Source organism: Brassica rapa, chromosome A09, assembly GCF_000309985.2.
Source record: "Brassica rapa cultivar Chiifu-401-42 chromosome A09, CAAS_Brap_v3.01, whole genome shotgun sequence".
In the NCBI taxonomy this organism is placed as follows: domain Eukaryota; kingdom Viridiplantae; phylum Streptophyta; class Magnoliopsida; order Brassicales; family Brassicaceae; genus Brassica; species Brassica rapa.
Genome location: NC_024803.2, coordinates 32478823 through 32548145, shown reverse-complemented (window position 1 = coordinate 32548145; position 69323 = coordinate 32478823). Strand labels below are relative to the sequence as shown.

General features: G+C 32.8%; 6 protein-coding genes across 6 annotated transcripts; 4 read left to right on the top strand and 2 right to left on the bottom strand.

Moving 5' to 3' along the window:
• The first annotated feature begins 18689 nt into the window (after nt 1–18689).
• LOC103840965 (nodulation protein H) lies at nt 18690–20422 on the top strand. Its single transcript, XM_009117478.3, has 5 exons — nt 18690–18835; nt 19017–19213; nt 19289–19727; nt 19805–19960; nt 20037–20422. Exons 1-5 carry the CDS (start codon nt 18806–18808, stop codon nt 20202–20204), a joined length of 990 nt encoding a protein of 329 aa, XP_009115726.1. The 5' UTR covers nt 18690–18805; the 3' UTR covers nt 20205–20422.
• A 5106-nt stretch (nt 20423–25528) lies between these two features.
• LOC103840964 (precursor of CEP9) lies at nt 25529–31914 on the top strand. Its single transcript, XM_033281192.1, has one exon. It carries the CDS (start codon nt 27193–27195, stop codon nt 27922–27924), a length of 732 nt encoding a protein of 243 aa, XP_033137083.1. The 5' UTR covers nt 25529–27192; the 3' UTR covers nt 27925–31914.
• Nucleotides 31915–31916: 2 nt separating this feature from the next.
• Nucleotides 31917–40035, bottom strand: LOC103840962. Its single transcript, XM_033281068.1, has 25 exons — nt 40016–40035; nt 39754–39905; nt 39574–39683; nt 39349–39514; nt 39160–39260; nt 38994–39066; nt 38743–38878; nt 38478–38638; nt 38236–38360; nt 38046–38145; nt 37783–37879; nt 37579–37630; nt 37388–37489; nt 37168–37314; nt 36936–37098; nt 36389–36619; nt 36151–36305; nt 35644–35772; nt 35418–35535; nt 35142–35337; nt 34892–35003; nt 34660–34814; nt 32964–34359; nt 32660–32854; nt 31917–32581 (listed from the first exon to the last, which is right to left on the bottom strand). The coding sequence occupies exons 2-25, from the start codon at nt 39887–39889 to the stop codon at nt 32105–32107; spliced, it is 4833 nt and encodes a 1610-aa protein (XP_033136959.1). The 5' UTR covers nt 39890–39905; nt 40016–40035; the 3' UTR covers nt 31917–32104.
• A 2466-nt stretch (nt 40036–42501) lies between these two features.
• LOC103840961 (inverted formin-2) lies at nt 42502–43418 on the top strand. Its single transcript, XM_009117475.3, has one exon. The coding sequence runs from the start codon at nt 42592–42594 to the stop codon at nt 43273–43275; it is 684 nt and encodes a 227-aa protein (XP_009115723.1). The 5' UTR covers nt 42502–42591; the 3' UTR covers nt 43276–43418.
• A 5533-nt stretch (nt 43419–48951) lies between these two features.
• On the top strand, nt 48952–52558 carry LOC103840960 (3-oxoacyl-[acyl-carrier-protein] reductase FabG). Its single transcript, XM_009117474.3, has 5 exons — nt 48952–49576; nt 50441–50712; nt 51333–51426; nt 51516–51627; nt 52150–52558. The coding sequence occupies exons 1-5, from the start codon at nt 49435–49437 to the stop codon at nt 52352–52354; spliced, it is 825 nt and encodes a 274-aa protein (XP_009115722.1). The 5' UTR covers nt 48952–49434; the 3' UTR covers nt 52355–52558.
• Nucleotides 52559–54647: 2089 nt separating this feature from the next.
• On the bottom strand, nt 54648–57935 carry LOC103840959 (CDPK-related kinase 5). The gene is made up of 11 exons (XM_009117473.2): nt 57399–57935; nt 57192–57322; nt 57068–57109; nt 56896–57004; nt 56737–56815; nt 56369–56665; nt 55726–55838; nt 55538–55645; nt 55398–55460; nt 55158–55325; nt 54648–55070 (listed from the first exon to the last, which is right to left on the bottom strand). The coding sequence occupies exons 1-11, from the start codon at nt 57933–57935 to the stop codon at nt 54933–54935; spliced, it is 1785 nt and encodes a 594-aa protein (XP_009115721.1). The 3' UTR covers nt 54648–54932.
• Nucleotides 57936–69323: the final 11388 nt, after the last annotated feature.

The following is a 69323-nucleotide window of genomic DNA, read 5'->3' as shown; positions in this document are numbered from 1 at the left end:
TTTAAACACATATATTCAATAATATAATCATAATAATTCAACTAAACTTCGACCCCCTTCAAAAACTACACCATGAACCCCCTAAAGTTAATTTGCGACACTCCCCATCTATATATTACTATTTGAGTATTTTCTAAGAGAGAAAAGATATACTCCCTCTGTTTCTTATTACTTGATGTTTTACTCAAATGTACAAATATTAAGAAAAACTACTTTTTATCAAAATCATCACTAAATTATAATATAAAATTAGTTTATTTAACTATAAATAAAAACTAAAAAAATTCAATTGGTTACACAGTTTTTAATAAAGTTAAAATTACATAGATTTGTGCAAACTTCATCTATTATGAAACAACAAAACTTCTCTAAAACATCAAGTATATTGAAACGGAGGGAGTAAAATAAAACGAAAAAGACTAAGTGAATGCAGACAAGACAAGGGCACATGGGATCTTTAGTGATATGTATAGTGTGGGCACAAAATTCCATAATGAAGTCTATCATGATCATAATTTGTAATTACGTATAAATGTTAGTTCGCTTGACCGCTTGACATGAAGTCTATCATGATCATAATTATTTATAATTTGCGAAACTCCCCATCTAAAGCAGTAGATTTTGGTTGAATAGTTTACGTAGTTTAAATTTTACATAGTTTAATTTTTGTTTGTTTCTCAAGTGATTAACGTAACAAAAAATATATTTGTGGGGAATATATATAGGTGGTAAAGCTATCACAATAATCACAACCATAGCTGACCATCTAATCAAAAATATATACTCCCTCCGTTTTATAATGTAAGTAGTTTTGGCTAAAAACACAAAGATTAAGAAAGTTATTATGTTTTAAAAAATATTGTATATTAAATAGGTTAGATATAACTTAACTAATCAAAAATAAGTTTATTTAATTTGATTGGTCACACTATATTCAATAAATGTAAAAGTTACTTAGAAATATGAAAACTACTTACATTTTGAAACAAAAAAAATTCTCTAAAACTACTTACAATATGAAACGGAGGGAGTAAAAGAAAAAGGAAATAATAATCGGTGGAGGTTGGAGTGGACAAAAACAAGGCTAACTATTCTGAACCAAAGCTTAACAAAATTATCAAAGCTAATTAAAATGTAATATTCTGATTTACATATGCTTATGCGATACTCCCTCTGTTCCTGAATATATGATGTTTAGAAGAATTTTTAAGGTAACTTTAATTTTATCAAAAACTGTGTAACCAATCAAATTTAATAATTCTATTTTGTAATTGGTTCAATTGTTTTTAATTTATAATTTTAATAATATATTTTAGATAAAATAGATTTTTTAATAACCGTGTTTTACTTAAAATGTCTTATATTTAGGAAATGAGGGAGTATAATATTGTCCTTTGTGAGTTTTTTTGTCTTTGATGTTTGTCCTCTTAGAATTAGACTGAATTCTTCTAGGAATATAATGTTATCATTTGAACACTAAACATGGTCGACTCACCAAAGAGAACAAAAAAAAACGATAACCAAATCGATTTAAAAAAAATTAAAATAGTGGAGTAATAAATAAATTTCTTCACATTTTTCTCACTTTTTGAAATGAAGTACAAGTCTATTCGCAAGAAGTTAAAAACATGTCTTTCATCATTATTTGTAGATGAATCAAATATGTCTTTTCTTTTTTTTTTTTGTAAAAGGCATTTTTAATATTAAAAGGACCAAAAAAGTTTTACAAGCTAAAAGCCAGTTAAGAGTCCAGCCCAGTTGAATCACAAGTAGAACCCAAGTAAAACCCATAGTAAAGCCGAAGAGGCAGTTTCTGAAAGAGTGGTAATGGAGGTAGTTGGGGAGTTCACGGGCGAGAGAGAGATAATAGCTTTGCGATCTGGTCCTTCCTTTAACCATGAGTGAGCCACTGCTGAAGCATCTGGGATGAACGGACAGGGTTTGATTCACGAAAGCTTTGAGTCTTGTTCTTTACCTGGCGATCGATCTGGAGGAAGAGAGAATCTACCGAGCGAAAGGTGTTTGCATGCACTCGGGAGTTTCTCTCATTCCAGATCTAGTAGAGTGTCGATTGCCAAACTAGGAGAAATCAAATATGTCTTTCAAAAATAATGGATCGAACTTTAACTTTACTGAGAAACTTGTTAGGCCCATCTAAAGAAAATGATAAAACTAGACTTCAGTAAAAGAACTTAGACCTAATTGGATAATTATAAAACAACAAGTAATATAACAGTTCACTACACACTGTATGGCCTTTTGTACCTAGTGTATCACTGTATCAGTACGAGATCTATATGTTTTCGGAAAAGTATGTTTTATAACGTGGAGATGAGATCGTAATTTAAAGGTTCGCGCTGGAGTTTAAAATTGTATAATCGACTTAATTTATGATGCCCTTTATAAATGATTGTAAATGTATGTATACTTAGCTAAACATATAGTTAATGAAATTGGTGAGAAATAAAAGTGGTAACAATTAACAAAGGGAGAGATAGATTTTATAAAATGGAGTTAATAAAATTCATATGCCAAAGAAAGCTGACGACAACTTTATACCTAAAGAAAAATGTTACGTTTTTCTTCTAAGCAATAAAAAGGGGAAATAAAGTGATATATTTTACGGGTACTTTTATATATTATTCACCCAACTCAATTATAGCGGGGAAAGAAAGCAGATCGTTTTCTACCACTTTCCTATGGAGTTCCTAAGGCTGCTATTACTCTACAAGACTCTCTTTCTGAGAGGAAGACTCATGAATAATTTTTGTAAAAATAATTGAACTAAAGTGGATTTATAATCTTTCTTCTTCGCTTATGCATCAAACCGATGTAGGCATGAAAATGGCATTATTCACGTGGTCTCTTCTGCCCCAACCTTTTCTTATGTAATAAAAACAAACTAAACTTCCCGTGCCTTGATTATGTATATATATGAGCATTATTGGAATCTCACAGGCATATTATTATATTTTTTAAATCAAACTTTGGTTAGTTCAGTGACCTGAAAAAGTTTGATTAGCAATATGAGATCCAAATGAAGAAGCATGTCGTGTTTTGTGGAGTCATAACATTTATCATTAAATGTTTGTCTTAAAGTATTTCATTCGGATGTTGATAAAAAATAAAGTATTTCATTCGGATGAAACCGTTATGTTTGTCACTGTGTTGGAAGCAAATGTAAAAAGTTAGATGGTATGATGTTTTGGTTCTACATTTTGCAAATAAATTATATATAACTATGTATTGTGTCACTGACATAAGTCCAATAATAAATTAATAATATGCTATATATTTTGACCCAAAAATGCTATAATATATAGTGTGACATGGTATATGCATATATTGCATAACTTTTTTTTTTTTTGATAACTCTGGTATCTGGGCAGCCACATTCCCAACTATCCCCCGAAAGGGGTCCAGCGCCCCAACGGAAGGGATGTTAAATCCGTTGTGGCCAAGACTCGAATCCGGGTGGCGGACAGTACAGCTGTACCTCCTTTACCACCAAGCTACGATCGCTTGGTTTATATTGCATAACTTATATACGAATACGTACTCAACTATAGCATCACTTGATGGATTATGAGTTTATGACAACTAAGCCGGAGGAAATAAATAACAAAAATGTGCCAATATATACTTATACTTATAAATTTGTGTCTCTATCTTTGTCTCGTGTTGAATTATATGTTTGCTATTTAGCCCGTCGACTCGCACGTAGTGGTTTGTACGATGATGATTCTACTTATTGTAACCGTTTAATTATAGTAATGAAGACTTTGGTACACACAAAAAAATTGGAAATATATATTAATGTGAAAGACCAGCGACATTCGCCACAGAAATCAACTTCATGAATTTTTTTAGCTTTCTTTGTTCACTGGTTTTGTGGAATCTGCCCCAAAAAGTGTATGCCCGAACTTTTTTAATCAATTCTGTGTTACCAATTTCTAGAAAAACCCTACACGTAATGACAATTCAGTGTGTAATAAATACGAGGTATCAATGTAATAAATATATACACCAATTGATAATTGGCATGATTATGGAGTATGGACTAGCTGAATAGGACAAGCTATATTTTAGTTATATCATATGTAAGAAGCTATACAAATAGCTAGGGCCTCAAACTCAAAAACATTTATGCTTGACTACAAGTCTGACTGGTGACCATTCTAGAAGCAAGAGAAACGAATGAGAATAAAATTACATAAATGAAAATGAATAGTTGTTACATCTCATATTTAACAAGGAATAACTTTGTTCTTTATTTCTTTACAAAAAGAAGAATGGTAGGTATTGATGAGGATATGGACGACAATTATACTAGTGTTTATCATATAGAGATGTATATATCGCTTATAGATAAATTATATTTGTCCTTATCCTCTAATGTCTAAGTCGACTATGTCATCTATATAAACAAGAGCAATTGCTCGATATAATTTAAAAGTTAACAGTTCATAAATCATATCTACTTTACATGGTATCAAAGCATTAGTATTCTGAGATCAAAATTGTTTTCTTCATCGTTCTCAGAAAGTTGTCTCAATTATGGTGGACGGTGATGCTTCTTCCACAAGCAAGACTGCTCTAGTTGAGCAAAGTAAAGTCTGAGCTCCTTATTCGTTACATGCGTCCAACAATCCCGGTGCTTTGATAACATCTGTGATGTTTACTGGTGAGAATTATAATGAGTGGTCTACTGAGTTGGTAAACGCACTCAAAGCTAAGCGTAAGCTAGGGTTCATTGATGGAATGATACCAAAACCGTCCATTGATGATCCTAATCTTGAGTTGTGGTCATCTGTTAACTTAATGATAGTGGGATGGATTCGTTCATCAATCGAAGCTCGAGTCCGTTCAACAGTTACGTTTATTTCTGACTCTCACAAGTTGTGGGATAACCTTAAGAAGCGTTTCTCTGTGGGAAACAAAGTTAGAGTTCATCATCTGAAGGAACAGTTGTCGTCGTGCAAACAAGATGGTCAATCGGTGATGGAGTATTATGGACGTCTAGCCAAGATGTGGAAAGAGCTAGATATGTACAAACCAGTTCCAGCATGCAGTTGTAGTGCTGCTACTGAATATGAGAAGGAACGAGAAGAAGAGAAGGTTCATCAATTTGTTATCGGTCTTGATGAGTCTTGCTTTGGTGTTGTCTGTCAAGGGATCATAGCAAGTGATTGAGTGATAGATCTTGGTGATGCTTATGCCAAAGTAGTTCGAGAAGAACAGAGACTCAACTCCTCGAAAGATAGATAATCTCAACCTTACATGGTATCAGAGCAAGGTTGACTGTTCAGTTCTAAACTATAACCAATAAATCATATTTACTTTACAGTAGAGAATGAGAAGAAAAAATTATTCCTTATGAATGGTGATTTTTCTTAAGAATGTTAGGAAATGTATTATTCATCGTCGTTCCTTGGTCACCATACATACCTACATATATGTATTTGCCTATCCCTATATATCCACGTATATGTATAAAAACACAACCATGAACATATATGGGTTGTGTTTAGGGATAAATTAATAATATAGGTCCAAAGCAGTAGGATGCATTACTCGTATCAAAAGAAATTCCTAAACCCACTGGACTGAAAAAAATCATGCCCAAAAATAAATAAAAAAATTCAAAATAAATAAACCTTCCAATATCTAAATATACATAAATCTTTAGTAATCATAAAAGATACATACAATCATACAAGATAGTGGTTGGTTTTAGGAAGAATGTACTTTGTGCTACAAACCGGATTGAATACTTGATTTTCTTTGGTTAATGCCTGAGGGTAACTAGATCATATGTTACTTGTTATTGGATTACTATGTAAACTGCATGGATCGAAGTCCAAACGTAACTTTGCCAAAAAATACCAATTTTTTCTCAATAAAAATCAAATTCATGACCAATGACCGATGAATTTACACCTTGCTCCAAATCTCTTACTACTTAGTTGGCTATCGCTACTTGGTTAAATTGTATCACATATTGTAATGTTAACATATTCAGTCATTGGAGAAGCTTTGTTTGGAAATATAATGACATTAATCTTCTCTATTAAAAGAGAAGTACCATTTTTATCTACTATTTAGAAGTCTACTAGGACCATTTCATTAATCACATAATATGACATAATAGTTAATAAGAATATTAATAATAAATTAATTTTAACTCTAGATTTGAATTTTATTTTCAGTTATAACAAAATCTGTTGAGAAAAATCTAACAAAATCCTACTAAATTCTTAAATAATTTTATTAAATATTGCATTAACTAATTTCTTAATTAAGTAATATAATGTTTTCATTTAAATAAATTATCATCTACCACTAAAACGGGTTCAAATTTGTTAATCATGTCATATTTTTTTATACAAATGAAGTTATTAACATATGTTAAAATTTTATTTTTACAGCTATATATTTTCAAAAATCATATGTTGAAGAATATTTTTTTTTTATTATTTCAAATTATGAAAACTCGAAAACGTAATAAAAAGGTAAAATGTATAAAACGAACCCTTATATTAATAAAGTAATAAGAAACCTAAACAATAAAATTAAAGAGTTATAAAATACATAACACTAAGATATAGATTGTATATTTAAATTTATATAATAATATCAAAATTAAATATTTATAAAATGAAAATATATCCGCACGATGTGCGAGGTAAACTCTAGTTACAGAGTTAAAATAGTTTTATTCACGTCAAACTTCTTAATTCTGTTTGATTCTTCTCTTGTTGGAATAAGGCAATCCAGAATTCAAACGAACAAACTTCTTAGTTATCTTTTTTTTTTTGAGCAACTACTTCTTAGTTATCTAACTTCAACTTTTCCTCGCTTTCTACTGTACATCCGTATTTTATCCTTTTCTATTAAAAATTCAATGATTACACAAATTTCGACAAAAGGACTAAGATATTTATCAATCATTCAGTTTTCAGATACCAGTAATTACCTCCCAGTATAGTTTCAGATTTTCTCAAAATGAAAAGTTACACTAAGAAACAGCCTAGTATCGGCCTTGCGCAAAAGACACCTGGGCTTTTAAATGCAAATGTGCTTACTTTGACCACCGAATGAATAAATTGAAGTAGGTTTTCAGAGACCATCTAATTGGGCCTTATTGTACCTCTGGATCCAAAATTCTCCAAAATCAACCAAATCTAAGTTGGTGTTGGTAGCAAGGACCCTTGAACCCAATAATTAACAAAACTAATATTTTCCCTATAAACTAACAAAACTAAAATTCCCATAACAAATGCACACATATACCTAGAAGACAAATACCTTGTCCGCACCATTTTGATTCGTACTTCAATGAGAGCCACGTTGGATAGCACTCAGACGATCAAAGACTTGAAACATGTGATACCAACCCAGATCCTTTTCGTTTCTTAAGGAATATTTCTTTTTCTTTTAATAACAAGAAAACTAATACATTTATTCAAAACATTATAAGAAATCGAATGATACTAGTTTGGTGGGTGTTTGATAATTGAGGCTGCTTTCCCCCAATATTTAGATTTCTTTTCTCTCGTATGTATAGCTGTACAGGAGAACATTGCAAACTGAATCATTATTGTCTGTAGGTCATCATGATGAAGTATGAAAACTACTTCATATCGCATACCAATTCTAAGAATGTTATATAGTTCATTTATATATATATTCGTTTGCGTGCAGCATGTTATATATATAGTTCATTTATATATTCGTTTGCATGGCAGCATGCCTAACGCTAATAATGTTATACAATGATGATATATCATTATATATCTTTCTTGTGCTAACTTTACAAATATATATCGCCAGCCAAATTCTAATAATGATAATATTTCTATGTACAGTTCATTTATATATTAATTTGCATGCAGCTTGTTCAACCCTAATAATGATATATGTTCATTTGATATGCATATATATGCATGTCGTTGGTATGACTTCATTAAAATGCATATAATATTATACATTCATACTATTTTGAATTAATATGGTGGGACGTAAAACGTCCCAGTCCACCATTCGAAGATATTCCAAACTCGTGTATTGTATGTTTTTGTATTAAGCACTAAAGTGCATTTTTCTCGGACAGATAGACTTATAGATAAAAAATTTCTAAATATCTTGATTTTCTTTTAAATGAAAATAATTATGGTCAACTTGAAGCTAGATATAACTAATTTGTTTGGAAACCTGGTGTGTTTGATCTCAGAAGATGATCAGAAAAGATAATCTTAGTGTAATCCAAGTTAACATTCCTTTGTGTTTACACTAATTATAATTTATTTATACAAATATATATGTACCACGCATATATGCCAGCACACTAGCTTCGGGCTAAATAAATAGGGTTGCTCAAATAAAGCGTAATCCTCAATGGACCGTCTGAAACTGCGACAATCCCGGTTTAGAGTAGTTTATACTACTAACAAAAGTTTCATTAGTAGTATTATAGAATATTCATCCATATTAAAAATATAATAAATGTTAACAATTAAATTTATTATTTATTTCACTGTATATTTTCCAATAACTATCAATCAATAGTATTTAATCAATTCAAATATTTTCAATTAATATTTCTTAAGAGTATACAATTTATTACTAAAAGTACTTTAAAATTCAAGAAAATTTATTATTTTGGAACGAAGGGGATGTTAGTAGGAGATACATTTATAATGATTTTTAGAATTTTAAAAGTTTATAGTCAGTGGCTAATGGATTCTAACATTCTTATAAAATTAAGTGTTATTGGTTTGATGATTCTTTGATGACATATAGAATCCACTGTTATTCAAAAAGTTTGGGTTTTAAAAATTCTTAACTCTATCAAAATCTAGTGTTATTGAAACTTAGATTCTTAACATTCTAACTTATAAAACAAAACTTTCAAAATATTCCATATATACTCAAGATTCTCAAAATTATTATAGTAGAATAGTTTCATAACTTCTTAAATATGAAAAACTCATTAGAACTTTTTATAAATTTAACAAATTTCTTGATTCTTAAAATCAATCAACTCTCTACCTAATTAAATTCATCTCCTACTAATTTCTTCCAAAAAATAATTTTAGAAAATCATATTTTTGGAAACGGATTGAGTAGATACGAGAAGTTGGAATTAGTGAAGCCAAGTTTCGTGTGATTAGGTGTAACATAAAATCTAGTAAAGACCAAATAAATACAATTGATTCTGTTTTATAAGCCAACCAGTTATAACGTACGGTGTCGGTAGCTCGAATTCTAATATGTTTGTATTTGCTTCTATTGTCATTTATGCTTTTGAATTTCTGTTGTTAATTTGAAAATGTACTCTATTCAAGGAGTATAAATTTGAAGAGTGGTTCAATATTTCACGTAAACTTATTCCTTTTAGCTGTTTTTAGGATTTGTTTTAACTTTTAAATATTGTATTGCAAACTGAAAATAGATCTTGATTAACCATTAGAAAATTGCAATCCATTGAACGTGTCTTGTGGGTGAACTCATTAGAACTCTTTCTTGGATTTAGGACAGGGCAAAATATCCAAATACCAAAAAAACTGAACCCAGACAAAAACAATTATACCAAGTTTAAACTAAAACTAGATTTTGACCCGTGCAATCGCACGGGTGTTTGTTTTCACTTTTCTATACATAAATTATTGTTTTAAAATATAAGTGGTATATATTTTTACTGTTAATCATATACTTAAATATTTATATAACTATTTCAAATACAATAATTTTATAATTTACATGTTATAATTAATTAATTGTTTAAACATTATGTATTTGCCACTTCTTATTATATATTTATCTTATTGTATTTGCATTTAGTTATTAAGCAAATTAATATAGGGGATTCATGAGAAAATATATTTAAAAAATATTTTATATTTAATTTATGCTAAATTCTGACCCGTATTTCAAAACTGGATTTCTTTTTCTAATATTTTTATGTTTATTCATTTTAGATAATTTATTATTGTATATATAAAAGTGTAAGATATGTTAATTTTTAGACATGTATTATATAGTTTGTTAATTTTAAGTCGTTCTATCATCATATTATATTTTAAATAAATAGTTTATATTTATGAAAATAAAATTTATAAATTTATCAATTGAATATAATTTTATCATATTTATTTTAGTATAATAATTATATTTTAACATGATCATGACTATAAAAGTAGATAAAATAGGATATAATTTATTTATTTTCATTTCTAAACGATAACTTAAAATACATTAAGTTATTGTTTAAATATTACACAGATTTATTAGAATTTTTAAAATATAATATATAAATATATATTATATTTAAAATGAAAATATATTATGATTAAAGTAGTTACAAAGATTTTATATTATTAACTTTAAAGAAATACATGTTAATTTTTATACATGTATTATATAGTTTGATAATGTTAACCCATCTTACCAACATATTAGATTTTATTTTTGAACATAAATATTTTATAATTACGAAAATAAAATATATAAATATATAAATTTAATACAATTTTATTATATTTAGCTCAATATAATAATTTTAATTTAATATGATTGATTATGATTATATAATAACTAAAATATTATAGATTTTTTTTATTTTTCATTTTATATAACTGAATATATTAATGTATAATAATATTTAAACTAATTTTGAAATTAGTGAAAATATTTAAATATAATTTCAAAAATGAAGATCTTGTAAAAATCTTTTTAAACAGATTTGTTAGAATTTTAAAATAAATATATTTATATTTAAAATGAAAAGATATCAAAAGATACTATGATTAAAATATTTTAAAAGTTATATTTATTATTAGTCTGAATTAAAATATAGTATGAATTTCTATGAATAGGTCCATTAGGTCCATTTTTTAAAAAATCACACATGAATCAAGGTTGTGACTTCTGTTTTAATATATAAGATTGATAAGATGTCCAAATGGATCTAAAATTTTTGGTATCTGAAGAATATAATCTGAACCTGATCCGAACTAAAGTATTTTGGATATCTAAATATACTCAAATCATAACTGTATATTTAATTATATTATTATTTTATTTTTCTAATATCTAAAGACTGTTCAAAAGGATCTCATGTTCTTCCATCAAAAATTTGGCATTTTTCTGGATACTCAGGTTCAAATACCAAAATATCAAAAATAATCAAAATATCCAAAATAAAAAAAATACTTGAAATGATCCAAAATATTTGAAGATAGTTAAAGAAAATATCCAAAAACACAAAACACTGCAAATACTTTAAATACCTACTGATTCTCTATTTAAATTCCTAAACTGAACCTATTATCATGATACTTTTAGTTATTTAGAGCACATTTAACTGTAGACTCTAAGATCATCTTCAACCCATACCTATTTTTTCCTCTATAATTCCTACAAAAATAAAGTAACTCGATTATAGAGCAAGTTTTGCTCCAATGGTTTAATCTATAATAGAGTTGCTCTATTATAGAGTAGAAAATATAGAGATTTCATTTTTTCACTCTAAATAATAGAGCAACTCTATTATAGAGTAAACCATTGGAGCAACTCTATTTTCTACTCTATAATAGAGCAACTCTATTATAGAGTAAAACATTGGAGCAAAACTTACTCTATAATAGAGTTACTTTATTTTTATGGGAATTATAACGAAAAAAATAGGTATAAGTTGGAGATGCCCTAAGAGAAGTTTTTCATTAAAAAATAAATAATAACAAAATAGGGAGGAACTGAACAAAAGGTTTTTTTTTTTTACAGCAAACATTCACAGACTCATATAAACTCTATAAACCAATTTGACAACTCTGCATCCATGTGTACGACGAAAGACAGTTGTTTCTTAGCATTGTGTGCCAAGCGATCCGCCCTTTTTTTTAACTGAACAAAAGTTCTGTTTTCAAAGTTTTTAAGAAACTTTTTAAAACTTCAGAAGACATATCTCACTCAAGTAACATGAAATAGATGTTTTGATTGGTTTAAAAAATAAAAAGTTAATAATATTATTTTTTCTTTTAGAAACTTTCGCAGTTTATGACCAGTGGAGCTGCTCTTAACATATATTATTCGGATTTATATATTGTGTATTTTTTGTTGTTGGAATTTTAAAAAATAGGTATGTTATGATTTTTTTTATTTTTTTATATAATTTAAATGAATATCCGGACTCACAACAATCTGATCCGAACATAAATCAAAATTTAATATATTCGAATGAGATTTAAATTTTTAGTACTTTGAACCGAACACAAAAGCCCACTTTTACTTGATATCCCGCTTCAAAAATTTTACTTGTTCACCCACAAGACACGTTCAATGGATTGCAATTTTTTAAACAGCTATACATTGAATAATGGAATAAACAGATGAGATAAAAAAATTGAAGAAAGTTTCATTTTAAACTTGATTTTCCCTTAAAGAAATTTATTAGATGTCTCTTTCGTAAAACTATTTATTGAAATTTAATACAAAATATTTAGCATTTAATTTGTCTATTTTTTTTAAATGTAAATGGTGAACTATGTATTCAACCCAAATGTAAAATTTTACCCAAAGGAAACAAAGACGAACAGAGCTATTTAATTAAAATTTTGAGTAATTTCGAAGTAAGAAACTAGTATAACGGTCAATGTAAAATAAATTACAGACTGTGCGCGTGACTTGACACTTACAATTGAATGCAATTTCCACTCTACTTCAAAATAGTTGAATAAGTCAAAATTCATCAATGAAGTTTATTAGAGTACATATTGGTTTATTATAGTTAAGTTTAGTTTAGTATAAACCGAGATGTAAAGCTTACTATATAAACACTTGTATCACCTTTGTAAAGCTCTAACATAAATAATAGAAAGTTCGTTAGATCACTTTCTTCTCCGATTCATCAACTCTAAGATGGTATCAGAGCCTTGAGGCTGAAACCTCAAGCGATCCGTTCTTCATTTTCTTTCTTTGACCTACGATCTATCGATGAATCTCTCGATCGATCTTCTCTCTGTTTCATAGATCGTTGTTCTGATCATTTCCACCGATTTTACGAAATTATACGTGATGGTGGTGATTGCACGGAGATCGACACGTCGTGGTGGAAGACAGGCATCGTCGTCAGCTCGCCGAGCTTCTACACCGGAAGACTCAGTTCCGACGTCGCCTACACCTACGATCGTTGCAGAACTTTCTCCAGATAGCATTCATTCACCATTTCACCTCACCAATAGCGATAATCCAGGTCTTTCTATCATCTCGGAAGTCTTAGATGGTACGAACTATGATAACTGGAGCATTGCTATGAAGATTGCTTTAGACGCTAAGAATAAGCTAGTGTTTATCGATGGATCTGTTCCTAGGCCTCTTGAATCACATCCTCATAGCCGAATCTGGTCTAGATGTAATTCGATGGTCAAATCTTGGATTCTCAATACTGTTTCCAAACAGATCTACAAGAGTATTCTTCGTTTCAATGATGCTGTTGAGATTTGGAAAGATTTGGAGACTCGATTTCATATCACCAATCTCCCCAGATCTTATCAGCTGTCACAACAGATATGGGCTCTCCAACAAGGATCAATGGACTTGGCAACATACTACACTGCTCTGAAGACTCTTTGGGATGAGCTAGATGGAGCTTCTTGCGTCGATACATGTCGTCATTGTGCCTGTTGCAAAGCTATTGATACTAAAGCTGATCATGCTAGAGTCATAAAGTTTCTCGCAGGGCTTAACGAGTCATACTCTGTGATCAGGAGTCAAATCATCATGAAGAAGAATGTTCCTGAACTCTCTGAGATTTATAATCTGCTTGATCAAGACTTTAACCAAAGAAACATTACTCCCGTGATGAATGCGACTGCTTTTCAGGTCTCGGTTCCTGATCAGTCCACAGTTCAGTCCATGCCTCTTCTAAATGCTGCTCAGTATACTGCTCCAGCGAAACAACACAAGCTCACCTGTGCTCATTGTGGCTACAACGGTCACACTGTCGATACTTGTTATAAGATCCATGGCTATCCTGTTGGTTTCAAACACAAAGGCAAGCAACAGACTGATAAATCCTCAACCCCGAAGTACAACAATGCTAAACCAGTTGTCGCTCAAGTAGGATTTGTGGACTCAGTTTCTAATGTTGTTAACAACCTTACTAAGGATCAAATTGAAAGAGTTATTGCCTACTTTAATTCTCAACTGAAAACGCAGCCTATTCAAGCAAATTGTGTTGCATCTACTTCTGGAGGCATGATAACAGCACTTCCCGGTATGGCATTCTCTTCCTCCACACTCTGTTTTGTTGGAATGCTTAAAGCAACGAGTAATGCTCTGTGTACAAAGACTTGGATAATAGACAGTGGTGCTACTCATCATGTTGCCCATGATAGAGATCTCTTTCTTGACCTCACTGATTCCATAAGTACATCTGTTACTCTTCCTACTGGTCTTGGTATTAAGATTGCAGGCATTGGCAGTATAAGACTCACTGACTCCTTGATCTTGAGAAATGTCTTATATCTACTGGATTTTAGATTTAATCTTTTGAGTGTGAGCCAACTCACTAAGGATTTGGGTTACAGAGTTATGTTTGATCCGGGTGCTTGTTTTATACAGGATCCTACCAAGGGATTGATGATTGGGAGGGGTGAACAGATTTGCAATCTCTACGTTCTGGATGCAGTGGATATAATAGGCTCTTCATTCATTCAACAACGGTCTGCCTCGTGTTCTAGTGTTGTTGTTGATGTAAGCTTGTGGCACAACAGATTATGACATCCTTCTATGTCTAAAACAAAAAACATTGTTGATGTACTTGGATTCAAACATATCAATAAAGAACCTTTTCATTGTGCCATTTGTCCTCTTGCAAAGCAGAAACGCCTTCCTTATAATCCACAGAACAACATGAGTCAGAATGCTTTTGATCTTCTTCATATCGACATATGGGGCCCTTTCTCTGTGTCTACAGCTGAAGGTTACAAGCATTTCTTGACAATAATTGATGATCACACTCGTGTGACCTGGATATATCTTTTGCGCACAAAGAGTGAAGTTTTGACAGTCTTTCCGGATTTTATTCAGATGATTGAGACTCAATATAAGAGTAAGGTTAAGGCTGTGAGATCAGACAATGCTCCAGAATTGAAGTTTGTGGATTTCTACAAGAAGAAAGGAATAGTCTCTTATCATTCTTGTCCAGAAACGCCAGAACATAACTCAGTGGTTGAAAGGAAGCATCAGCATATTCTGAATGTTGCCCGTGCTTTGATGTTTCAATCACACGTTCCTCTTGAGCTCTGGGGTGACTGTGTACTCACTGCTGTTTTCATCATCAATCGGCTCCCTACTCCTTTATTGAAAGATAAGTCTCCTTTTGAAGTTCTTACCTCCAAACGAGTCGATTATGGTGGCTTCAAAGTCTTTGGATGTTTAGCTTACTACTATACATCAACAAAGAATCGACATAAGTTTCAGCCACGATCAAAGCCATGTGTTTTCCTTAGATATCCTGCAGGCTATAAGGGTTATAAGCTTCTTGACTTGGATACTAACTCCATTCATATATCACGGAATGTTACATTCCATGAAGCCATATTTCCCTATGCTAAAGATCACACTGAACCTTATGAAGATATATTTTCCTCTGCTCCAATCCCTGAACCTACTTCTGCACCTAATAGTGATTTACATGTAGAAGAACCTGTTGCTGTTCCAGTTACAGAAACGCCACTAGCATATGTTGGTTTATCTAAGGCAGAAGGCAAGAGGATTTCAAAGTTGCCTGCTCATCTTCAAGATTACTATTGTAATATAGCAGAGAGTGATACTAATATACCTTATCCCCTCTCTGCATATACATCTTTTGCTAGTCTCTCTGAAGATTACAAGGCCTATATCTGCTCTGTTGCTTTGTATCCTGAGCCATCGAGTTTCACTCAGGCCAAGCGTTTTGATGTCTGGCTAAAAGCTATGAATGACGAACTCATGGCTTTAGAAAGTACTAATACTTGGACAGTCTGTTCTCTTCCACCAGGCAAGCATGCAATTGGGTGTAAATGGGTCTATAAAATTAAAATTCATCCTGATGGCACTCTTGAGAGGTACAAGGCTCGCTTGGTCGCTAAAGGATACACACAACAGGAAGGTATTGATTTTGCTGATACATTCTCCCCTGTGGCTAAGATGACTACTGTTAAGACACTGTTATCTGTATCTGCTGCAAAACAGTGGAGCCTCACTCAACTTGATATCTCTAATGCGTTTTTGAATGGAGATTTGGATGAGGAAATCTACATGACATTACCTCCAGGGTACACACCAAAGGAGGGGGAATCATTGCCACTTAATGCTGTCTGTAAGCTACAAAAATCTTTGTATGGTTTAAAGCAAGCATCACGGCAATGATTTTTAAAATTCAGTGGCACTTTGCTTGGTCTCGGCTTTCAAAAGTCTAACCAAGATCATTCTCTATTCATTAGAAACAGAGAAGGTGTCTACACTGCAGTATTGGTTTACGTTAATGATATAATAATCGCTAGTAATACTGATACTGATGTTGATCAGCTGAAGATTGATCTCAGTGAAGCTTTTAAACTTAGAGATCTAGGCCCTTTGAAATATTTTCTTGGATTGGAGATAGCTCGGTCTAGTAAAGGAATCTCTGTAAGTTAGCGTAAATATACCCTTGGGCTCTTGGAAGATACATGCTTACTTGCTTGCAAACCTTCTTTGATTCCCATGGACCCGCATGTTAAACTTTGCTTGGATTCCAAGGAACCTCTCCTCGATGATCCTGCTACTTATCGCCGTTTAGTGGGACGCATGATGTATTTGACAATCACAAGACCGGATATCACATTCGCTGTCAACAAGCTTTGTCAATACACTTCGGCTCCAAAGAAATCTCACCTCCAGGCCGCAATGCGCGTTCTTCATTATCTGAAAGGAACTGTCGGTCTTGGTCTCTTTTACTCGGTTGAATGTGATCTTGTTCTTCAAGCATTCACTGATGCTGATTGGGCTTCATGCTTGGACTCAAGACGGTCCATATCAGGCTACTGCATGTTTCTTGGTAATGGTTTGATCTCGTGGAAATCAAAGAAACAGCAAACTGTTTCACATTCATCCGCAGAATCTGAATATCGAGCGATGGAGTATGGTTCTCGGGAGGTAATTTGGTTAAGGAATCTCTTAACTGAGTTACAGTCACCGCAGCACGGACCAGTTCCTTTCTTCTGTGACTCTACTGCAGCCATTCACATTGCAACAAACCCGGTTTTTCATGAGAGAACGAAACATATCGAGCTGGATTGTCATCAAGTTAGGGAACGTGTTCTACTTGGTTTCATCAAGCTTCTTCATGTTCGAACAAACAATCAGGTTGCTGACATCTTTACAAAGGCTTTATTCTCTCCACAGTTCTATACTTTGGTTGGCAAGTTGGCATTGAAGTCAATCTATATGCCATCTTGAGGGGGAATATTAGAGTACATATTGGTTTATTATGGTTAAGTTTGGTTTAGTATAAATCGAGATGTAAAGCTTACTATATAAACACTTGTATCACCTTTGTAAAGCTCTAACAGAAATAATAGAAAGTTTGTTAGATCACTTTCTTCTCCGATTCATCAACTCTAAGAAAGTTAAAAAAGGTAGTCAATTTCTACTTCGAAATAAACTTTCGATTAATACTTTTTAGAATTTTTCTTCGATTCACCCCCGTAAAGTTTACTGCCCTTAGAATTCATGAACTTGTATGTTCATCAACCAATAGTATTTTGTTATTTTGTATTTTATATTTTTTTTAAAGAAACAAAATAATATATATTTACTAAGTTATATTATGTTTTAAAAATAAAAAGAATAAAAAATAAAATTAGTTGCAAAAATATATTCTTTTTAAATAGTTCTAAAGCCATCAGCAAAAAACTAAATCTTAAATATTAAATCATGAACTTTGGATAAATCTTCAATCTTTGGATAAACCATAAACCTTAGGATTTCGGATCTATTCAAAAGTTTACTTTTTAGAATTAAGGGTTATTGTTTATAATTTAAGATTTATCAAATGGTTTAAGATTTATCCAGAGTTTAAGATTTACTCAAAAATTTAAAGTTATATTTAGGATTTAGTGTTTTGCTGATGGCGTTAAAAATATTTACAAAAAATTATTTTTTTTGTAGCAATTACTATTTTTTATTTATTTGTACTTTAAAACATAATATAATTTAGCAAATACTAATTATTTTGTTTCTTTTTTAAAACTATAGAATATAAATAACAAAATACTATTAGTGGTTGAAATTACATTCCCAAAAAAACTCTTCTTTTTAACTACAGCTACAGTTTCTACTTCAACACTAATTCAAGGACACTCGTAATGACAGACAATACATGATACTAGTATATTTCAACAATGAAATATTATACTAGTAGCTTAATAATAATTTCCTGATACTTAATATTGAATATGGGGAGAAAACGAAAGCCAAACTAGAACTTGACTAGAACAAAAAAACAATTAATTAATATTAGTCTGAGATTAATGAGCGAAGAAGAAAAAGACAGTCCCCATGTTTTAATGTCAGTGGCTCGACTTTCCACGAGGTTGAAACTTTATAATTTTATACAAAATCTCTCTTTGCCCAGACCCTTAAAATGCTAATCTCTTTTGGCCTTCTTCTTCCTTCTCAGATTCTCTGTAGAAAATCAATGAATCCATCTCCTCCCCCTATCTAAGCTCCCTCTTCTTCTCTTCTAACGTTTGCTCTGTTTCATAAGCTTCCAGAAGCATCAATGGCGGAGTTCATCTGTTTATACGGAAAGGTCCTCTCTTTCTACCTTCTTTAATGATTTAAGCTTCTGGGTTTCTCTGCATGTTTGTTTTATCAACTGAATCAAAACCTTCTCTTTATAACATTTAAAGTTATGGTTTTTAAAGCAGTTAGGGAAGAAGAAAGATTCACTTAGGAAACTGTTTAATCAGGGTTTAATGTTGATGTAACAGGACAGTGCATCTATTGTAATAAAGCAACCAAAGAGATCACCTTTGTTCCTAAGAATGATAGTTTTGGTGTTTGCAATGGTCTGTGGTCTCTACATTTCCTCCGTCTGCTTAAAACAGTTCAGTTTCCAAACCTCACAACTTGTCCCAACTCCTATCACTACTCGGATTCATTACCCAAAGCCACAGACTTTCAATAGGTAACAACAACTCTTTGTTCTGTTTCTTTCTTTCTTTGTTTGTCTATTCACTTTTTTCTTTCTTTTTGAAAACAGATCTGAATGTGGGCACAATCCGGTGAGGTTCTTTGCGATACTCTCAATGCAGAGATCAGGAAGCGGCTGGTTCGAAACGTTGTTAAACAGTCACGACAACGTGAGTTCCAACGGAGAGATCTTCTCGGTCTTGGACCGAAGAAGGAACGTTTCTTCAATCGTTAAGACTCTTGATAGAGTTTATAACCTCGATTGGTTTACGAGCGCTTCGAAGAACGAATGCTCTGCTGCGATTGGGTTCAAATGGATGCTTAACCAGGGTTTGATTGATAACCACCAAGAGATTGTTGATTACTTTAACCGGAGAGGTGTCTCGGCTATTTTTTTGTTCAGGAGGAATCCTCTGAGGAGAATGGTTTCTGTGTTGGCTAATTCTTATGATCGCTACGCTAAGCTTTTGAATGGAACACACAAGTCTCATGTTCATTCTCCTGAAGAGGTTTAAAACAAATCTTTTGATTTTTTTGTTTTTGTTTTGGATTCTTGATTTTTTGAAATAGTTTCTTGGTACTGCAGGCAGATGCACTTTCTAGGTACAAGCCTGTTATCAACTCATCATCGTTGATTCATGATTTGCAAGAAACAGAGAGTTTAGCTGCAAAGGCATTGGAATATTTCAACACTACTCGTCATATGGTTGTCTTCTATGAAGATCTCATAACAAAACGGACGGTGAGGTTTCATAACAATTAAAGATTTTAAAGTGATGTACATTTCGCTTGACTTCTTTTTGGGGTGTTTGATGCAGAGACTGGAACAAGTTCAAGAGTTTTTGAACATTCCTGTGAAGAATTTGTCGAGCAGACAGGTGAAGATACACAGAGGGGATTTGTCAGATCACATCAAGAACTGGGAAGATATAAATAAGACATTGAATGGGACTGAGTATGAGAAGTTTCTAGGAGCAGATTACTAGTGTTTTAAAAAAATAATTAATTATGCCATGACTCTTTCTTCTACGTTTAATTAAAGGTTTTGCAAAATGCAAAATAGGGTCTTTCTTGTTTTGAAACTTCTATATTAGCAACTGGCTGTATAGGGGACTGGAAGATGTATTTGCTTTTGGAGTTAATTGCTCCCTTTTAGAGATCAACCAAGTTGCCCTTAGTAAGACACTTATTTTCATGGGTGAAATAGGCCTCTAAAAAGGCCCATGAAAACCATCAAGAATCCTGTTTTTAAGGAGTTTTTTAAGATGCTAATTTTGTGGCCTTAATATAATCATGTTGGGCCTCTTCTCGTCGACAAAGATTAATAATCATGGTGGAGAAATTAGGGTGAATGGTTTATTCCTACATCTTCCAATTTTTTTTTACCAGTTGAATGGAACAAAAAAACAAATCTCATTCTAATGATTTCTTTGAAAAATCTGAAAAAAAAATGGAATGTAGTTATAAAACATTCATAATTAAAAAACTTCATGAATAAGTGGAATGAGTGAAATGAAATTCAATTTTTTTATCCTATTTATCTACGTTCCATTTTTTTTTAATTTCATTTATTCATGATATTCCTTAAATTGGTAACCAGTTACAGCCTTAATGTTTTCATGTCATAACACAATTACCATTCCAAATGTATTTTTTCTATTTTTTTCTTATAAAATAGTAGCATTCTATAATAAAAATGTGTATCACCAACATATTATTATATTTTTCTCTAATTTTTTTTAATTATATTTTATTTTAATTTTACAACCAATAGTTTTTATTTATGAAAGTGAAAATTAACTCCATTTATTTTAACTTTTACTATATTTACTTAAAATTATGATGTTATCTAAACTAAATATTTCTTAAAACATTTTTTATTTTAATAATAATGCGACTCTATTTTCTTATAAAAATTATACTTCTCAAAAATATTTATATAGTTAATAGTTATAATAATAATAAAAAACTTAGTTAATGGATCATTTAAAAAAAATGTCTTTATGATAGAGAAATTAACATTTTTCCTTAAATATAATATAACAAAAAGCAATCTCTATTGCAAGAAAGAAACATAGAGCAATTGGTGGAAATGCTTACATTCATTTTCTTTGCCATTTTAGCCTAATGACTTATTAACAACTTGTTCAACGCCCACATCGGAGGTGGTGAAGATTGTAATTATAACCATATCATAGAAATAGGATCTTTATTCTGTAATGATGGTTGTCTTCTTTATTATTGTGAAAAGATATCTTTAAAAAGAAAACAAATCAAGATTGTGCCTACTGATTAATCAGAGAGAATAATATCTTTACTTTCATTCGAAAGATTCACTTTGGGAGAGGAAGAAACAAAAGAAGCTTCGAAATGATATAACTAAATGAAAAAGTGCTTGTGGCGAAGACCAAAAGAAAGGGGGAAAAGACAGAGTGAAGGCCTTTGAACCGCTAACTCTGAGACGGACCAACTTTAAGGTTGGAAAGTTGATGAAAACAGCCTGTGGGGATGTTACAAATGTATGATAGTGACATGTGATTCCTTGTAAAACGCTGATTTCATGAAGTTTCAACGGAACAGTAACTTTTTTCTATGGTTATGTAAATGAGAATTGTATTACGCATTGAAACTTTAATGTGATTTGAAACTAAACCACATCTAGAAATTATAAATGAATCCATTATAGTTAAGACACACACATATATATATATTGGAGATCTAGAAAATCGACCTAATCCAACGGTCAATATTAAGATATAGATCAATATATTAAAATAGAAAACTTATCATTATCTATTATATACTATTCTATATTAGTTTAGAAAATTAAGTTGATTTATTTTCTATATAAACTATACATTTTGTAACATTATTTTCATGAGAGTCTAATATAATTCTTCCATAAACACTTTTATGTTCTTTATTCTCATCAATTTATCATGGTATCAGAGCAAGAACAAAACTAATCGTTCAAATTCATTTTATTTCTCGTGTTGCTTTGCAAAAATCGCAGAACATCATCGCTTCATTTAGAACTTTTTATTCACGATTTGAAAAAGAAGATTTTCATTCATTCATAGTCTTGATGTCTTTGCAAAATTGCAAATCAGCAAACTTATTCTCTATTCCTTTGTTTCTCAATTTGAAGCAGGGAAAATGCATTCAACAATTCAAGTATTCATTCATCAACTTTCGTATGGCTATTAGCTTACAAAAGATTCAGATTTCTCGACGGCAGTCTACCGGCAGCCGATTCACCCTATCGTAAAGATTGGACATCAAACAATCATCTCATTGTAGAATGGATAAAACAAACAATCAAACCAAAAATCAGATCATCTATCTCAACTTCCGAAACCGCAAAAGAGTTATTGGACATTCATCAAGCTTATGCACCATTAACACCCATCGTTGTTTCACAAGCCTTTGGATTATTTTTACTACAAAATTGTCCAATCTTATACGTAAGCTTGAGGGAGAGTATTGGAAATCTAGAAGATCGACCTAATCCAACGGTCGATGTACATCAATATATTAAAATAGAAAACTTATCATTATCTATTATATACTATTCCATATTAGTTTAGAAAATTAAGTTAATTTATTTTCTATATAAACTATGCATCTTGTAACATTATTTTATGAAAGTCTAATATAATTTTTCCATAAACACTTTTGTGTTCTTTATTCTCATCAATTTGTCGATACCCATTAGTAGAAGCGCGACAACGTTAAACAAGAATGTTGCTATGTGCCTATTCCAATATATATACCTCGTGACTATTTTTCTTTCTTTCTAACTAAGCTTGCTTGAATCTAGATTAAGTAGTATAGAGTCTATAGACCTCCGTAGAACTTAGTGCCTGAGTCCCTGACGCCACACTGTCGTTTTATATCGATTAAATATATAGTTCACGTAAACGAATACATTGTATATGTTTCTGGCATATTTATCTCTCTTATATCCCGAACTAATGAATCACGTAATTAATTTTTATCTTGCATAGTACAGAGAACCCTAATTCCAAGATTTCTAAACCTCTTAGGTACGTGATTGTTGTCTCTTCATTCTTCTTTTGCGTAAAAAGAGTTGTCTAAAATATCTTTCTAACAAACAGATTATCCAATAGATAAACAAAATGTTTCAGGGGAAAGGAGGAAGGAGATTTTTCTCAAAAAGGAAAAAAAAAGAGAAGAAGATAATCTTACGTAATTTCTTTCTGAACAAAACGCTCCATTATTTCTTACTTCCTAGCTATAGAAATTTCTAGTTTTATTTTCTAGTTTTTTTTGTTGTGAAATAAGTAATGCCTAGTTTACAAATATATTTTTTTTCTTCTTGATGTCTATATTTTTCTCCTCTTTCCTTAATGTTTTTCATAGGGTTGTTTCTAGATGACAAATAATTAATAACTAGTTTTAAATGAGCTAGCGGAGGGTATGGTTTACTATTCAAAAACTGGGAGGTTTTGAAACATTATAAATATAAGACATAAGATTGTGATATTATTTGTTGACAGAATTAATCAAACAAGAATCTTGAACGGCCGGACGTTTTGTCTCATACGATTTACAAGTTCCACATGAATCACCACATGCAAGATTTCATATATTCACGATTCAGCATAAACCATTTAAATTCTAAGAATGGCAGATATATAAATATTAACATTTTAAATCTTCAGTCTTACGTTTAAATACAAATTAAAGAAAGCAATTTTTTTTTGTAATTGTATTTGATTGTGTGTATAAATAGAAGCCTGGCCAGTGGAGTCTACGGTGAGTTCCTTTATCTGACTTCCTTGTGTGCAGGAGCCAACCAAAAGCTTTCTTTCACTTTCAACATGTCATCTCAGCATATTTATCACTTTTATAGAACTACACCCCTTTTATTTCCGCAATCTCAAGTGTGTATATATTTATATGCATGCGCAGTCTTCTACATTACTGTAATGCTTTTATTTTGAAGACATATATAAAATAGGTGATTGCTCGAGCTGAAGTGGACGATTATAACGCACTACACATTCATACGATTTACAAATTGCAAACATATCTATTTTGTCATAATATATCAATTTATATACTTATATATATATTAAAATGAATTATGATGCTGATTATCATACCTTCTTCAAATCTTATTTCTTATGTCCTCCAAAAATGCTCAAACTTGAGGAGATTGAATAGAAATACGCCTAGGAATCAAAACTTTGAGAAGTACGAGATGTGATGTCCAGTTAAGTAAGTATATGCTTCAATAGTAACAATATTGACTCAATTCTTAAATAAACATGATATACAGTATCTTTTAATATGTTGTTATGTCCTACATTGGTTCGGCGAAAACGAAAAACAAATATAAGTGAGTGGTGAGTGATTGGTAGGGGCCATATAGTGGTTTTGTTGATGGTGATGGTGTCTTTGACATTGTTCTAGTGAATCTATTGACCACTTTGTTTTTTTTTTCTTCTATATATTGATTTAGTTTTTATTCCCTCTTTAAATTTGTGTGTTTTGTCATTATTATTTAATTTGGAAATTATATATTTCTTGGAAGCATGGCGGCGTTGTCGGACACATGCGAGTTGAAAATTTTAACAATAACATACACACACACATATAATATAGCGATTTTTGCCCCCTCAATTGAAGACTGGCATCGATTTTTTCCATATTACATATACAATCAATGTTTAGAAACAACTCTTTAACATTTTTGGTCATGAGATTCAGTTAAAAGCAATGTTGTATCTGTGACTAGAGGTCGGACAAGTAAACCAAATAACCCAGTTAATATCCAATTTGGCTACAATGCTAAACACACTAACTAAAAACTTTGTACAACTCAGAAAACTCAACAAACTCTGTATTGATCTGATATTATTGGTTGAACTGATATGTAGTTTAAGATATTGATTAAACTTTCTGAATTTGTTTTGTCGTATATAATGTAAGATTAAGATATGTCATTTGTTATCTTTAAAAATTTGCTAATAAAAACTGGACAATGCAACGACCAACAATAAGATAGACAATAAATTATTGTAAACAATATTGCCTGTCTTGAAGGAAATTAAAAATATTGGTAGATTTCTATTTCTGTTGAAGGTGAAGTATACAATATCACACAATATGAAGGCTGATCACTGCGAAGTCTTTTCATACAACAACACAAAAATTTGATGGGAGCCAACCTTTTGGTTTGTATTAGGGAGGGGAGGGGAGGGGGGGGGGGGGGGGGGGGGGGGGGGGTAGATGAAGATCTTGCATTTGTGAGTGTGACTGATGAGATCATCTTATGCCTAGGATGTAAAGATATAATATATATTGAGAAATCTCAACAGTATGCAATATATAGTCAAACATACATAGAATCGTATTATATTCGACCTTTAAAAGGGGATAGTCAATTAAGAATATCTTTTGTCAAATCATTAGTATTCTTTAAACTCGTGTGAAATTGTGTAACCTTGTGTAAACTTGTGCATTTCCGTGGCGTCCAAAGGGCGGCTTTTCTTAGCCTTTGATTTCATTTCAAAACAACCAATGTACCGATTAATTTAGATTATTAATATAACTTACAAAGCAAATGTAATCATTTCCATTATAAATTCAACAATGGAGCACTATAAGAGGCTTTTGTAATATTGTATACTTCACCTTACACAGGAATAGCCATCGACCAACATTTGGAATCTCCTTTTAAGACGGGCAATATTCATCGTTCATTGCTAGTCTATTATAGCATTTTTTTTATTTTAGTTTACACGAGCAACAAAATACGAACGCGTGCCCCCACTTGTTTGTTTCAAAAGAAGAAAGAAATAATATATTATATATTTGCATGTGCGAATGGGAATTTCACACAAAATCGTATATTTTCTAATAATTACGTTTTGCTATAATAACACTTTAGTAAAAACTGCATACTCAACGTTTTCATGGATTCTAAGATAAAAATGTATAGTATTTTTTTTATTTTCAAATATGTATAATATTTGTATAGTTTTACAATGAAAACAATAAAAATATTTGTTGAAGTTTTATATTTGGCTTTTGAAAAATTTCTGTAGAATCCTCATTTATAGGTTCCCCATTTAAAAACCACACACACATATATATATATATATATATATATATATATATATGTGTGTGTGTGTGTGTTTTCATATGGTACATATATAAAAATATTAAGTGTACAAGAAAAAAACTGACTAATATTTTACCAAAAAAAAAAAAAACTGACTAAAGAGTTTTACTTAATGCTAGAGATGATAGTAAAATATTTGGTGGATTCTATATTATTATGACTTGAATATGAATATAATTTTATATGATAAAATATATGATTTTTAAAAGAAAAGTTTTTGTATTTATTCTCTTATTGCCCTCTCTTTAGATGAGGGAGGTATATGATACAGTTTTGAGCAAAGTTTTCAAAATCTCAGGTACAGTTCTAGTTGACATCATAACGATTGCATCTATTGTCTTATTGTCCTCTCTTTAGAGACTGCACTGACTACATTTTTGTAGGAAAAAAAATCATGGAGGTGATAAATAGAGAGTGTGATATTATTTTCACAATTTGAGAGAGGATTCGACTGTGACATTCAAAATTTCGAACATCACATATTTTAGCTACATTTGCATGTGACTGAATATATTTGAACGTTTTGTTTTTCATTTTAAAACAGAAACCTTCAAAAAATTTAAGACGGTCTTGGTATAATTACATGAACACTTTGTAGTGTAAATCACTATTCTTAAATTAATAAATAGACGGTCCAAAATCAATCAATGTGGTCACTGTCCACACATTTTAAATTCAACGAATGGCAACATAAACAATCTCATGGCCTTATAAATACAACACCTTTGGGGCATTCTTACTCCAGATCCAAACACAAGTATTACTCATATATACAAACTCATAAACCTGAGCTCTAAATTCCTTCGAAACAAGAAGGAAACATGAAGCTATTCGCTCTCATTTTGAGAACTATTATCATATCGATAATATTTGATCAAGCACCGATCACCACTGAAGCAAGAAAGTTGAGGAAAACAACCGGCCAAGATCATTTCAAAGCTAGATCTACAGATGAGTTTGTGCCTTCTTCTCCAGGAAACAGTCCTGGCATGGGACATAAAAGAGGTAATGCAAATGTCGAAAGGTTCCAAGATGACTTCAAGCCCACGGAAGGAAAAAAAGTTCACAAAACCAGTGGTCAAGATCATTTCAAAACCGGAGTTACGGACGATTTCGCACCTACTTCTCCAGGAAACAGTCCCGGGATAGGGCACAAGAAAGGACATGCAAATGTTAAAGGGGTTGAAGATAACTTCAAGCCCACGGAAGGAAGAATGCTGCAGAAAACGAACGGTCAGTCTCATTTCAAAACCGGATTGACTGACGATTTCGCACCTACTTCTCCGGGACACAGTCCTGGGATGGGCCACAAGAAAGGGAGTGCAAATATTGAAGGGCTTAAAGATAACTTCGAGCCCACGGTAGAAAGAAAATCGACAAAAAAGGACGGTCAAGATCATTTTAAAACCGGAACTACGGAGGACTTCGCACCTACTACTCCAGGAAACAGTCCCGGTATGGGTCATAAGAAAGGAGATGACTTCAAGCCTACGACACCAGGACATAGCCCCGGAGTTGGTCATGCCGTCGAGAACGATGAGCCTAAAACTTAATAGCTGCTAGCTTCATTTAATACATTACACTACTATATGCATTTTTGAAATTATTTTATAATATATACACATTTGTAATATTTAATGATGGATTCATAATTCCAAATCAAGAATAAACTAGGGATAATTTTTGTTTCGACTTATCAATAATAAGAATGTTTTGTAACATCCGAAACTCTTGATGTTGTTGTATGTTGATATTGTTTGTTCGTTATGATTTTTAATCGTACTTGTTATATCGTAATGGTGACCGTTTGACCAATTTGAGTTCACATTGGATTTTTGGGTTTAGTTTGGTAGGTTACATTCGAATTTATATATGTTTGGGTTTGATTAATAATATTTCAGGTTCGGATAGTTTTTATAAATTTTTAAGATATATTCTAGATCCAAATCCATTTTGGTTTGGTTAATAGTAATTCGGAGTCATTACATAACACTTCAAAATAAATATGACATTGAATACTTTAATTACTTATTTACGCTATAAATACTATTTTGGGTACTTCTCAGATATTCAGGTTTGTATTTTTATTCGGATATTTGGGTATCCGCAGCTTAAACTCGGATTCGTATAAAACTCATAACCTAAAATACCGCTTTCATGATCCATTCAGATATTTTTACATATCAAATCAGATTAAGTTATAAAAGCCCTTATTTGCCAACATGAATTAGATATATATAATCCGAAGTACGTAAGAATGAGTACTGCTGATTGCAAATATATTCTGAAGTATTTAACTGTAGAAGATATTTTGTACGTCCGTATTTGTTTCGATAGGGTCAAAACAAAGCTAGAATAAATGGGTTGCTAAAAAAAAAGCTAGAATAAATGGAAGGTCTATAGATTTCCAAATTGGGGAAACGAACAGCTATTTAGCTATTTGGCGCTTTTCACTTTTTTTTTTCTGACATCGCGCTTTTCACTATTAAAACATTTTTGTTTTTGAGAAAACAACACACTGAGGCCTGGCCTAACTAATTTCTACAACTTTCAGTTGTTTTTTTTTTTTTGGTAAAATGTTAAATTTTATACCAATTTTAAGATTTTTTACCGAAGTTACAGAGGCACAACAAAGAAACCAGAAAAAAAAAACTACAAACAGAGACTATATTGCAACAAATTTAAAGAGACATAACCAAAAAGATAAAGCACACATTTTAGCAAATTAACAAGGAAATCTCTGATGAGGAAACACCGATTCCAAGCTTCCAAATCTGGAAATTTGTGTAGTTGCCACAGTTTCGAAAAACTGGAGTCCCCATCTTAGTTGCCAGGAGCACCTCAGAGAAAGGCTCATCCTCAAAACCTTGAATGAAGAGAGTACCTACAGCTTCTCCGAGGATTAACACAAAAACGAAACCAAAACAACAACCCTCAAACCACTGGCGGCACGGGAGCTTCTACGGACAGTCAGAGAGCCGCCTCCAACCGTCACCCTCGAACTAGAAAAGCCACGAGGATCATCTCCCACAGTAGAAAAGAACTGCTTAAATCAGGATCGCCGCCTCTATTCCACACCAAATCACCACCGGAGCTTTAACGAGACTCAACACTCCTGGAATCCGTCACCAAATCCGTCAAACAATAGTCGAAAACTAAACAAACAACTTTCAGTTGTTGTGTTGATTTGTTGCCGTGGCTGAGAAGTTGGTGCATCCTATATCAATACTTGTACATATACAACATTTTTGTTTTTTTATTTAGTGATCTTCTAAATAATGAAATTATGAAAATATGCATTTTTTTTTAATTAGCCGAAGAGTGAGTGTTTTAACAAAAGAACAACCTTTTTGTACCAGAGTCAATAAATTATCAGACGATTAATCAGTGATGACCCCATGCAACCTTACGGGGTTTTATTTTACTCTTATTAATCGTTATTTAACAAGTTGGTCTACTAAAGCGTTTGTACAGGAACCTCACTATGGAGGAGATCTGATAAAGCACATCTTGAAAAAGTATCATAACTATAAGGCTATAAGTATAATAGTGTAAAACATAAATTTAAAGTAGCATATCATTATTGTAAACCATGTTCTTGTAGTGCACCAAGAAGCCTAATTAGAATTCGTACACATAATACGAATATTCTTCTTATTTCGACGGATGTTGTTAATTTGGTCGCTAAAGACAAAGAGTAGAGTATGTGCAACAACGAAAGCATAATGACGCCGTTGTCACGTGGACGTTTGGTTGAACTATAAACAAATGAGTAAACAAATTTACCAACTTTCTTTTCTTTTCTTCTTTATTGTTATTTCTCCTTTTTTTCTTTTCTGAATAAGTACGTTACCTTAGGCTATTATTACCGGGAGAGGCTCCTATTAAAATTTTAAACAAACTTGTGAATGTTTTTTTTTAATACTAATCAATAGATGAGTGACATGTGCTAAACCAGTTCCTCAAAAAAAAATTGTTAAGAGCATCGTATCTTAAACAAGAACGATTTTCATTTACATTTAGTTTTACATTTTCATTTTTTTGTTCAATTCTTCATTTTCTATTATTTATTTTTTCAAGAGACTCACTAAAATGCACTGATGCGGTTGCTCCTATTTTTCTTTCCCTTTTCGGGCTTCTCTGACATTAAGAGCATGATTAATGGAGAGTTCTTAGAGTGAATCTTAACGGAATATAAAAAATCATCTCTTAACTTTTAACTGAAAAAGTTAAGAATCGGTTTTTAAATAAAGTATTTAAGAGCGGGTTCTTATAACATTATACAATGTTTTAGGGCTATTACAAAGAGATATGTAGGAAGTTACAAAAAGCACTAAATTAAGGAGTAACGATGTCTTACAAGGAGAGTTATATAACAAGATCAATAGAGTGACGAATGCTATAGATGGTTAGATAGAAGCTCTATGAAAGGATCTGAACCAATGCATTATTAATAATTGACCTACCTTATGTCCACAGTTCGGTTTGCCATAAGCAATCGACCCACTTTTATGTGTGCCTCATTAAGCTCATCATACTGCAAACTAATATCAGAAAACGGGGGTTGTTATCATTTTATTTGTTATCACGCAATAATACAACTGGAACATAACAAAAGAGTAATACTTCCACGTTTGTTCGTCTCATTTTTCTCCATTTATCTTTGACGTATTTTCTCCATTGATGAGAACTCATTGCAATTTTGCAGATAAATTTCATAGTTATTTTGATAATTTTTTTTTTTTTTTTAACTTTGGTGTGATCCCAAAAACTTTCTAGGTCCAAGAACTAGTTACCAAGAGGCCCATAGAAATTCAGGTTTTTTTGCCACTTAAACGTCTATGGATGGTCAAGGAGAATCGAACCCATGGCGAAAGTTCCAACTGAAACCTATTTATCACTAGACCAAGATCACTAGGTTTTGAAAAAAATTTCATCATGCATGCATCTATTTTTGCGTCTTGATTCCTTTGCTTTCACATTTTATCTAGCATATTTGATATTATAGCTAGGTGATTACTCTTTTAGATTTTATAAACTGTCTCACTGTGGACTCGTGTGATTACCCCTTTCTTTATTCATATCAAAATCTTCATATCAAAATCAATAAACTGACATTATCCGCTAGAAATCCAAATATTCACTTTCGATTCTTGTTTGAGAATTCGTTTCATCATTTGTTTGGCGTTAAAGTTTGTTCATGTTCTAGTTGTTCCCGTTTTAGTTATGTAATGAAGTATGAAGATTTGCATTTTAGACAACGATACTAGATCTGCGTTCGAAATTTCCGAATGCTACTCGGAGCCTTTGTTTCTGCTTTTTTTCATTTCCAAAGTCCAAATTACTACTAGTCAACACCTGCTCGGATATCGATCCCGTCGGACGAGACCATATCTTGATTTTTGGAAAGTAAGATTGATGGCCCATCCATTGGCTTAATCGGTGTCTTAGTTGACCACCAAAAGAAAAGTGTTATCAAAGTCACAAGTTCAAAAACCAACAACATGGAGAGAGCTTCTTGATAAACAAAACAAAACAAAAAAGATATCGAAAAGAAGCCTGGTGGACAAAATTAAACGTCACGTTAAAATTAAGATACAAATCAAATCAATATACTGACAAACAAAAACGAAAGTAAACCCCACAAAATAGAAGGTTATTACATGAAACCAGTTTGAAATTTTCTTAATGTTAATTAAAACCAACCTTAATCATCATGTATACAAACAACATTTAGCCGAACGGTGTGGACACAGGTGCGGGTCCAGCGAGTGCATCAGACCGTTTAATGCTTCCCATACCACAAATGATACAACCAGGCGACGAAAGAGCAGCAAACTTTGCGCCACAGAGATCGCAGACATCGTACCCAATGGTCGATAACCTGCTGAGCGTAGCTGAGCATAACTGAGACGGATCTTCAAGCGGGTCGATGGATTTGTTCGAAGTGCCTCTTTGGACACAGAGATCGACCAGTCCTCTTAATTCTTCTTGTTTGCTCGCTGGTGCCTTTGACAAAAGCAGTTCCAGCATCTGCTTGGAGTAGCCGTAGTTTTGGACTTCCATGTTTCGTTTGATTGCAGTGCGTATGCAGTTTATGCGGTGCTTTGCTAGTAGTGGCAGTGAAGCTAGATGCCTTGAGAGTCTTGCCATTTCGTCCTTTGCGCTTAATGCACTCGCGCCTTGGACTCTTTGTAGCCTCAAGATTTCCTGCAAATGGGAGAGAAAAGAAAGATGATTTTATATTTGGTTGAAAACTAACAAAGAGGGTATGAATAATTAGTTTACCCGAAGGAGAGTAACAGCTATCTTGTACTGAGCACAGATAGTGGCTTGAGCTTTGATATCAGCCCCACGTGATTGATCCTTGGCCAGAGCCAAGAATGCTTCGTCGAAGCAAGACAGTGCATCTGGAAGCTGGTTTTGTTCAAGATGGGCAAGTCCAGTCTTGAAACAAAGCGGAGCTGCTGCTCCACGTGGAACCTGAGGAGAGTTATAATCATAGATGGGAGACAAGCAACAGTGAGATTCCACGCACTTTTATATGTAATGGCATGCAAAACACATAGGGCGAAATAAAATGGAGATTCACCTGTCCAGGACGAACTGAAGCAGGGGGAGATGTAGGCTGCCCAGGAGGCTTTCCAGATTCTGTATTTGGAACTCCAAGAACGCTAAGATCAAGAGGCTGCGAATAAACTGGAACCTGTGGTGCTCCCTGAGTCTGCCCAGGAAGCTGTGGCATCCCCTGAGTCTGACCAGGAAACTGTGGAGGAACGCCGCCGTCAGGGAGTCCAACGGTCTGGTATGGAACACCAGGTTGTTGAGTTGTCGGAGGAACGCCACCTCCAGGAAGACCAATATCAGGCTGAGTAGGATTGTTTGCTTGGTTTGGAGCATTCTTTGCAGCTTGAGCGATTTGGTCCATTTTCGAAAGATAAGTACCAGCAGGGAGCAATGTCTTGGCAACCTCAACAGATGGGATTGTGTTTTGGAAAAAGTCTTCGGGTATGGGACCAGCTACCATACCCGTGCTACCAGACGGAGCTGGTTGGGACATTGGCTGAGGAGGCTGAGTCCATGAGCTCATTGCGAAAGGATCAACAGGAGCAGATGCAGAAACCGGAGCAGTTGTTGAGGGAGAAGGCTGGCTTAACATCTCACCCAAATCCTGGGATCCAGCACTAGTTGATTTTGTTCTACTCATTGGGAGGCCTAGCCCATCTCCGAGTTTGAACGTTCTAGTAGCTTCTTTAAGCTTATTGACGTCCACAGTGGTAGATGTTGGCTTTTCTCGTATTCTAATTTGCAGCTTCTTAGTTTTTGGTACACCTTCCTCGTCACTGCTGCTGCCATCACCAGCAGCCCCGTACATTGTTTTCTTGAATTCCTCAGCAGCCTTCGCCTGTTCATCGGCCACGTTTTGTTTCCCTAGAGATTCCAGACCCATTAAGGAACTGGATTCACCAGCAGGAAGTGCCAAAGGTTTATCTGACAGAGGTTTACCCAAGGAACTAAGAAGCCCTCCAGGTTTAGAAACTAAACTGTCTTCTTTAATCTCCACTACATTAACTCTGCCTTTGACGCAACCCAAATAGACACCGATATGATCAGCTACTATTGAGGGTATGGTTCCATCATCACTCTTCATGTATGGCATTACTTCCCCAGCTAGCTCCCATTGAGGTATGCTCTTCATGTCGGTTGGAGTCTTTATATCCCAGTTGCCACCACCCCATTCTGGTCCTTTTGGTACCATACTCTCAGCTGCGAAATTAGCAAAAATCCCCTGGGTCCATCCTGTAGACCGTGCTCGTAAAATCCTTTCACAATATCGCCTCAACTCAGGATCTCCGCTTTCTTCTTCCAATTTCTGGGCAAGACGACGCATAGCACTAGGGTTCAGATGGCATATGAAAAGATCTAGCAGGCTCTCGTTGTCACCTATTACTTCGAAAGTCTCCTTTGCATAATCAAATTGACCATATCTACAGTACAAAATGTCCGAAGCAGTTAGATGCTTGAACCTTGCCAAAAACATTTCTATAAGAAACTAGAGCAGAGTAGTAACTTATGGACTAGGAGGATCAAGAAGTGTTTATCCAAATTCCAAGTAACTATAGATAGTAACTGAGATCAACTTTTGAAGGTCCAGTTCAAGATGCACTAAAACTTCCTTACATATTCGTACTAAAACAAAGAGTTAAATAAACAAACCGTACAACAATAGCTAACTATATATGTAACCAGAGACTCTGCTGTTATATATGCCCTGCAAGTTTACTTACTTGATACAGGCATATCCAAGCTGCCGGAATCTCTGGAATAAAAGCGATGTTGGAGGGCATTTTGGGTAGTCTCTCGAACGTAAGAACTCGTCCTTCAAAACTGACAAAGCAGTGGAGAACCGAAGAGCCTTGATTCCATATGTACAACGTAATACCTAAATTTTGTTCCAAGCCATTTAGTAAACGAGATAACTTCCAGAAGAGGGGTCTGTTTTTAATAAAATGGACTCACCTGGTTGAACTGCGGGCCTGCTTGAGCTAGTGACACAGCAAGATCTCCGCATACTGGAGGGCTACTAGCTAGAATATCAAGAGATCTTGGAGTAATTCGCAAACTATCAAATCTGCAATCAATAAATCAAACAAAATAAGAAAACTAATATAGTTACGATGCATCCTGCACACCTACTTTAAAATTTTGATCTTAAATATGTAACAAAATTCCAAACGTGTAAGAGAAAGAAAAAGGACAGCAAGATAACCTTGTTGTTATTTGATACAATATTTCAGAAAGGTCCAGTTTCTGCTGAAACGTTTGTTGCATTGTAGAAAATCCAATTAAAAGTGGTTCAAGTAGCCCAACAAGACAGCACTTGATTTCAATCCCTTTTTTCTGCTTCGGACTTATATCAGTGGGATTAGCGAGCAAAAGGCGGTCATTCAGAGCACCAACTAGAGCTGCGTTGAAGAGAATAAATATACGAGAATGATATACAGTAAGTTCACCTTAAGCATTTAGTGAAACAAGATCTGCTTACCTGCATATGGTGTACTTATAGAAAGAATGGTCCTCACTTTCCCATCCCAGCCAAGTAAACATACAGCAGTTGTTGTCGAAAAGAGTAGGGCAGGTCCAACCCATAGAAGAGATCTAAAGTTCGCAGAAGTTAAGGCTTTTCTCAATAATCAATGAGCACACATCCAAATAGTGTTAAACATAATGCACATAATTCAAATGAACGAAAGGTAGTTTAATCAGGATATTGATGGTAGGCCTCTATCATATTTTGTCGAACTGCTTGCCAATATATCAAAATCCGCAGACACCATCAGCACCCTTTGGGTTGTTAATACCCCTGCGACATATCCTCTGGGTGTTTCTTGCCACTGAACCTGTGATTTTGAAAAAACTCTACATAAAGACAAAAGTTGATTGACCGTTGAAGAGTAAATTAATTTTTAACAGCCATAGAACAGCTAACACCAAACATCACGAGTCAATTCCATTTCAAGAGAGAACTGGCTAGATGCAGACCACATGAAGGGGTAATGGAGAAAAACGACAGCACTAACTGGGCTGGTCAATATTTTTTTCTTTTTTTAACACAAATTGGGCTGGTCATATAAACAGATATTAATTACCAAAAGTTTGTTTGGCTAGACAATTCTCCTCCAAAATATCGGTACACAGTACAAAGTTATAATAGATGTTGCAGTAGCGCCTGTAGCAGAAATCAGCAGGTCATTCATGTTTTGTAAGGAATTTCATACCTGAAGAGCTATTTCATGTTTCTTCAACCTGATTGATTTTCGTCCTTCGCCTTGTGTTGAAATATAATGACCATCTGAAGCTGAGAGACGGTAACCTTGAAACAGCTTTGCCAGCCCAAGTTGGGTTCCATTACAAGCAAACATCAGAGTGGACTCTGTAATAAAAACTGGCATCAGTTAGCGCTGCCATACTCCTAATGATATGTAATTTTCAAGAATGAGATTTCTGATGCGTCACCTATCGGTGTGGAAAAAACACGATCAACTTCTGTCTCAAACAAAAATTGTTGAGGACCCTGAATTGCGGAAGGATTCTCCTCCTTGGTTTGGTTCTCTTCAGATAACAAATTCTTCTCATTCTCTTCGATTGTGGTAAGTTTTGGGAGGATATACATAGACAGCCCTGTCTTATCCTCGTCGAGAATTACAAACTGATCATCATTTGGGCCGATAAAGGCAGCATCACAACCTGCAGAGAAAAAAAAAATATAGCTTTAATATAGTCCTCAGAAACAAAAAAGGATGAACCCCATAAGTATTTGTAAGCTAGCATCCTTTTCAAGTTAACAGATCATTTTAGTCCGTAGGGTAAACGGCATTAAACGTTACCCATCAGTTCCCCACGGAACGAGCACCTACTGGTGTATATAGAATACATTGTACACCTGGTTAACTAGATGATCGGATGCGGTATGATAACATTTAATGTTCTCAAAAACTAAAAAATCCGAGGCTGGAAATTTAGTTCTCTACAGATAGCAAGGGGATCCCATAATCAGACAAACCTTTAGCAGTGCTTCCTTTACTGTTAGGCAGCTGAGAACCTGTATTTTCCCAGTAAAGCACAACTTCATTTGTAGCACCACTGAATTCATAGACAACCAGAAAGAGATTCCTTTTACGACTGTAAACAATTTGTTTCGAGTGATACTCTACATTTGCGGGAATCTGAAAGGGAAAAAAAACGCAAGTTAAAAAAACATAGATAAATTGAAATCACATAATATCAGATATTACCGATGTGTACAGCTTCTTGTAGATGCTGTCCGTTCCAGAACAGAGATTGTGTGCCATGAGGTTAAGGCCCTCGATATAAAAGGCCCTCACAGGATAATGAAGGACCCTATTTGGCTTGTTGAAGAAATTCAGCTCCAAATGGAATGGCTGCCAAAGAATTCGACCAGTCAGGCATAAATCAACTACTACAGAAAACAAGTTCAAAACAGTAGTTACATACCTGGCAAACAGGAATGTCTTTTAGTTGATCCTTTGTATCCATGACGGTAATAAGGGGTAACCTTGATATCGGAGCAGTTTTGGCATGACCCTCCATAAAATGCTGTATGGATTACGTGACGGACTTAGCTAAAAATAGTTCCAAATAATAAACAAAAATAATTTGTAATCAAGAAGGTAAGGCAGTCATACACTATACAGGAATGCCTTCCGTGCAATATCTGATATTGTTAGCTGATTTTGGCTGCAGAAAAGTAACAGAAGAAAATGTGAAGCGGATGAAATATTGAAAACTTGAGTCATTTCAAACGGGACTCACGGCATATTCCAAGCATATGCTACTAAACTTTTAAGAAAAAAGTCCAACATTGATTGCATAAGGTAATATCCACTTACCCCTTGTGATGTTGCTCTTGTAGCAGAGCTTGGAGTTGATGCTCGGCTAAAATTCCAGAGGAACCCATCGATGAAAGCTTTTCCTTTAGAACAGAAGCTGTTAATCACCTCAAATGTTAGAAAGCAGGATGGATACGAACAATTATAGACGAGCCTACAGCCCTTGTTATCATCCGAGGATTAGTGACTCCTCAAGAGACGCATCCGTAAAGCTTAAGAAGAGAATTACTTGTTATGAACAAATAAATTTAAGTCTCAATCACCTGACGATCCCCTAGCACTTTGCAGAACTGCAAAGAGCTGCTTTCTTCCTTCCCTGGTCTGAGCTGCTCGATTTTGAGTGTTCTCATTACCCGCCATGTTCTGCATAGAAACCCAGTATGTCAAGAGACAGAAGCCATACTTCTACCTAACTGAGGACTGACAGTAGAATGTAAAATGAATGTTCTTAACTGCAAAAATCAAAGCTGCTAAGTTCAGCTTTGTATGAACTTCTAAAGTTTTGATTCGTGGTAAAGGGTAAACAGCTTCCCCACCCTGTTGAGAGAGAATTCGAGGAATGTCTATTGATTCCATAGCTGCAACAGAAAAAAAGAAGGGATAGTGCTACACTGAATAAACACAGCTTCCGAACCAATTCATAGGAAAATCTATTGCCTCGTATGTGGATCCACTCTAAGAGACATCAAGCTTACCGGCAGGCTCAAAAAAGTTAGTTTGCGTCGAAGGCCTGTTAGGATTTATTATAACTCGAGTCTTCCAGACTTGAAGAGATCCATCCTTGGACACAGTGACAAGTACCCGCAACATAGGAAGCCAAGAAATTGAAGTGATGGGTTGTGAACCCACTTGCGTACTGCAGTGATACCAAAAGAAAAAAAGAACAGAGATGAATATTACGAGGGAAAACAAGTGATAGGAATCCAATGAGCAAGCTGAAAGCAACGAAAATTCACTTACATTCCAATCATATTGGGTCTTTCAGTTGAAACATCCCAGGCTAAAAGTGTACCCCTCCTATCTCCAACAAAAATCCATTCTAGCGTCGGGTGAAAAGCAAATGCACTGGCACCGATGAGTTTAATAGTATTATCCACTGCAAGGATAATAAAGGTCTCTTGTAAGTGATAGCTAATCCCTATGACACCTCAAGCGAGAAAGAAGAAAGAAAATAGAAAATGAGAAACGAGAGATCCTCCACATATACTCACGCTGTAGTGTATAATGAACAGCATAAGTATGAATGTTGTAGGCTCTAATCAACCCCTCTGCATATGCTACATACTGAAAATACACAACAATTAAAAAAATCAAGCTCTAGTGCAATAAAACCAGATTCCACACAACATTAAACATGGATGATGTATCATATCATACCAGGACAGGAAGCCGAGGATGGCAAGCAATGTTCACAATAGGTTTCTTCAAATCCGTCTTAATTTTCGTCGGAGCTCTTCCTCCTTCAACAGTTCCAACCACTACAGCAACGAAACATAAAAGGCCATCAGCAAAAATCCACCTAGATCTGCTAATCCATGAGAAAGTCAGGGAAGTGAGAACGCAAACCTGTCACACTCATTCTTTTCGGGAATCCGAAAAACACAACAGGTTGTAGTGGCGTCACTGCGAGATGGACTTCTGTATCAGAGGAAATGTGCTCACTCCTCTTCTCAGGAGAGTGCAAGACACAAGTCTGCTCCGTCTCAAAGTCACAAGACCTAATTGTACAATCCTAAAACACCAAACAGTTATTAAACACGAGTCTAAAAGTAGTCTTGAGTAGAAACTGACCTCAAGAATGGCAACGACGGCGTTGCTGCTAGTAGGACTATACAACATCTTAACAGCTGGAGATCCAATATCAATAGACGCGATCTTACATCCAGTTAACGCATCAAACTCTGAAAAACCAAATCGGTTCAACATCGAAGCATCATCATAACTACGAATCAATGCGGGAGATTGTTTTACCCATGATGTGAGAGCCGACTGCGACAGCGATTACGGCCTGCGTGGGATGAAACGCCGCCGTATGAGGCTGAAGCGGCTTGCTGACACCGCGACCTACGTGGCGCAGATCCAGATGCTGCACCGTTGCCCATTCCATAGCTGCTCTCTTTTCTCCTGAAAGAACAATTACGATTCAGATCGATCAGAGAGAAGCTGGTATTGATCTGAAAATTCAAAGAGGAAAAAAAAACGATGATCGTTTGATACTGTTCGTTTTGGTTTACCTTCTCGTAGATCTGGCGTGAGATTATGAGTTCATTAATCTTCCTCAGAGTGAGATCGAATGGGAAGATGAGAAAAATCAATAGCAGTCGGTAAAAGGTAGAGAGGAGGAGGAAGAAGAAGAAGATCGAACCAAAATGTAAGACATTCGGGTCGGGTTTTCCGGATCTCTCTTCTCCGGGTCGGATACTCTCTAATTTAAAACGACGCCGTGTCATCAGCGTCTGCAAATAAAGTCGATCTATAAGCCTGGCAACGATTATAAACGGGCCCCTATATTAGCTTTACTAAGCCTCAGTGAAGTAGATAGAATCTGCACCTACCAAAAACACTAATTTCAGTTAATGTTGTGATTGGCATAGCAATAAATGATTCATATATAAAATTATCATAAAGTTAGTATATGATATATAATTTACTTATTTATGAATAATATAGATATATAATATTTCTAATATATATATTATTTTTTCTATTTTATTGACAACAATTAATTATATTTAACTATATATAATTAATTATATTTTAAATGTGAAACAATTTTATTAAAATATTTTTAAATATTTTTAAAAAGGAATAACTTTTAAAACTAGAAAAAATTAATTTTAGAAAAAAAACTAAAAAAAAAAGAATTTGAAAATAATATATTTTTGTATATAAATATAATTTTGTGATATTATTAAATAAAATAAATTAATTATATCAAATTATGTTAAAGATTTTATATATTTTAAATGAAAATGCTCTACCAAAAACTTCTTATGAAAACATGGGTATAGAGCATTTGGAGAATATTTGCATCACTTAAATGTTATTCTAAATGCTTCTTAAAAAATTGTTGGTTGGATATTACGGGCCTAACTGGTTCAAATGTAGCGGATGCGGTTGCGAATACAGTTGGTTGCGGTTTCTATCGGTTTGAAGAGATTTGTACGATTGGTTCTGCGGTTAGAAATTAATGCGTTTTGGGATACTTATTACTGGTTAACTACCAAATGCAACATCGGTTAAATAATAAATTAACAATATTTATATTTTATATAATTATAAAAATATCAAAAAATTATAATATTATAATAAATATAAAAATTATATTTAGAAAGTTATAGTTTTAAATTTTTAAAAATTATAGAAAATATTTTTTATTTTTATGGAATATTGTCATGTCACCTTCTGGATTTTGTAAAATATTGTATTAGGGTTTTTTAATTCTTTAATGGTATGTTCTTGTTAATTTGGTTAAACCTAAAGCGAAAGTACATTAGTCATGCGATATTGGTGTCGTCTATATCTTGTGGACTCCTTTTTTTGTTATACGTTCTAATTCATTACTATTAATATGTTTTTTTAAAGGGCTTATAATATGGCTTTCTTTCTAGCTGTTTTCTCTTTGCAAATGAGAAAGAAAAATTGTTTACCAACAAATTCAACCGCATTCAAGTATTCAACTACGGGAGACGTGATCTAATTGTTGAAAACTGTTGTATCATATCTATGCTGGTTCCGCAATAGATATCGAAGCCTTATTTATAGAAAGTGTGATCTTCCGGTTGGAAACTTAAAATCAATATTCGGGAACGAGTAATTTTTTTGAACTTGGGGAACGAGTAATTAAGAACATGAATTTGATCACGAATTAAATGTTTATGTTCCTTTTTATTCGTAAATTTGTTTTGGTATATACTTCAGTTTATTCACACTTTGTTCTTCTTGCATAAATCACCTTCTTTTGTTGTCTCCAATTTTTGGCTTTTAAAATCTTACAATCTGCCAAATAGAAATTAGATGAAAATAAAAGTTTCATTTCATGATTTTCATATCCAAGTCTTTGACTACGATTGTGTAAATTTCCAACTTTATTTTAAACAAAATCACATATAATTCACATAAGTTTTTTCATTTTCAATTCATTGAGGTAAAAAAAATTCAAAATAAAATTGTAGTAAACAACGTAAGCGATATATTGAATCAAATATTAATTGTAGGTTAACTTAACTGCTTTAACTTGGTTAATAAACTTAATAAAAATCTATTTTAAATATCATTTGGTATCCAAAAGTATATATCCCTCAGTCAAATGATTGAAGAGATTTACTAAATTTAGTCCTTAACAACTTTTAACTTAAAGATCTTTCGCAACAAACACATCATATACACGACGTTCTGTTTGATTGTTTTCTGTAACAGTTAATAAGATGACGTTATTTTCGAAAATATCACGTATCAAATGATCAGAAAATATTCGAGGTATATTTTCATCTGTCATCTTATTGTTCAGATGTTTCTTTGCCAAAACTATTTAATTTTAGTAATTATATTGTGAAATCTACACGGCGTGATTTTTAAAATATATTATTATTTGTTTTTACGAGATAATAGGTCCAAAAAATCATTTTATAGAGATAACTGCTACTAGATACCCATATCACGTAGATGCGGATATTCAGTTGTCATCACCTTTGTATGATATCTTTTCCCTAAATAAACGAATTAATCTTCTATATAAACGTATTCATACTCACTCATTTTTAGGTTTTACAACTAAGAAATATCAGTCGTATTCAAATCTCCTTAACCATGGTGAAGAGCATCATTGTCATCGTAGTAGCTATATGCCTCCTCTCTCTACCAAATCCTACCGTGGGATCACAAAAGAAACCGTGGCCTATGCCGTCCGACCTAGCCAACCACAATGGAAAGTTCGGTGACTCTAAGGTTTCTTGGGCTTGCTCCGAGTCATCCGATCCAAACTCTCCTCCTTCACCCCCTGGCTCGTTCCCCACTATCCCCAACATTCCCGGGATACCAAACATCCCTCAAATCCCTATCCCACAGATTCCAGCGATACCGAACATCCCTATCCCACAGATCCCAGGGATACCGAACATCCCTATCCCACAGATCCCAGAAATACCGAACATCCCTATCCCACAGTTCCCAGAAATACCGAACATCCCTGGTCTACCTAACATTCCTAGTCTAGGAGGATCATTTAGCCCGTTCGAGTCTGTTCTCGTGTCGCAGTCCAGTGAGTTAGAGAAGTGTTTGACTGGTGATAAGTCGAAGGGGTCGGAGAAATGTTTCTCGCAGGTCTTTTCGAGTTGGGCAGATAACGACTTGTCTTTGGACAAAGAGTGTTGTGAGATCGTTTTGAATATGGACAAGAAGTGTAACGGCCATCTTCACATGATGTTCAAGAGCCATTTCTTTGCTCCTCTCCTTCAGTACTCTTGTCACATCAAGCACGCCAAGAAAAACTAAGCGTCTCTCCAACGTTTTGTGTTTTCTTTGATTTTTTCTTTAGTTTTCTGTTAGGGTTTTGTTTTTTTTAGTCCATTTCCAATGGACATTTTTTGATTAATTCTTTGTCTAATTAATAAAATAATAGTTTTTAATTTGTCTTATCTGCTAATTTCAAATTTATTTACATTTCTTTAATTCGATATGCTTGTGGATTTTCATCTATGCCTATACAATCCGAAAACTAGTTTGCCGTTTTCAATCAATATTCGGATTCAACAAGATGAAAACAAATAAAACATGGGCTACTAAAAATAGCCTTTTGGGCTTTGCCTGGGTCATTCGAGTAGTAGACAAACCTGTACTTTTTCAAGTAATATATTTTTCAAAACCTATCAATTAATATCTATTTTATTTTGCGTCAACATATTTTTATACTTATAGTTTAAAAAATTGGCGATTGATGAACTAAAAAATAATTATGAAAGATAACGTGAATATATGTGGTAATTGTGATGGATATCATGATAAAAGATATAACGTGAATATATGTGGTAATTGTGCTGGATATCATGATAGAAGATATAAATTATATTACTCTTATATTAATCGAGCTTTCCGTTGTCAGGTATCGAAACTAAGTTATTTGTATGCAGATTGCTGATGATGAACATGAAAAGGATATATAAAATATCAAAATTATTTGAAAATTTTGTTTCTTAAGTTTTTTTTTTTTATAAATAAGAGATTTGGAATTGTTGGCCATAAATCTTCAAGTGTATAGACTCAAACCATTTAATTATTCTTTAAGCAGAAGATATACTCTTTCAAGCAAGAATCGGACATGTTTATCCAAACTCTTATGTTTTCAAAAGGATTTTCGTTTACAGTTTTGGAAAATGATATATTACGAATACAATAATAGAAACATAACTAAAATGAATTTGTGAATTCCAATTACAGCTACTCACCAACTCCTTCGGGACCTCTTGAATTAATGCTTGTAATTGACATCATCCCCACACATCAAAAGAAGACGTAACTGAAAACAAAAATGAAATAAACATTTTAAACTCCATTTTTTATTTTTCTGGTAAGGTTGCGAGACAAATCAGAAAAAGAGCTATACATCCCATCTCTTATTTATTGTCAATAAAAAGAGTACGTTAAATTTTTAACGAAAAATCAGAATATGATGAGAATGACCAAACCTTTTTATTTGAGAAAAGAGAATGACCAGACTTTATGTTATCTTCTTTGTCGCTTAAAAATTATGCTATACATATCATAATGGTCATACATAGATGGTTAAATACGTTTTTGACTTTCGAAGGCGGTGATTTAGCGGTGCAGATTATAAGGGTTTGTAGATTAACTATTAACACTATATTTTTGGTAGGATGCATAATTTGTAGACTGCTGATATCAACGTACGTAACTGTAGACATGAACTTGAACTGAAGTGAATATAACTATAAAAAATAGTTTGGTTATCAGAAACATATTTTAAATTACCACAAAAGATTAGTTCAATTCGTACCAAAACAAACAAAAAAACTTAAATTGGAAAAAACATGTAAGCAATAGACCCCCAATAGACTCGCATATGATTCAGTTTCATATCGATTAGTGATTAATATTTTTAGAAATAAACAGAAAAAGTAAATTTAATATCAGACATATATCAGCTAGTTATATATATGCACATTTATATCTCTTATTATTAATAGAGAAACAATTTGAAATAATAACCTTAATTTTGTATCTTATTTATATGCATGCCATTGCTCACATGTCAGTTCCACAAGACTCCTCACACTTACTAAAACTATTCTTTCACTACTAATTTTTTTACAAAATTTGCTATTGGACTTACTTACTACTCAATTTGCTATTGGACTTACTACTCAATAGAGTTATCTAATCTATTAAATTAGAGTCATATAATCTTTTTATGTATGATTTTTTATTTGGATCATCCTTTAGAAAATTTATCAAATTACACATAATTTAATTACAATATCTTTTAATATCTTAATTTTTATTTGAAATACAAAGAAAAACTTTCCTTATAAACTTCTAACAAAATTTGTAAAAAATCTATTTTCAATTTTTTAATTAATTAATTTAAATTCTAATTATCATTAAAATATAATTAAAATTAAAATTAATTCAGTTTTGATTTAAAAATTAAAATTAAAATCACATAAAATATTTTAATCATATTTTACAGATAACTGAAATTTAAATTGATTGCTTTTTTTTGGAAATAATTTCTTAAAAGTATTTTGTTAAATTTTTTAAAAATATTCATTTGTATTTGAAATAAAAATTAAGTTAAAAATATATAATCTATTAAATTAGAATATATTTTGAACTATCAAATACGAGTTCATCTAAGTCATTTAAATTTTATTATATAAAATATTTATAAAAAATCTCAAACCATTTAAAACTCGTTGGAAATTAAAATTAAGATTAGTAATTTATGATGATTCATTTAGAGTTAGAGTTGATATCGACTTCTGGTATAAACAAGGACTTATATTCGGCTTTCAGATCCCAGTGATAATCTTTGATCCTTTTTAAAGATAAAAAGACAGATTCAAACAATCTAATAATAGACATACGAAGTACATGAATATACTAATTTCATTTGTTATCTACTGACTTATATAGGCATATACGAACTACCTGACAATGATATGTATTTAGTGAGGCTGTATAAACATTTTTTAAGTTCTAATGTAGAGAATCAAAATCACTTTGTCCAGTCAAATACACATCGCACAATCCAAAGAACTTGATATAAATATGAGTGTTCTACTGACTTTATATAAGCATATATAATCAGCTTATACAATGTACAAAGTTAAAATGTATATCGTGGTATGTAGGGAAAAGTAAATTTAAACATCATTATGTGCATTTAAATTGGAATATATGATTGTCCGAGTTGCACAATCAAGTATTCACAACGTTGGAACTAAGAACTGCCTAATTTAAGGAAAACTAGATTTTAATTTGCACACCCGTGCGGGTAACATTTCATTTATAGATATAAAATTTTATATTATTTTGTATATAATAATTTATGATAATATATTGTTGTCATTTTAAAAATAACATAATAAATGATATATAGTTCTAAATATTAAAATTTAACATATGTTAATACTTTTATTTTTTGTAAAAATTATTACATAATTTATGAGTATTAATCATTTTAAAAGGTGAATGATATTTTAATCACTTTAACCTGTGAATGATATTTTATTTATTTATCTTAATGAAATTATTTTTCAAAATATGTTGGTTTACCAATTCAACATAATTTTAATATCTTTGCACAAAAAACATAATTTTAATATGTAAATTACTTCTATTTTAATATAATGTAGAATATACTTATAAAATTTATAAAATTAGCATATAATTTCATTATTTTGTTTATAATAAATAAAATTAATTTATAATAATGTTATACTACTAATTTCGTAATTAATCAGTGCATTAATTAAAAGAATATTTAAATTTTTAAAAAGTTTTTTTCAGATTTTTTCTCAACAGATTTTGTTATTCCTAAAACTAAAATTTCAATTATAGTTAAAATGAATTTGTTATTAATATCTTTATAAATATTTAGAAATGTTATACATTAAATAAAATAATATAAACAATAAAAAAATTATTTGAATATATGGACCTAGATTTCTAGTATGATTATTTTGTAGTAGATAAAAATGTTACTTCTCTTTTAATAGATAAGATGTGTTCACCATGGAATGAACTGTCTAATTTAAGGAAAATACAAATCATAAAGTATATTGTAGTAATTGAATACATTAACAAAGATTTTTTTTTCTTTATTCTTCGCAGAATAAGTTACACAAAGTTATTAAAAAGACTTCCAGATATAAGTATTCGCAATATTCTGCTATTAGTCATTTGCTAAAAGTTTCTAATCAAGTACTGAAAAAGTTGGAAATAAGAAGACTTATAATTAAAGTTTCCATAGTTGTATTCATGTGTTGACCACAAAATTTATTTGTTTCCCTATTCTTCTCAGTATAAGTTACAATCGTAATATATACGATTTTCACATTTATCAAAATACAATCAACATATTCATATTCGCAATATTATACTATATTCTTACATGTAAACTAAAGATACACATAATATATACGATTTGTATATTAATTAATGAAGAATGCATGTGGTTCTGCTATATAACAAGGCCATATATCGTCTTCGTATAGACCACTAAAAGTTACAATCCTTTCTTCGTTTACTATGATTAAAGCCCACAAAGTAAAAATTGGAATTGGATCCAAGAAAACTATAGTACAATAAATTAATTATCTTGAGCCCTTTACGCATGAATTACATATTTTTTATTAAAAAAAAATACAAGTTAAAATCTACTATTATGTACAAATTATATTTCATGAACAAAATGTAATATTTATAGTGTAAAATTGTCTAATACGCGCAAGACGCGTGTCTAGTATTAAGGTAATCCGTGATGGAATGGAACTTAAAAGAGGATGGAGGAAAGATTCGGAAGATTACACCAATCATAGAGGATATGGATTACTCACTTGCCCATTTCTGTTACAATATTTAGTAACTTAACATATTTTTGTATTTGTTCTTTGATCTCGTTGCCATTTTTCATTCTTTCGTCGATAATTTTCTTTTCGTTTCACATATGCAATAACCTATCAAGAAAATTCTGATCTTTCACAATTCACACTCACAGACCTCTCCAATATAGCTAACATGATTTAAAAATCAGTCGTAGGATAGTCTTGATAATTCTAAAAGTATGATCAGTAATGTTGAAGAATATGAGTATACTATAAAATCAAGAGTAATGATATTGACAATTCATTAGGTCTAAAAGTATAAGAGTAATGGCAATGTTCTTGGATCCCAATCACGTGGTGTGAACTCTAAAAATCAAAAATCAAAAATTCAAATACACATATTTGTATATCTAGAAACTTCGGTGAAGAAAGGACATGTACATGCATTTGCATATGTTATATTTGTATGTATATGGTTTGATATGCCGATGAGCTGTAGACAGAAGAGGAAAAGGGGCAACAAATCTCCAAGTTGCAAGAGAAAAAACAAAATCAAAAGGGAAATAATATTATTCCCCATAAAGGAAAGCAAATGGCTTCAAATTTATTCATTTTGTTATCTTCTTCATAAGTTTTCTTCATTCATGTTAAAAAAAAGTTTTCTTCATTCTATATAAAATAGATTTTTAAAAGTCATATATTTATATATAAATATATATAAGTACTATTATACTTTTATATATCACAGTGCTATATGAAGATAATCACAGATAAATGCCGCCTCAGTTTTTAACCTTGATTAATATATACAAAACAATTTCTCAGGATCTTTCTAATTTATCTTTATAAATCGAGTTAACTATGCGACGAATTCCAAAGTAGATTAAGATCTGTTTACATCTATCAGATAAATAAAATGCAAATAAAATATTCGCATAAAGAACAACTTGATACATTGTCTTCACCAATAGATGAGTCCTCAACCACTTAATGTACAAAAAGGCCACCTCCTTAGTCTTTTCAACACATCTTTTGAGTCTAGCGAGTAAGAACCAATTGACACAAATGCTTCCACATGACATGTCTCTTTGTCTAAGAACCACAATATACACTGGAAGCCATTCTTTCACCAAGAACACATATTTATGGAAGATATTAAATGAATAAATGTATATATACGTATAAGATTACACTTTACACCATGACAAAGTTTTATATGTCGAATATTAAATCAATAAAGGTACATATACGTATCCACAGTCCACTGATGCTTTTACATTATGGCAAAGTTGGATTTACAGTATATGGAAACTTTATGATAAAAATGACATGAGGTTTATATATAGCAACGAAAATGTATCTAGTCCACAAGAATATATATCTCTTTCTCACAACAGTCAACACAATCTTAAATAGAGAAAAAAAAAAGAGCTTTGAGATTGACCTAGGTTAAGGGGGCAGCTTACGCCGACAACAACTGTAGAAATTATCATTTATTTTTTGATACGTTTATCCACAATTTAGAGAGAAGTATCGATTATAAAGAGAAAGAAGGCGAGGAAAGGAAAGTGAATATCATAAAGAACCGATGATGAGAAACGTAGGGAGTTCGAGCTCCAGCGGGAAAGGCATAGCGGCGGTGGTCGGCGTCGGTCCACAGCTTGGCCGTTCCGTCGCTCGAAAGTTCGCACACGAAGGCTACACCGTCGCCATTCTTGCCCGCGATCTAGGTTTGAGTCCTTTCTCTCTACTTACCCTTTTATGCCACAACCTCATAAACTAGCTGAACTTCCCTGAAATTCCCTTCTCCATCTATATTCCAAAGAAGATAAAGAAATTGTAGCAGTTTTTCTTTTTTAAAAGGAGTTATTTTTGACTGGTTTTATTATTAGATTTTAACAAAATATATGGCGGCTAACGTTTTCACACACATACGTACAGTCAAAATGTGCATTCTTACAATTTTTTTAATGTAAATTTTGTGTTAGAAAGATTTCATATTTGTTTCTCGAGTTTATAGTGTAAATTTGACTTTGAATTGCAGTGGTTTGTAACTAATACATCACAGAGAAATTTTCAGTGTAAATAGTTTGTTTGAATTCAGTTACTCTTTTTTCATTCCTTAAGACATATAAATATTTTTTTTCCACAAACTCCATCTATTAACTTATAACTTCTTAAGAAATAAATATCAAAACATCCAAGAAGCTTTACCAGTTGCGTGCAGCTTTTTAGAACAAGTTGATGAGTGGAAACTTATTTATTTACATAAAAACATATTTCAGTTTCTATTCGACAAAAATAGTTGAAACGGTTACACTTTTAGTCTTTTACTCTACATGTTCGATGATAAAAAAAATAATGTATGTAACTGGTTTACACTTATTCTTATTAACAATTTTAGTTTGTATTAGTCCGCTTGAAAGCCTCTTTCTTCTTAATTCATTCTCTCTTCTTTCTTACTCAAGTTTTTTTTACTAGTCACAACCATAAACTTATATAAATCACAAAATGTTGCCCTCATCGTCACTATATACTAAATAGAAATATAAAACTTCAACCACTTTCTTGATATGGTCAGTTACATTTTGCAGGTAGGTTATCTAGAGTGGCAGAAGAGATAGCGAGAGAAGAGAAAGCGCAAGTGTTTGCTATAAGAATTGATTGTGCGGATCCAAGAAGCGTAAGAGAAGCCTTTGAAGGTGTGCTGTCTTTAGGGTTTGTGGAGGTTTTGGTGTACAATGCTTATCATTCTTCTTCTTCTTACCCAAGCCACCATCCAACTTCATTCACCCACATTCCGTTCCAATCTTTCCAAACCTCAATTTCCGTTTCTGTCTTCGCTGCATTTCTGTGCGCCCAACAGGTATACGTTTGTCCAAATCTTGATAAAAGTACTGAAACGACTTTTACATTATTTATGAATTTTATGGGATTTTTGTAACTATCTTTTCAAGCAAGGTTAGCATTTCATGATCATGTGTTTCGACCCATACTTTATCCACTTATGTTAAAAGAGTACTTGTTAATATTGCTGGAGTGATCAAGGTCTATCAGACTTTAATATTTTTGCGAAAATGAATAAGATCATTTCTCTCGTAACTATGATATTTTTATATATAGATTTATTCAAATTGTTGATGCATACTAGTTGTGTGTATAACAGTATAAACTACTGATTTTATTTTCTGCGAGCAACCTGCAGCCTGGAGTGAGTGATTTGGACATTTTGATAGAATTAATCATTTGCTGATGCACTTGTTTTTTGTCAAGTGTTTGACGTACTAGTTGTGTATAATTTATTATAAAATATTGTTTTTTTTGTGTGTGTGATTAGCTTTAGTTTGTAGGGTATATATAATATTGAGTGATTTATACATTTTGAACTGTTATATGTTGACAAAAAAAAAAGAACTGTTATATATCTTACATCGTTGTAAGGTATATATTTTATTTAACTTTATTTGTTTAATATGGTACAAAAAGGTTATTCCGGGGATGATGGATAAAGGGAAAGGAACAATACTCTTCAGCGGTTGCTCGGCGTCATTGAATGGCGTTGCGGGTTTCTCCGAGCTATGTAATTCTCTTTAGACTATTTGATTTGTAAAAATAAATATTCTTATAGAAACTGATTATCCAGTAAAGAAATATATGAATTTGGAACAGGCTGTGGAAAATTTGCGTTGAGGGCTCTTTCTCAATGCTTGGCAAGAGAATATCAAGCTTTTGGAATACATGTGGCTCATGTTATCATCGACGGTGTAGTTGGACCTCCAAGGTACGTAACTATATGATCGTTTTCCTCCAATTATATATATATATATATATATATATATATTTCTATAAAAATAAGGAAAATAATATAAGATGAAATAAGAACCAGAATGTATGTCCAAAAAGGGATTTTAGACTTTATATAGCTTCCACAAACGGCATGATTCTGATCCAAACCGACAAGATTCTACCTCAAAAAATTATCAAGAATCTCTGTTTTCTTATCGAACTTTATCATTAAAATAAAATTGTTTAATAGATATATATTCGCCGTGTATGTATGGCGTGGTTCCATTTGTTCTTCCCTAATATTTTATTTTTTAATTCGAAGCCATTTTTTTAAATATTTCGCATACATTTCTTGAATCTCGAAATTTATGGTGAGCGACGAAAAAGGGGAGAACTTTTATTAGAGTCCCCCACACTGCAAAGGTCCACACTATTGACAGTTTGGCACATTAAGCATTTGGAAAAAAAAAAAAAATAGCGTCGGATACGATAAAATATTTCCACAATTTGCTTTCAGAGAAAGAAACATCGCACCGAGAGGAACGGTCGCAGAGCAATCATTCAATACTGGAGGCCAAGATGGAGAAGGAGAAGGTGAAAGCTCGGGAGTGATGGGAATGGATCCTGATGTATTGGCTCAAACATATTGGAGTCTTCATGTACAAGACCAGAGAGCTTGGACTCAAGAACTCGATATCCGACCATCAAACACAAGGTTCTAGTGGTTAAAAATATGATTTGATTCTTGGGGTTTTGATTTTATTCAATGTTCTTTTAGTCGTTTGGTACGTATACGTATGTGTGATCATTTGATATGTATGTGTATATCTTGCATTTGGAATGTATAATAAGTAACGTTAAGGGCTTGTTTATGATTGGTGTGAATGATCTGTCAATCTCATTTTCATAACTTTTGGTTTCTACTTTGGGTGAGATGTTTGGTCTTGTCGAGTAAGGTTTGAACTTTTCTTGTGGCCTTTAAGTTATAAAGGGTACAATGACTTCGTGTTTAAATTCAGGACACATGAGATGATCCGACAAGTCATGTGAATAGAGATAATAAAGATCCGATCACAAATAAGAAGGGACCCCCTTTAAAGGTAAAACATAAGAGCAATCGTCCTTTAAGTGCTGTCACGTCGAGGAACTTCTAAGGGCCATTTATTTTCATAGAAGAGAATGAAGCTTTGAATGATAATCATCAAGAGTATAACAATAAGGAGTCATGTAACCTTTTTACCTTCTTAGAAAAAAAGAGAGTAATGATAATTTTTTGATCAAGAACGCACTGGGAGTACTTTGACTACGCATTAAATGAGCTAGCATTGTGTGCTTGTATTGCCTGAAGGAGCGAAACAAGGCCAAAAATAGTGTGTTTGTATCATTTAGCAATATTTATCATTTAAATTTTGTACGACATTTATGCTACATTTAACACTAATTATAAGTTGTATCAGCTTACTGTCTATGTAAACTCGTGCACATATAGCCGTGAACCATTGTTTTTCGTTTTTGTATTATGAATGATTAATTGCATGTTTTTTCATCTTGTAAACTTTTTTTAAAAAATCAGTGAATTCATAAATCACTAGAAGAGCGCGTCATATTCCTGCAAACATTAGGTGAGAGAAAACAGACTAGGTCTTGGCTGTTATTTCGTCTATTGAACTGTGTTGGTGATATATAACAAGAAAGAGAGGAGAGAACACTGAAAACGTTTCTTGAACATATTTATTTATCAAGAAATAGACAAGTAAAGTAGAAATGCATTGTGGATTCTTAAAGTAAGTTGGGTGGTTGGAGCCTTGGAGGTGTTAAGTAACAAAGCTTCTCTTCGGGGAAGACATGTGACTTGTGAGGCTCTCACGATGAGAGCACCAGTAATACTATAGGCTTCTTTAGTTGGTTCAAATGCGCAATTCCAAAGCATGCATTTTATTAGGTGGATTGCAAAACTAGATGAACTTAGGACAAGAAGAGCACCAGTGTTATGCCGGGAATGCAAATTCCAGTTAACTTATTCTGTCTGTGTTCTTCATCACCAGAAACAAAATATACCATTTTACTAGTTGAGCTGTTATATACTTTACAGCAGGCTGGTGATACCAGACATGGCCAAATACTGATTACCTTCAGCTCATGGACTATTGATTTGGTTCAAAAGGGGCCTCTCCCAACTCTCCTTCCATGCTAAGGAAACTCACTACTTAATCAACAGTTTACCACATCTAGAAACACAGAAACAATCTAAGCATAATCAACAATCTATAAGGCCAGGGATAGTCTCCAAAGAGATTTAACAAACAGATCAAAAGTGCCATCACAGGCTCACAGCAAGAAGAAAATTTGGTGATCAGTTTGTTATTACTTACTGTGGATAATCCCAAAAGTCTCCTTGTGGGCGTTCGACACCAACACGGCCCAACAGTTAGTTATTCCATTAAGAAAATTGTTATAGTGTGTAACTATTATGTAGTAGAAAATTATGTTTACTTTTAATGTAAAGTTGTTATGTTTTACTTTTAATTATGAAAACAATTCAATTTTACTATAACAAGATTAATATATATTTTTGAGAAGATTAATGTTTTTTTGCATCAATAAGAAACAATTTCAAATACTATGAAAGTTTTTGACTTCATTTAAATGAACTGTTTTATAGGATTTCTGGATAACCCTAATTAGTTTTGAGTTTTATTAGCTGTTTTCTGATTACTGTTTACAAAATACTATTTCTGAATAGTCAAGTCATATCATAATATATAAATATGTGTTATAATAACATGGATTATTAGTTTAGAATCTAAATATTTTCATTTTCATTTTCATTTTGCTCCTGATCTAGTTATTTATACATGTGAATTCGGTATCCGAATTTGAATCGAATGGTCTAGCTTAGGCTACAACATGGTCAAAACTCAATCTAGATGGACATTTTTAAGGTCGAAGATTAAATGAGTAAAATACAATTGAGTAGTTATTAATAGTTTTTGGTGCTTTTCAAGAGACTTTTAATTTAAAAATAAAAAGAGAGAACCATTCAGGGAATAAGATTTGTGTCAAATCCAAATCTAGAAGATATGTCAGAAACATCATCAATCATCACAAGTTACCAAATTTAGAAAACATCTTCATTTTCTACAAACTAACACACACATCTCTTTTTAGCTACACTCTTTTTTTTTCCTTCTTCTCAGCTTTCATCACAAAAGACAAAGCCATATTATAAACCTCCAAAGCTCTTGGGAGAGAAGAGATCTCAAACAAATCTCACACATATTCAGACCTGTCTAAACCCTTCTAATGAGCTTTGATAGTGCGGCTAGACACACCATGTAACAACTTCACAAATCCAAGAAAACTAAGCTTTCCATCGGTATGCCTAAGCCAATCATGAAGCACTGCATGAACCGGTACAGAAGGACCAAGACCAAGTTCCTGAAAACAAGTTCAACCAGTGAGTTATTTAGAACATTTTCAAAGACTTCAGATTTGTTCTATATTGTTGGAACAAAAAGGACTGACCGAAGCGAGTTCATCTATCATGATGGGTCGGTTTCCTTCCTTTTCGAAAAGCTCATAAGCACAACGAGCGTGTTGTTCCCATCTATCCAGAGCTTCTAGCTGGTGAACACTCAATGCAGCTGCACAGAACTCTTCAAAGTCCATTCTTCTATATTGAAGAGCACTCAGCTATACATAGTCCACAAAAGATCAGATTGTGCAAATTTCAAACATTTAAATTGTTCAATCTAAGGCTCTTACTTGTGCTAAGAACTCAGGTATACGCGAGTCCTTCATTGCGTCTGTTGCCATTTTCATCAGAGCCTAACAAAGAGAGGTCCAAGCCAGTGTTATGACAAATAACCAAAAGCTTAATCACCACGGAAGGTAGATAAACTTACTGATTTGATGTTTTCAAGACTTATAGTTCCGTTCTTGTTAGGTTCTAGTAAAGCAAACTGCTCCCTCAGATAAAACAGTTCATCAACCGTAAGTGTTTTTGACAAGGCCTGCAAGAAAACAGTAAACCGTAAGCAATAAACATTAGCACCCATTTAAGTAGAAACACTGAAGAACTTATCAAACTCACTCTTAATGCAGCTTTACGGAGAGATGATGATCTTAAATAAGCTCTCATAAGTTTGAAAACAAGAATATCCAATGGAATCTTTGCGTCATTTGAGTCCTTTATCCATGGATGACCTGAACCAAATGGAGAAGATTACAATCTTTTCACATTCTAGCAGCTTTTAAATATTGCATTGAACTAGGCTTGGGTCAAAAAACCAGAACCGAAAACCCTGAAATACCCAAATTGTTCCTATATTTTTATATCCGAAATAGCAAACCGAACCGAAACTGAAAACTGAACGAGTACCCGAACATATAAAAATATTAATTATATATACATATAACATAAGCAAATATATTATATAATTTTAAATTTTGTTGAAAGTATCCGAATATATTGAAAAAAGATTATTAAAAATTATTCAAACTACCCAAAATATTTGATAGTTTACCTGAATAACTCGAACTATCCAAAATAACAGAACCGGAACCAAGTAGAAACCGATTTTTCCAGGTATTTTTTGGATATTAAAATTAATATCTGAACCCAAACCGAACCGAAAATAGCTAAGCTACTAATTGCATCCTCTAGACCCTATCCGAATTATCCGACACCCGAAATACCCGAAATGCTAGGGCCATTGCATTATATGTTTACTTACTTAAGGCTTGTGCAGCTGTTAATCTTTTACGTGGGTCTTTATTAAGCAACCGTTTCACAAAGTCTCTAGCCTCTGAAGATAACAAAGGCCAAGGAGGGTCGTCGAAACTAGGATCTGCTTTTAGAACAGAACGGAAGATTCCTGACTCTGTCCTTGCCCAAAACGGTCTGCTTCCACATAAGAGAATGTACACTATCACACCAACACTCCAGATATCAGCTTCTGTACTGTAGGATCTGTGTAGAACTTCAGGTGCTACGTAGTATGCGCTACCAACAATGTCATTGAGTCTCTCATCTGCAAATGGAACCACCAAAGTAAGCACTAAGGAACAATGCCACTAAACCTCTCATCTAAGGACTTTGTACCTGGTCTCACGTAATCTGACAAACCAAAATCTATTGCCTTCAACTGAGAGGTGTCTTCCTTTGAGGTAAAAAGAAAATTCTGTAGCAAAAGTAAAACTTGGATAAGATGAGAGATGAAACATCAGATGTATAAGTAGAAGTAAAGAGCCTTTTAATCACCTCGGGTTTGAGATCTCGGTGTACAACGCCTTGGAGATGACAAAACGCAACCACATTCAGTATTTGTATCATAACAGTCTTTGCATCCTCCTCCGTGTACTTCCCACCTCTGCACAACACAACCATGTTCAGTATCCGAAACAGAAACTAATTAAAACAAACAATCCTTTACCTTGAGAGTATTCTATCTAAAAGCTCTCCTCCTTCACATAACCTAAAATAAAAAAAAAACAAAACCATTAGTTAAAGACTCTCCATATTGGAACAAAGACTGAGCTAAAAGAAGAGAGCCTTACTCCATCACTATATAGACATTGTCATGATCCTCATAAGCATCATAGAAATGAGGAAGGTTGTCATGACCAGACAAAGCTCTCAGTATCTTCACTTCTCTCCTCACATCTTCAATAGCTATAGCCGTCGTCATCTACACAACAAGTTCTAATCAGTCTAACAGATCTCATGACTACACATCAAATCAAATTAAAAAAAAAAGAACAAACCTTTGCTTTGGGAATAACTTTAACAGCGACCTGTTGTCCTTTGCAATCACCTTTCTTAAACTTAGCAGCACAAGTGTACCCAAAATGGCCACGACCAACCTCATCACCGACCTCGTACTTGCTCGCGAAGCTCTTCGAGAACCCAAAGCTCTTATCCAACCCCACTCCCTCCGCTTCGCCGCCTTCGGGGATCGCCGCCGAGTTCGGCTTCACGGAGCCGTGCCGTCTCGCGAGAACGGCTCTGATGTGTTTCGCCGGAGACGGAGGAGGGAACGGCCGTTTGAAGAACCGCTTCGGCGTCGAGCTGGAGTTCGCCGGAGATCTCGCCGGAGTCTTCTTGGAGAAGAAGGAGTGAGCTGGGCTCGGGCTGTAGAACGGGAAAAACGGAGACTTTTTGCCCTCGTTGGTCGCTGCAGAGAGGTCGCCGTCGCCGGAGGTTGATAAAGGAGGAGCCTTTACGGACTCCGACGCCGGAAGTGGGCTTTTTCCGGCGGGAACTCGGTCGGGGTGACGAGAATTGGAATGACAGAGACCCATCAAGAACCTCTACATGTACACAGAGATCAGAGTCTGGAGAGTAACATTTCGAAAGTTTGAATCTTGCGAACGAGAAACTGAGTTTGTGATTGTTTTTTTTTTATTATTATTATTGAGTGTGAGAAGTCTCTTCTCGATTTTATATTTGTGTTTGCTTCTTCTTCGTCTTTGGAAGGATCTCCTTTGTCGATGGCGAAAGATTTGGATCCAAAGAGAATGAGTTAAAAGAGAGAGAGAGAGAGTGATGATACGTTCCCCTTTACATTGAACTACTCTACTAATTACAATTAACTAGTGTTGTTATTTTACTTAATTTGTTACGCAGCTTACGCTACCAGTGACATAATAAATACGTCTATAAAAAGACAAAGACCGAACTATTAAAATAGGAGAATTTGGTGATATTCTTACGGCGATGTGTAATGTATTTTGTAATGATTTTATTATATGAATTTTGGTATTATCCCAATCAAGAAAATAAAAGTCTAACTAACTTCATTAACTACCACTATTTGTAAAATATTATTTGGGAATCTATACTATACTAAAAGGCAAATATAAGCCATGGAGAGGGTGTCCACGTAGGATAAAAAAATCAACCAATCAGAGAGCCTGAAATTGCCACGTCATTTCATTTATTTTTTCGTAAAAAATGAAAAACAATTCGAAGGAAAGGATCGAACCCGGGTTATTATGACATTAATATAGGACAGTTACCACTAAGCCATTGAAACTTTCTTGAACACATATACAAGAATCACTAAGTATGTAATCACAAACTCTTATGTACAATTACAATAATATGAATTCAACATTCAAGACTCCGATACTTTGTTTTGTAAAAAAAAATAAGTAAGTGACTAAGTTAATATATTCTTTGAAAGTGTGAGAACATTGAAAAATATGAAAAAGCATAGATTTTTGTTTCGTGACAAAGTTAAGAATTTTGTAAAATTAAGTTTAACATATAAATTTCCGTGACAAATATGAAAAAGCATAGATTTTTGTACAATTTTGATAAAACAACTCAAAACATAGTTCTCTAATGTCTTAATAAAATATTATTTAAGGGTGCAATAATTAAATATATCAATTCAATAAATTTTGTAATTTATAGACAAAACAATAACACAACAAATTTTGAAACATTTGTTTAACCTATCGATTTCTTTTCATGAGAATCCAACTGAACAAGATAAAAAAACAATTAGATTTATAAATATTTAATTACCATTTTATTCAATTTTGATTAATTTCAAATTGTAATAATGTATCTTTTTGAAGTTACAAAAAATAATGTTCTTTCTTTATTACACTAGCATTATATATAGATTCTATATACACAAATAAATATAATATAACAACATAAGATTGCTTTCTCCGATTCATATGAAAACTTTTTAAGTTATCCACCAAAGCAAATTAATTAAATCAATCAAATTGTTAGAATACAACAAATTAATATATAATTTTATTTTAAATTAAATTATTTAAAGGTGTATTTTCATTAAAAACAAAATAATAAATAAGTAAAAATGATTTGATGGTAATTTTTATGACATATATATCAATTCAGTGAAAGAAATAGAAACTTAATATGGAAAAAATCTTAAATACAAAAAACTCTAAAAATTGACAAAAAAACTAACAAAAATTAAACTATGATATCACTTGAAAGCTTCTTAGACAATATTAATAAAATATTTTAGCGATAATTAGACAAATTTGATTTTTTTTGCCAGCCAAAATTTTATTATTAATTAGCATCAATTATTTCAAGATGTTTAAGAAAGGATGGACAAAAAAATAGGATGGACATAAATGATATATGAACTATGAATAGTACTTTGTAAAGCTGACTTAGATAACACATATGCACATCTATTTTCAGTCCTTTTTGATGCCTAAATTCAATTACTTTAGAGTAGTTATTCCACAAAGAGATCGTATGAGATATTGTTTTGATATTCGGATTTGTTTCTTGACTTTTAAGAAGATTGATAACTGTAAAATGTCTTCTTCGAATATGATATGTCTATAACCGAGTCCCCAACATGAGACAAGGTTGTTTAAAAAGTAAATAATTTTATTTTTCTTATATTATATAATAAATATATATTATTTACTGATAATAAAAATATAGTTATTCATCTATCACATATATCTATGCAAATATGCGAATCAAGTACAACAATCAAACAACATAATAATTTTCACAAAGAAAATTAAAAAAATATTTATGTTATGTAGTCTTATTTTATACTCCCTCTGTTTTTAAAAGATCCATATTCTAGAGAAAAATTTTGTTTCAAAAAGATGTATATTTTATATTTTCAATGCAATTTTTTTCAATTAATAATGAGAAATTGTGAAATTCAAGAACATTAATTACATTTCTTAAAATCTTATTGGTTTAAAAACATAGGAAATATAAAATTACAAAAAAATATGCATTTATAGCTAAATTTTAATATGTTTTATTAAAAAGTGTGAAAATTCTAAAACATGGATCTTTTAGGAACAGAGGGAGTATTCTTTAAATAATGTAATACAATATTATACATTATTTTTTTAGAATTGAGAAATACATATAATATCTTATCCGCGCGTAGCGCGGTTAAAAACTCTAGTATAATTAATAGGACAATTTAATAAACAATGACAGGCTATTGTATTATTTATAGTTTATACACATAATATAGATGCATTTAAAATCCTGCCAACCCTTGAATGTGCACAAAACTCGAATCAGCTTTTTTTTTTGAAGTTCATCTAAGCTACTTGAGTTCTTTTTTGGATCACTGAAAAAATGTTAGTTTCGTTTGTATTTATATTGTTCTTTTTTTTTCCAAAGTATTACTTTCATTTTTAGCACATTAAATATGAAACACAAGTATGAGTACATTCTAATTTTAGGTAGATAAAATTCTGATTAGAAAGACAAAAAAAAAAGCCTACACAAAATTGTAACACATTAAACTTCGTATCCTAACCAACCAAATTCAAATTAAATTTTACTTTTTTGAACACTAGTTCACATGTATATAATCAGGTGGTTTGATTTTGTGGAATGATACGCATTACTATAGTACAAACAACTCGACGTATCTTCTGATACACCCTGTTAAACTATTTCCAAGTACAACTTATGTATATGCTTTGACCAAAAAATAATAATAACTTATGTATGTGCTTAAAATCTTTAAGAAAAATACGGAGCTTTATTAGAACTATTCGAAAACATTTTTGCCCGTCTGATATAACTGTTTGTCAGAATTAACAACGAATTTGTCAGCTAATTCAGAAATTCCAAAGCACTGAGAAAATAAAACTATATATATATATATATATATATCACTCAAACAGTAATAATATTTGTATTCTATGACATAAGATAAATTAAAAATGTGGAAAGAGATGGTGTAGGAAAATGGGATGTAATAATAATCGGAGATCGACGCAAGGCCGGCAAAGAGAGGTGGTGGGTAAACTGGGACCCGGTAAAGGGACGGTGGTGGTTCCATTCCAGCTCGTTAAATAACAATAATAACTAGTAATTTCTTTATTCTGAATAATATATTTTCAAAATTTTCATAAATATAAAAAGCATATTAAATTTTAATTATTAGTGCACTATTCCTGTAAGCTACTATTTTGATAATTTTTAAATTGATAATAGTGTAATGAAAATTTAATATTTAAAACATTTATCTTACAAAAAGTGAGAAAATAATTACTTTCCATTTTTCTTAAAAAATGTCATTTTAACATTTTTCTTGTACACAAAAGGTGTAATTTTAGAATTTTAATACAAGATAATATTTATTTTATTTTATTTTAATAGAATTAATTTATAAATAAATTTATTTATTACAAATATTATTGGTCAAATCGGTGTAATTAATAAGAATATAAATACATTTATGTTATTTTCTTAATCTATATATTAATAAGAATATACATTTTTGTTATTTTCTTAATCTATATAAAAAAAATTAGAAAAAGAGGGAGTAGACAAATAATTTAATAGTAGTAAATACAACTATTGAAGTAGGTTTGTTCCTTTCCTTAATTTACGCTTTAGGCATTGGATATTGTGGTGGGGACTATCTGCGATACTTCCTCGATAAAAAAGAAAATTACCCTCTGAAGTCTGAACGGTATATCGTCATTACACGAACTTATAGTATTTTATTTTCTCGGTCCACCTCATAATACATGACAAGTTACAACATGTTTAGCTTCTTACGTAACACACTAGCAAATTAAAATATATAACTGCTACTCTTAGAATTTGACAATTTGAACGATCGCACCTACGTATAATAGGCGGAAACTTATGATTCAGAAGTTTAAGGTTTAAAATAATTATAAAAACATTATAAAACCAAAACAATACAACGTGAGAGTGAAACTAATTAATGATTTTTCGTCAAAAAAAAAAAAAACTAATTAATGATTATGTTATTCTTACATGTTTGTATGAGATGCGTCATGATGAAATGAAACTTTGCTTAGTTTGCTTGTTGCACCCGACATATTGAGAAGCCAATTCAAATTTTGCAGCTACCTATCATTTTTTTACCCACTTATATTCGTATTATTAGGATTTTCAAAAACTGCATGCACACGTAGTGGTAAACATATTCATTATATTCATTATGCATGTATTCCTATATTATATGTTCTTTTGCCAAATTTATATGATATGTTTGATGATTTTGTGTCCTCTTTTGAAATTAAGCATCATTTTGTCACATATCTAGCTAGATATATAACTTTGTTTCTCTCCCATCCAGTTAAAAACCTTATCAAACAGAGAATTAAAAGAGAAGTTTACTATTTATAGATTTATAATCAGGATTTTATTGTGATTTTACACCTTCTCCAAAACTGACAAAACAGTGTGTATGCATGCTGCTATTAAAAGACACTAAAATTTTGCTACAACCAAATTATAAATAAATAAGAATGCGACCAGAATCGTGTAAAAACAAAAATGTCGTACTTTTACTTTTAGGGGGAATTAGTGTATACAAATATAGCATTTACAATGCGTAGACGTAAATCTAAAAGTCTTGATTTATTAACAATCCTTGACCAAAGATTAGGATGAAGAAATATAACACGTTGTGTGTAATATACGTGAGCAGATCACATAGTCAAGGAGACTAATCATCGGCACGAGGCTAATTAAACATCTTATGAAACTATCATTTATTTATTTTAATACAAAATCGTTCATAGGATATATATATATATATATATATATATATATAGTATATGTAGAAATAAGAGAACAAAAACTATTGACAAGTTCCAATAATACGAATGGACATTTATTTTGTTACAGGATTTTACGAATGGACTTTCAACTTTTATATAATTTTGTGCATCCTCCTTAAAAGACGGGATAATCAAATAAATCTAGTCGTTATTCCACTAAAGTTTCCAAAGTCAACTTCGAAAATCTTATGATATATAGTGCAGGGAAATTATATGTAAAGTGACATATAAATTATGATTTATCGCATGGTGCTCTGCAATGATAAAATATGGCCACCCTTATTATTCTCTTATTCCACGTTTCCTCTCTCAACTCCTACATTTTCTTCTTTTATTTTGTTTGGTTTTATATTTCTTCTTTTTCAATAATACAAGGTTTTCGGTAAATGTTTTTATGTTAAAAACTTTGCCTCTCATTTGATTTACAAGATCGATACTCTTGAACATGATCCAACATCGTTTACACCGTTAACACACGTACTACATATGAATATCAGAATATATGATAAGTTGAACTTAAGATATTTACAAATTGCTGGCAGAATTGTTTTGTTTGTTAACTAGTGAATAATTGCAGAAGACGCAATTTCTACTTCGCCACTATGAGTTTCACATAATTGCATAATAGAGAAATTAATCTATGGTTAAAAAAATCAAGTCACTAATAAAAGGACTGGTGAAAAAATTTTATTAGCCACAATTTATACATTACTACTATTTTTTTTTGTTTAAAGAAACTACAAATCCGAGACTTGATGAGTTGATGTCTTGATAGACTAAATCCGACGAAAGAAAGCAACAACACAACACCTATACTCACTCATACTCCTAAAGTCCTAATGATGACAATCATGGAGCTTAAGGAAAATAACACATCTCTACTTTGTTCACCTATTTACGTTTTTGCCACTTATACCCCTTACCCATTGCCGCCAAAATCAGAGAGCTCTGGCCCTCTGGTCAAATGGACTCAACGTACCTTTCTTCCTTTTCCTTTCCGATAGTGATGGCGCCAAAATTAAAGGTTGCTCAAGGGAGGTAATAATGTAATTACGATTACTCCTTTCTCAATCTCCAAGAAGAATGGCATGATCCCAATGTTCTTATTGAAAAGGTTAGCCAGTTTTAGTTTAGAGTTCAGTCAAGTTACTAAACACTTCATTGTTCAATGTTTCTATTCTCAAACTCCAACACCGTATCACAATAATAATAGTGTGATATTTGGGACAACACGATTTGGTCCCCCTTTATAACCTAATTTCATTCCCAATACTGATTATTTTCAGTATTCAATGTCACGTAAATCATAGTCTTCACCTGAATTTTTCTGTTGCAATTTTTTTTATAGCTGACTATTCAGTCAACCGTTTTATTTTATTGCAATATGCTTAATCTGTCGGTCTTATTGATCGGTTTACGGCCAACCACTGAGCTAATCGACTATTATTCTGGTAAGCACTTTTAATTGGTGATAAAAGTCCAAATTTGACCAGCAGGAGCATTCTTGAAAACTAAGGCTCCGAATGGTAACCAACCGCTCTGCCATCAATATTTAAACCGCACCGCACTTATCCGTAGTTGTCCCGCACTTATACCATAAATTTACTATAAATTTACTTTTATTATTTTGTAGTTTAGTAGAGGCGTTGGATTCAATGTAATTAATTACTCCCTCTGTTTTTAAAAGATGCATATTCTAGACTTTTCACATATATTAAGAAAACTCATTAAATATGCATTGTTTTTTGTAAATAACAATTTTCCATAACTTTTAGCCAATAAAAATTCAATAATCACCATTAATTTTTTTGAAACTTACAATTTTTCATAAAATCATACATTGAAAAGGTAAAAAATATATCTTTTTGAAACAAATTTTTTTTCCAGAACATACATCTTTTAGGAACGGAGGGAGTACTAATTAGTGGGCCAATAACCTTTGACTGCACGAAAACTGATAGCAATTAACTTTTTTAATCCTCAAAGTTATGGGGGACTAATTGCGAAAGTAGGTAAGTAACGTAGTGAAGCTTAAATCACATAAGATCTCAGTGGAAAGAGTGTTTGAATCTAAGTCACCACTAAAACCAGATTGCTAGAAACTGGTTTGCATCAGATGGATCACATCTCCCCAAACTTGGATTGTCCATTTGTCTCCGTCGAATAAACGGAACACATGGACCGATGTATTGAGAATCTTTTCAATTCCTGCATTTGGACGAGCTCTTTCGTAGAGAGATCGACTTACACCTCCACCAGTCACTACTACTACTCTCTCACCTTTTTCTAATGATTTTCTAATGAATGTAAAAAAATATTAATCTCAAGTTATGTTTTTACAATGACTGCCTCTTTGTGTTTAAAAGAGATTTAAATCTATCAGTTTTTGAATGAATGAATAAAAAAACAGAGTAAATATGAAAAACAGAACATAGAACCTCTCTTTAGTTTCTTCTCAAGCCAAACCACATCACCATAGCACTTCCATGCCTTCTGCGTCCTTCTTCACCAGAGACGATATACGATTTCGAACTCATTTATCAATGCTTTTTTTTTTGAATTTGCAATGGCCCCATGCTTGTCTCGCCATGTTGCCTTTTGTCTCACCGAACCTGAAGGCCGATGTCCTGCCCGGGGTCTGGAAAAATATGATACCGGAGTATTTTTCCCAAACAGTTTGTCCCTTATTTTTTGATTTAGTCATCAAATTCGGGGAATAATCTGTGCACTTGAGCAACCCGAAGTTGCTCATTCTCAGTAGGCTTTTCTTGAGCAGGACATCGCTCCAGTAATTCCGCTTTCCCTGGTTCTTCTTAGGCCGGAACCGTGTTCTGAACCCGGAGGAGGACCAGTCTCCCTGAGGAAGTCCAGGGCCTAGCAGCGTCTCCCGAGTTCTTGATTCTGTTGAAGATGATGAATCTTGAAGCCTTGGTGATTTCTTCGGAGAACGAGGCCGGAACAGTGTTCTGAACTTGTGCTTCAGAGAGGATGCAGGACTTGTCGAGGAACTCTGGACGCTTTAATGGGCATTTGAACATTTGTTCGTTTGAAGTTCCCGGACTAGGTGCAGGGCCCTGAGGAAAGGGTGAGCTCTCGGGAACCTTTTAATCTCTTTGGGTTCCTATATCCGACAAGAGGAGAGGTGCCATTAAGGATGCCTCGAGATTCGCTCCCTCGCATAGTGTTTTTCCTCGTGGCGTGTGGGAGTTTCCTAGGTTTTGGCTGAAGTTAGGGTAAGTGAATCCTGACCCAGGCTTAGTCCGGTTTAAGAATTTTATGCAAGAAAATAAAATATACAATATTTAATTAAACTCTCTTGATCATCCGGTTTACTAAACCTTGGTTCTACATCATCATATATATTAATCGAGGAGTCATTTTGATGATTTATGATGACGTGTCGCTACTTTCCAATTAATTGTTATAACTAAGATAAGACATGTGCCTTGCGCATGATAAATTTATATGAAATTATTTAAGAAATATCGTATGGAAAAATAATATTTATATTCTTGATCAAATTAATATTTTTGGCTTTTAAACAATTTTTTAAAAACTTTTTTGTTAATTACATAATTTGTTTACTGATGAACTGATCCCATTTTTAAAAATATTTTAGGTAAAAAAATCACTTATAGAACCTAACATTTAGGCCGAAGAATCTTAGGCCTACTATTTGGTTACAATGAAACTATGTCAGCTTGATTTTATATCATTATTTAGCAATTTGAAAGTTAATTCTGGTTATGAGAAGTTTACGTTCACGTGCCAATCTTATCTATTTTCAATATGTTTCTCATTTTTGTGTCGTTTTTTTCATTTTGGTTATTTCTCAATATAAATATTGATTTTTGAGTTTATTCTCATTTCGTTATTTTGTTTTGGCCTGAGATTTAAAAATATTTAAGGGATACATACTTAGGAATAATAAAATAATAATTATATATTAAATAACTAAGAAATGAGTTACTATTATGTAATAAATTGGTGTATACATATAAATCAAATGACCGCTCTTGTTTATTCATAATTATTTTAAGGTAAATAAATCAAAACAATCAATCTTATGTATCGTATATGATATATAATTTTGATTTAAATGATATTAAAATAGATATATATATATATATATATTATACTTTTAATATGAATATTTATTAAATGAGGTTTCTGCTCTTATGATTTTATGATTATTTGTATATTTGTGTAATAAAATGTCACACCAACGATTGTTTTTATTGTGGAATGTTTAATGGTTTCAATAATTTATAATTATTTAAAAAATAAAGATTTGAAAATTAAAAATTTAACTTTTCATTATATGTTCAAAGCAGATATTAAAATATAAGTATGTACCGCTCTCAGTTGCTGATGTGGTGACCGCATCAGAATTCTAGATCTAACTTCACCTCAAGCTAAGTGCAACAACCACAAGATCTGGGCAAACTATGGTCTCTTTTCATGAAGCCGTTGATGTCACCAAAGGCCCACCAACGAGCCCAAACTTGCGAAGAAGACGAGGACAGAGAGAGACGCAAAGAAGCGGTACCTGTTTCCTTCAGCAACAGAGTAGCATCGGACAGCGATTCTTCTCGTTCAACATCTATTTAAAATCTCCGATTGTGGCAACAACGCGTCTGATCGCCTCATCCTTTTGCTTGTAAGGATTGCAACAAAGCTCAAGACTTACTCCCGACAAAGCTAGAGTTGATCTCTGCAACAAAGGTCATCTCATCCTTTCGCTTGGATCAAGTTTCTTCAATGGTGGCTAGTTGTCGACTTGACACTCTGTGAGTTGTGTTCAAGACGAGCTCAGTGGTGGCGAGGCCTGGTTTCTTCACTCAAACTCTCGAGACAAGCTTGCCGTAAATGGCACAAGCCTCTCTTCCCGACAACGAGTTCACCACAACCAACATGTCAGCACAAAGGGAAAACTGTTCTTCAGACAGAACCTGTTGACAAGAGACCCAAGCGTGACCTTATCCGGCTCGAAAACAAGTTTTAGTATCTTCCCAAGAAGAGACAGAGCGAGAGAGAGAGTTGAGAGGAGCTAAAAAACGGTTGATCAACACAGAGTTAAGTGAAGTCGATGATTGATGGAGTTGATGCTCTAGAGGAAGCTTCTGCCCAGTAATAGAAGAGGCTTGATGATGGAAGATGTGTTCCGGGTTTAGCTTTTTGTGGAAGATTTCGGTGAGGCAATCTCTTAGCCGTCGTCGCAGGCCAGATCGTCATAAACGAAACATGAAGATGAGCACTTCAGCTTCCCGTTTCTTTTCCACACTAGAGATACGGTCTCTTATTAAATCATTACATGCTTTAATCACTTTTAAATTACATATATGTATCACAGCAGACATCGTTCTGTGGTTTAAACTATTAAACATTTCTAAGCTGCTCATTCTCATATAATCTTTATGAGATGACTCATGTTATTACTTTATTGTTGGTAGCCTATGATATTAGTTATTAACAACTATCATATCATCATGCACAACTCACTCACGAGCATTAAGTAATAACGAGTTCTACAATCTGCTTATTGATTATGCCAAAGTTGGTTATGTCTTTTGGTTTATATTGATCTAATCATGATCGTACTTTTTGTGAGCCAGCGATCGTTGAGCCAAAAACAAGTGGTTGCCACCATCATGTCCTCATGCTTCGAAAAACGGCTCTCAGCTACGAGATTGTCAGAAACGGTACAAGCAGCACAAGCCGGAACATTTCTCAACGTCATCACAGCCTGACGAGCATACAAGCCAACAATTTGCTCGGCACACACGATCTCGGCACGAGACTTCAGATCCGGCAATAGTTCGGTAAACTTGTATTTTAGGCACGAGTTTAAATTGAACTTACTTTTATTAGACACGACTCGCTTATTGTTAGACATGAATATACAAAAACTCGCCCTTGGCTAGGCACGAGTTTACAAAAACTCTCCTTTTACTAGGCATGAGTTCACTAAACTTGCCTTTGTCTCGGCATGATTCCAGCAAACTCGTCTTTCACTAAGCATGAGTTTAAAGTAAACTCGCCTTTTACTAAGCACAAGTTCAAAAATAAATTCGCCTAAATCGTCATAGGCATGAATGTGCC

Excerpts from the sequence above, each read along its gene's own strand:
- LOC103840965 (XM_009117478.3), top strand. The coding sequence starts at position 18,806 with ATGGCGGAGTTCATCTGTTTATACGGAAAG. Across the intron at positions 19,728-19,804 it reads ATGTTCATTCTCCTGAAGAG|GCAGATGCACTTTCTAGGTA; the intron begins GTTTAAAACAAA and ends TTGGTACTGCAG. Across the intron at positions 19,961-20,036 it reads ATCTCATAACAAAACGGACG|AGACTGGAACAAGTTCAAGA; the intron begins GTGAGGTTTCAT and ends TGTTTGATGCAG.
- LOC103840964 (XM_033281192.1), top strand. The coding sequence starts at position 27,193 with ATGAAGCTATTCGCTCTCATTTTGAGAACTATTATCATATCGATAATA.
- LOC103840962 (XM_033281068.1), bottom strand. The coding sequence starts at position 39,889 with ATGGAATGGGCAACGGTGCAGCATCTGGATCTGCGCCACGTAGGTCGC. Across the intron at positions 35,004-35,141 it reads TTGTATCAAATAACAACAAG|ATTTGATAGTTTGCGAATTA; the intron begins GTTATCTTGCTG and ends TATTGATTGCAG. Across the intron at positions 32,855-32,963 it reads CTTCAGTTCGTCCTGGACAG|GTTCCACGTGGAGCAGCAGC; the intron begins GTGAATCTCCAT and ends AACTCTCCTCAG.
- LOC103840961 (XM_009117475.3), top strand. The coding sequence starts at position 42,592 with ATGGTGAAGAGCATCATTGTCATCGTAGTAGCTATATGCCTCCTCTCT.
- LOC103840960 (XM_009117474.3), top strand. The coding sequence starts at position 49,435 with ATGATGAGAAACGTAGGGAGTTCGAGCTCCAGCGGGAAAGGCATAGCG. Across the intron at positions 49,577-50,440 it reads CATTCTTGCCCGCGATCTAG|GTAGGTTATCTAGAGTGGCA; the intron begins GTTTGAGTCCTT and ends TACATTTTGCAG. Across the intron at positions 51,628-52,149 it reads GGTGTAGTTGGACCTCCAAG|AGAAAGAAACATCGCACCGA; the intron begins GTACGTAACTAT and ends ATTTGCTTTCAG.
- LOC103840959 (XM_009117473.2), bottom strand. The coding sequence starts at position 57,935 with ATGGGTCTCTGTCATTCCAATTCTCGTCACCCCGACCGAGTTCCCGCC. Across the intron at positions 56,666-56,736 it reads GTCAGATTACGTGAGACCAG|ATGAGAGACTCAATGACATT; the intron begins GTACAAAGTCCT and ends TTCCATTTGCAG. Across the intron at positions 55,326-55,397 it reads TACCTGAGTTCTTAGCACAA|CTGAGTGCTCTTCAATATAG; the intron begins GTAAGAGCCTTA and ends GACTATGTATAG.